Source organism: Xyrauchen texanus, chromosome 24 (assembly GCF_025860055.1).
Source record: "Xyrauchen texanus isolate HMW12.3.18 chromosome 24, RBS_HiC_50CHRs, whole genome shotgun sequence".
Classification (NCBI taxonomy): Eukaryota; Metazoa; Chordata; class Actinopteri; order Cypriniformes; family Catostomidae; genus Xyrauchen; species Xyrauchen texanus.
The window spans coordinates 34,220,579-34,292,667 of NC_068299.1; the positions used below are offsets into that span (position 1 = coordinate 34,220,579).

Here is a 72,089-nt window from a genome sequence, read left to right on the forward strand (position 1 = left end):
GCAGTAAGGAAAACAACACTATTAATCCTTGTGATTTCCAACCCAGCGTACAGGTACACCCTCATTAAATCATGGTCACAAAAATTACATTAAATGATTTAAAGAGAAAACAAGAAAACATGCGTCGGCACAGCCATTGATAACAAATGGCACTCCATGTCAAAAAGATTGTTTACCCCTACTGTAGGGCGTGGTGATCAATTCAATTCAAATTATTACAATTTTTATTTTTTTAAATAAAAAAGAAAAAACTTTCAAACTTAAAGGAATAGTTCACCCAAAAATGAAAATTCCCTCATTTCCTCTCCCTCATGCCATACCAGACGTATGACTTTCTTTCTTCTGCAGAACACAAATGAAGATTTTTAGAGGAATATTTCAGATCTGTAGGTCCATACAATACAAGTGAATGGTAACCAGAACTTTGGAGCTCAAAAAGCACATAATGGCAGCATAAAAGTAATCCAAACGACTGAAGTGGTTAAATCCATATCTTCTGAAGTTATGATAGGTGTGAGTGAAAAACAGACCAACATTTAAATACTTGTATGATAAATTATTGCAAGTGTGTTGCTTATAGGTATTTAGCACTGATGAAGGGGTGAAAACTTTGCACTTGGCAATTTTTGTACATCTTTTGCTCTGTTGGGACCTCTGTATAAATCAATTGATGTGAGAGATTTTTTCCTATTTAGAGTGCAAACTCATAATTTATTTACAGTCATGACATGAACCATGATTTGCTGCTCACTATATGTTCTCTAGAGTGCATTTCATCGTACAAAAATGTTGTATATATCACAATTTTCTCCTGCTTAAAGCTTAGTTTGTTAGTAGTACGCTAGCATATACATGACCTCGGAGATAACATGCATGAACTAAAACCCTCAAAACAGCATGAGGTCTTGAAAGATCGAAGGGACCCTCTTTTATTATATTACCCCTCTTTTTATTTTATTTCGACTTGTCTGGATAAAACATGAAGACCACCCCCGCCAACATTAAGATAAAAAAATACTAAATCTATATATCTATATATATATATAATTTATTTATTAGGGCTGTCGATTTAAAAAAATGTACGCAATTAATCGCACCATAATGAGGAAGATTCATGAGAAATGCAAGCTTGTAGTACCACCTGTTTACTCCAGAGGGCAGTGAGTGAAATTTCAGCTGTATGAGCAACGCAGTTTATACAGTGAAGAAAACACTTCAGTAGGAAGAACAACGCAAACATACATTACATTCTTGCGTTCAAACACTTGGAGCGCAAATGCAAACTAAGGGATCTCTAAGATTGAGTATTAAACTATATTTAACTTGACACAGTGAACTAAAAATTTTATGTTTATGACACAACACACCCGAGACATGACACAAGCATGTCTGACGCAGGTGTAGAATGACGGGCTCTTAAACAAGCCCTCATAATAAATCTCCAACTGATTGACAAATTCACTTGTGAAATGGATTGCTGGGAACTGTGTGCCAATGATTGACTTATGATCAATAATATGGTAGTAAACAATACATTGTATTCTAAAGCTGCTTTTTGTATTGTGTTATCAATGATTTACTCTTCTGCCACAAGAATGCATTTTAATTATCTGAATATTTGCTAATATATATATATATATATATATATATATATATATATATATATATATATATATCATATAAATACAAATTCATATATTTTATGAAAAGATGACAAATTTGAAACTGACTTCGAAATGTGTTTAGATCAAAGTATTCAGTGTACATTTAAACTAAGAAAAAATATATCCAGGTGCCTGGGGACAGTACAATGAAATCAATACTGCTTTAATTCAAATATTTTTATTACGGCCTAAAAAAACATTTCGATTTGAACTCCATGGGAACAATAAAATGAGTAACAACAAAAAAAGTCTTATATCAATGTATTAAAGATTTTAAGTCGAATAAAATAAAGTTATTGGCAACAGATTGTTCTTGGGTGCTGATGTACAGATTGTAAATGGTCCATGCTGTGGCACTTTTTAAAAGTCTAATTGGCAGCCAGTCATTGGCACTCAGATCCAGTGAACCAGTGCCACAGAGAAGGCCGATCCGACAGCTAGCCCAAGTGTGAGGAAGAAGGACATGATGACACCAGCAGGCTCAGCCAACTCCCGTGGCACGACTTTAGGCCCGTAGATCATAGGCAGCGTGCCCAGGTACCCGTTGGAAATCCCCAGCAGGCAGACGAACACCACGGGGAAGAGGTCATGTGCAAAGAACACGTTGTGCAGGTGGTACCGTGGTTGATAGTTGCAGAACATGAACAGCGGAACCAAGACGGTTCTGAAGAGGACCAGCAGTGGCAGTTTGCGACTGGTGGGTCCCGGTACCTGGAGCCAGGCGGTGACCTGACGGCCGCAGAAGTCTGCGACATTATACAGTAAAAAACTAGTGAGGGGCACAAAGTACGTAGAAGTCAAGGGGTTTCCAGAGTCATTATTCACTGATTGGATCCCTGAGGAGACGGCGGGGAATATCATGATGGAGATGAAGAAAACGTAGAAGACACAGAGGCCCAGCACATAGGTCTTCTTCAGGATTGGTATGAGGGGCGGCACAGATACATTTGTTTGGCCTGAGTTGCTGTTGTGGGTGTTAGACTCACTACGGGATATAGAATACACTTCCATGTAGTATCTGAGAGACAGAGAGTGAGAGAGAAACTCGGGTTAATTTCAGGTGTAAACAGGGTCATTGAGGTGACATTCAGTTCTCACAGCAAGGTCCTGGGAAAGAAAGAGCAGAGTAAATTAACAAAACAAAAGCAGCAGCACACAGCCTCGGGATATCCTCTACATAGAAATAACAGCGTCTTCAAATCACTATTGTATCGAGTTATCAGGCCGTAAAACAGCTAAACATTCTTAAGGGATGCAATGATATCAGCAAGAAAGGGGAAAATGCCGTGCATGCCTCTTAACCCTGTCAAATATTTTTAAAAAATAAAAATAAATAAAAAACCTTAACTAGTTTTATCCTTTTCCAAATGATGCCAGAAATGGTTATGGGTCTCTATGTGTTCTAATGAGAAAACGCAACAATTTATTTTTCTTTACATTTATGCATTTGGCAGACGCTTTTATCCAAAGCGACTTACAGTGCACTTATTACAGGGACAATCCCCCCGGAGCAACCTGGAGTTAAGTGCCTTGCTCAAGGACACAATGGTGGTGGCCATGGGGTTAGAACCTGTGACCTTCTGATTAACAGCCCTGTGCTTTAGCCACTACGCCACCACTAGTTACAAATAATACTAGTTACTAGTGTGAGTTATTCATGTTGAGACGTTACATAAATTACAGCTGATTTAAAAAAAAAAAATTGAATTTATTTGACTAGGTAAAGAAATTGAATTTAACGTTCTCTCTTGAGTCAAACAAATAAGTGATAGCCAGAGCTGAAGCATTTTACCAATCAGAAATGAATTCAAATTAATGACCAGCATTATCCAATCACTGCCAACCATGTTCAAATAAATTCTGAATCTAATTACTGATTATTATTGTCCCATGTCTGCCAAATATGTTGAGTGATCCAAACATCACCTGCAGCCTGAAACTGAACTTTAGTCAGGAGTGAATGCACTTGGCTGCATAGGAAAGCTATAGGATGCTGCCTTGCTCCCTATTTAGTGAATGACTTAACCTCCAGTGTGCTGTCTGTCTGCACTGCTCTCAGAACAGTTCAAAATACACCCTATTTTCATCCTAACTCCGTACAACCTCTGAAAGCAACATTTTCCAGCTTTTGGAAGCACCCATTGATTCTCAATGTGATCATGCATTGTGAATATATAGTGAATATAGGATTTCTTAGGCGATAAAAAAGGCCTATAGTCCTAGGCTGCAGTCATTGTGTTTAACAATGTACAGCTTTGTGATAAATTGACGAAATTTTCAAAATGGCATATCGGACAAAACTAAAGACTAGTCTTTTGACTCAAACAGTTTTCCTCTCTCTTTTTGTTTTTTAACCATTCATCATGTATATACTGACCTCTAGTGCCACCTAATGGTGACTAAGTGCTGCATGTGCTCCAATATTTTAACCCATTAAAAGAACACAGTTCACCCCCAAAAATTTACATTTTCTTGCTGTATTGAACCTGCCCCTCACACAAAGGTATCATATGCCTTCAGAACACTAGGAATATAGTGTATGAATATAACAGAGCATTTAGTGATATACTTTTATGGTGATTTTTTTGAAGCTCAACAGAATTTGCAACTGAGCCGATTGTGCTAAACCCCTTTTGTTCCAAATACTGAAAACATTTTAATTTGTATCTATGTTTTATTTATACAGTGCATTCAGAAAGTATTCAGACCCCTAAATTATTTTTGTTCATCAGTCTACAATCTATACCCCATAATGACAAAGAAAAAAACTGATTTCTTTGGAAATTTACTAAAAAGAAAAAACTGAAATATCACACTGACATAAGTATTCAGATCCTTAAGTCTGAAAAACCTTAGTTACAGCACATTTGGCAGCGATTACAGCCTCAAGTATTTTTGGGTATGACGTGACAAGCTTTGCAAACCTGGATTTGGAGATTTTCTGCCATTCTTCTATGAAGATCCTCTCAGGCTCTGTCAGATTGGATGGGGACTATCGGTGGACAGCAATTTTCAGGTCTCTCCAGAGATGTTCGATTGGGTTTAAGTCCGGGCTCTGGCTGGGCCACTCAAGGAGAATTGTCCCTAAGCCACTCTTGCGTTGTCTTGGCTGTGTGCTTAGGGTCATTGTCCTGTTGAAAGGACCCGCTCTGGACCCGGTTTTCATCAAGGATATCCTTGTATTTTCCTACGTTCAGCCTTCCCTCATCCCTGACTAGTCCTCCAGTTCCTGCCGCTGAAAAACACCCCCACAGCATGATGCTACCATCACCATGCTTCACCATTGGGATGGTATTGCGCTGGTGAGGAGCGGTGCCTGTTTCCTCCAGACATGATGCTTGGAATTGAGGCCAAACAGTTCAATCTTCATTTCATCAGAACAGAGAATTTAGTTTCTCACACTCAGAGAGTCCTTTAGGTACTTTTTTGCAAATTCCAAGTAGGCTTTCAAGTGTCTTACACTGAGGAGAGGCTTCCGTCTCGCCACTCTGTCATGGTTGTCCCTCTGCAAGTTTCTCCCATCTCCACACATGATCTCTGGAGCACAACCAGAGTGACCAGTGGGTTCTTGGTCACCTCTCTTATCCACGATTGCTCAGTTTGACGACTCCACACGCCGAAGGGTCCTTGGGCAAGACACTGAACCCCATGTTGCTCCCAATGGCAGGCTAGCGCCTTGCATGGCAGCTTTACCTCCATTGGTGTATGAGTGTGAATGTGTGTGTTATTGGGTGAATGGGACACAGTGTAAAGTGCTTTGGTAACCTCTAAGGTTAAAAAAGTGCTATATAAGTGCAGACCATTTACCATGTCCAGTCAATTGAATATGCCACAGGTGTACTCCAATCAAAGTATAGAAACATCTCAAAGATGATCCAGAGGAATGGGATGCACCTGAGCTAAATTTAAAGCATCATAGCAAAGGATCTGAATACTTATGTCAATGTGATATTTCAGTTTTTTATTTTTTTTAATATACTTGCAAAGTTATCAGACTTATTTTTTAAATGGGGTATGGAATGTAGATTGATGTGAAAAAAAAAATGCTATCCCAGATTTGTATGACTTTCATCTGCAGAACACAAATACAGATTTGAGAAAAATATTTCAGCTCTGCAATTAATTCATTGATTAATATAAATTCTAATAACTAAATAGGGACAGTTTCCATTTCAGATTGCTCAGTGGCGCCATCCAGTGGTCAGATATTGCTCTGTAACAACCGCACATCTGGGAGTTAAGACATATCAGACCACTAATCCGGGTTCTGCGAGCAGTCTCTCCTGCTTCTCGGATCACTGTATGATCTCTACAAGTAAGCTAATGAAATAATTTCAACTCAAATCAACGTTTCAGGTGCATTTATTTATTTATTAGGCAAGTAGATGCAAACCGGAGGTTGATTTCAGCGGTTTCTTTCTTCTCACATAATGACACAATTTCAGCACAAATCAATGTTTCATGTCCATTTATTTGTTTTTTGGCCAGCAGTCTTGTAATAGGCTGATTATTGAGGAGTCAGATGATCATTTTCACAAAATAAATACCAACAGAACTCCGACGCAAACCAGAGGTGGATTTCAGCTGTTCAGCAATTTCTTTATTCTCAAATTTCATAATTTAAATGCAAATCAATATTATATGTCCATGAATTTATTTATTTATTTGGTAAGTTGCAGATCACTCTGACTGGGTTTATTGTGCGATAACATCCGGATGACTGTACATTATCCCTTATTTATATTTTTAGAAAATTAAACATTTAAATGTTATTTAAATCCTACTATTGCAAAAACTATTTTACATTTTTTTGAGTGAAGAAAAGTCATATGGGTTTGGAGCGACATGGGGGTGATTAAATTATAACAAAATTGCTTACATTTCAGATGAACTATTCTTGTAACCTAAATCAAAGTGAGCACCAGTAATTTTCAGGCTTCATACAGTACATCAGCAACTGCTGATCTTTACATCATAATGGTGTCATGAAACTGTGGTTTGACCCCAGACCAGTGATGAAACTCATGGACTCACTAACAGCACCACAGTTCCTCTTTCTGCTCTCACTCCGTCAAAGAACACAGTGTGACTATCAGTGGCGATTTCTCAGGGCCAGCAAAGCCTTCTCTGCTGGCGTAACATGCCAAATAAATACATACATTTTCATCCTTTCTTTCTCATTCACCTTTTTGTATTTTCAATCACTTTCCACTACTAATTCATCTACAAACACTGAAGGCCTAGACTTAAAATGCACGAGCCACGGCTGGTGAAGATCATGTGCAGAGGTTTTATAAGAGATACTCATGCAGCAAATGGAAGACAACCAAGTTGTTCCTGTATTCCTGTGGTCACATGTGAAGTGTAGTGAAATGTTCATAATGGTGAGTCTAGGTATGATGGTATCTCTGTTCATAATTCATGAGGGATCTGTGCTAAATGTTAACGAGACTCACTCACCGCGAGTAAGCCAGTCTGGGTAGCAGCAGGTACATGAAGATACAGAGCAGAGTGAAGACGTCAGCGGTGAGGAAGTAAAACAGCGCACTGTTGGACACGTCACCTGCGACAGCCAGATCCACTATTGAGGCCACTGCGCTCAACATCCCGCCCATGGCCTGACCTGAACACAAGGGAAACAAGCTTACTTCATGCAGAACTAATAATAAAATAAAAAAAGAGATTAAAGTAATAGTTCACTAATTCTGTCATCATTTACTCACCCTAATGACCTTCCGAAGCTACCTGACTTTCATTACTTTCTTTCGGGAAACACAAAATAAATTTTTTTTGTTGAATATCCTGGCTGTTCTTTACCATAAAATGAAAGTGAAGAGAGCCTGGGGCTGTTAAGCTCCATAAAAGTGGTCCATACCACTCGTATGCCATATTGTAATCTTCTAAAGTTAGCTGATGTCAATGACATTAAGTGATGAGACACTTTAGAATCAATGACATACAATCCCAATTCTGAAAAATTTGGGACAGGAAGAAAAATGCTAATAAAAACAAAAAGGAGTGATTTGTAAATTATATTTCACACTTTGATATATAGAAAACACTACAACTAAACATATGATGTTTTACCTTGTGAATGATTAAAACAAATTTTTTTTTTTTAATGTACAGTAATTTAAAATCAGAAAATTTTTGGGGGAATTTGGGTTGTACAAAGCTATCACATGGCTTTAAAAGACTTGGAATATTGCTCATTTGGACCAATTCAATTGTGAATTAATGGTACTTTTTGGTCATTTTGGAGCTTGACAGCCCCAGTCCCCATTAACCTTCAATATATGGAAAAAACCAGCTAGGATATTCTTCAAAAATTAATCTTTTGTGTTTCAAGGAAGAACGAAAGTCACAAAACAAGAGATTGAGACAATAATGATGTAATTTTCATTTTTGGGTGAGAAAAATATGATTATAATATAATGAATTTTTGTAGCGTAGCCTATGATGAAATGCCCATTATGTGTCATGCATGTAGCTGCATATTCCAAAACTGCAATCGAAAGCATACTCAAATTCCTACACATTTCTACCAGTATACTGATTTAATCAGTATATTGCCCATCGCTTAATTCCTTTAATAGCATTGATTTCCATCCAGCCGACTCATGAGGATGAACATTCAGACACTGAACAGTACCTGATATGAGTGCTTGAGATATCCTCATGGGAAAGTGGCCACTGATGCCAAACACACTGCCCGAGAAGATGTTGGATGCTCCACTGACCAGTGCCACACTAGCCAGTGTTCCCTCAAAGAACTGGATCCTAGAGCCAGACACGTCCACTTTCACCATCACTGTGGTCACCACAAACACAAGCAAGATCACAAACAGAGAGAAGAGGATCCGCACCTGAGAGGACAACCTTGAAAAATACACATACACAGTCACAGGGAGAACCAATCAACTGAATATTGTTCAACTTCAATGACCTGTGTCACAACCTACATCACAGTTAAAGCAGCTTATTAGAGCACCTAAAACAATGCATCACACCCAAGTCATACTTATCATATAATCAAACCAGACTTATACGTTCTCTGGGTGGTTGCTTTCAAAAGAGCCAACCCCAAGTCTCGATTATATTCTGGTTCCCAGACAAGGCTCACTACATCTATGTACTGGTTAAGTCTATATATTTTTTAGCCTACATTATCTTCCACCAAGTAATGACATACCTAGGGGTTAGAGATCTATCTGTTCTAATATATATTTAATTCTCTTGGTTTAAGCTAGTGACAGACACCCATTTTACACCTGGTTTTAAGATGCATCTCGGGTGATCCGATCACATGTGGTCAGACGAGTCCACAAACATCAAAATACACTTTTTCAAAAGTATAGCCAGAAGATCTACACATTATATGTGTAAAAATGATTGTAGTGTGATCAAATCTGTGATTTAGTGAAGTTACAGCATTTATCAGATTACAGAGTTTACTGGTGTTCCGTCGTCAGGAAAACAAAGTTGTAATACTAAATATAACATTACACAGAAAAGGTTAGTAAGTGATTTTATCACACTATATTAACATGTATAATGTTTACGTTTTAACTAAACTTTTGAAACAGTGTGTATTTTAACATTTATGGACTGGCCCCATTTACTTTCATTGTAAGTGCCTTCCTGTAACAATAACGTGGTGTTATTTCATAAAAGAAATCAACTGCAGTCTCATTCCCGAGAAAGAGCGCTTTTGTTTGATATATGACTCAACTATGTCTGTAATGTTTGTGCAATATATAAAATGATCATATTCTAAGTTATGCATAATCAAAATGATGTAGTGGGCGGGGTATTCAAGCCTTTACATGTTACTTTCCATAAAATACAAGCAAAAGTGATGGACTTTGGTGAAAAGTAGAGGTCCTAAGTTTTTAGCTTTCTTTTAAATAAACGCATGTTTGTGTGGGTGTGTGTGTGTTAATCAACATTATTCCACAAATGCTGTCGATCGAGATTAACTTGAACTGTGTTCCACCCCTAGAACATTTCTCAAAATGTGAGTTATTGGCCATCCATGATCATCCTAATAGAACATTGTATAATATCCCAGTTAAAACCGACGTTAAATATTTAGGTATCTGGATATCTAAGATGGTGGATAATTAAGAAAATTTTTAATTTTGATAAAAATGTAGAGAAAATGTAAATCAATTATGAAACCTTGGCTGCAGAGAGACATAACGATATTCAGAAGAATTCTACTGACGAATGTAGAGAGTATTTCTAGATTCATTTATCCATGTTTCTCACTAGCAGCTTCTGCTAAAAAGATAAAATAAATAAAGAAATAAATAGAATATTGATTTTATATGGAAAAGGAAAAGTAATTATATACATAAGTGATATGATTAAAGATTATGAAGACGGAGGTCTTAAGACGATTGACTTTGACATTATGAATGGGGCTATCAAGCTTAAATGGTTACAATAGTTCTTTAATAATGTGTCGTCATTCTCGTTTGAGATTCCTTCAGCTGTATTTAAAAAATGTGCTGGCATAAGTTTTCTATTACAGCGTAACTTTGAAATTTCTAAACTTCCTGAAAAACGTTCTGCTTTTAACCAAGAAGTACTATTATATTATATTATTATAACTGGGAGGTGTTCATTTTTCATGGCCAAAAGTGTTTTCAAGCAGGGTTATGAAAGCATTTAAATGGCATTAATCTGCGTGCATTATTGACGCTTGCACGCGTGATAGATTAAAGGCGGGGAAAAAAAAAAGAACTCGCGCACGCGTTTTAAACCCTCATTTATAATACTACTAATTATACATTCTGCTATTTTCATTCTGATCTCCTGTCTGAGAGACAGAGTATTATAAAAAATTATAATAATAAATAAAAAACCCCAGCTCTCTTGATGGAAAGAAATCATTTAAAATAAAAGTCTTATTGGCAACAGATCTAGCGTTAACCAATGCAATTGTCACTGACGTAGAGTCAGAAGTATGATGTTGGGTATCGGGCCTTACTGCTGGTGTTCCGCATTCCACGTACTGTAGATTATTAAAATGAACTCCTCTGCCACGCATCCGCGATCTAGCCAGAACAGTCCGCGACATTGACACGCATAGAACCGGGCAGACAAACTGTAAGCAAGAATACCTCAGCACCATCTCAGCACAATTCTCCCGGAAGATCACATGGTTACTAATCAAGGTATCCAAACCCATTCTCACTCGAACAAGGATGCCGTTTCCTGCTACTGTCACATTTCTTTTTCTTGCGTGCATGCTCGACCAAGTGGCACACTTTAGCCGGTATCGATGATGTAGATTATGGATAATAAAATGACTTAAAAATGTATAGTTTCTCACCCACACCTGTCATACTGTCTGAATACATGGATTTAACCTCTCATGGATTACTTTTATGCTCCCTTTATGTGGATTTTGGAGCTTCTAAATTTTGGCACACATTCACTTGTATTGTGAGGACCTACAGATCTGAAATATTCTTCTAAAAATCTTCATTTGTGTTCTGCAGAAGACAGAAAGTCATTCACATCTGGGATGGTATGAAGACGAGTAAATGATGAGAGAAACTTCATCTCTTCAAACTTAATCAACAGCATTTGTGGCATAATATTGATTACCACAAAATGTATTTAGTCCCTCCTTTTCTTTAAAAAAAGCTAAAATCGAGGTTACAGGGAGGCACTTACAATGGAAGTGAATGGGGTCCAATTTTTATACTCACTGTTTCTAAAGTATAGCCACAAGATGTAAACAATAATGTGTTTAAACATGATTTTAGAGTGATAAAATCACGTACTAACCTTTGCTTTGTAAAGTTATAGCCAATCATAACCATGATGACGATGTAATGTCAACAAACCCAGCATCAGGACCAACACCAGTCGACTTCATGACAGCTTCTTCTCCCAACCAATCAGACTTTTGAACTATCAATCGTTCATGATACATATATCAGCACTGCACTTTATTAGCCTCAGACTGACTCACATTTTATACTTCTATTAATAACACACTGGCAACTGACTATCAACCGACAGCTGAATGTCAACACAATACAGTGTATTTATATTGTATACAGTCTTCTTATTTTGTGTATACTGTATATTATGTATCTATTGTATATTGTGCTGTGTAACAAGATGTGTAAACTGTGTGAAGTGTAAATCAGATGTTTGTTGTAATTGTCATACTGCTATGTTGCTTGGAACTGCACCCAAGGCTTTGAACCACTGTTTGCACTTGTGTATATGGTTGAGTGACAATAAAGGGATTTGATTTTTATTTGAAACCCTAAAACCCTAAAATGACAATTTAAACTTTACAGCTCAAATAATATAGGAGTTAATAACAGAATTAATGTAAGAATTCAAAATTATAAACTTCGCATTTTTGCTATTAAACCCAACAGAAATTGTCCCCATTCAATTCCTTTTTAAGTAACCTCGATTTTTTTTTTTTTTTGTTTTTTGTTTTTTTTAAGAAAAGGGACGTGTCAAAATACATTTTGTGGTAATCTTCTCGGTTAACCTCGGGTTCCCTGAGATGAATGGAACAAGACATTGTGTCATGATGATGCATATGGTTAAATCTTTTTCCGACGACTTAGTTGAAACGCTTCTACAAAGACTTCTAAGGCTATGGTGTTCCTCAGAATTTTCTGACTGAGGTACAAAGAGTGTTTCACTCGCACCTCAAAAAACTATAGAGTGTCTATAGAGTCTATAGTGTGGCCAGCTTACACAATGTATCGTTCCCTTCATTTCAGGGAAACAAGGTTAAATACATAACCGAGACTTTCCCTTATAATTCTGTTCACTCAACATGGCATCAAGCTGACACATATGGGAAACAGAGTCCCATCACGCCGCACTACATGACATAATCCTCCCAGAGAGGGATACCGAAACATAATACTCATAAGAACATGATGCGGCTGCCATGCGGGATGGTCGACATGAGTATGCCGCAAGTGAATAACCTTCATGGTGAGCCAGGAGGGGAGCACTTAGAATTGATAAATGAACTATAGTCATATAGTATCAATTAACCCCTTCACAAACCCAGATGGGAAGAGTTTTATTTACAATGAAAGTGCTTGTGACTTTATGGGAAATACAAAGGTCTGAATGCAGGAGGTTGTGTAAAATGGCGGGGGAGCCCGTACTTAAAAAGGGGCCCAAGTTAATGCTTGGCCAATGAAATAGCAAGCACCCTTGACAGAGAGGACTTGCGAAGAGAGAGACGTAACATCTAGGTTGTAAAATGTTTGTATTTGTTTTTGAGAAATCCATCCTGCTGCAAAACATATGTCTTGTAGGACACATCGTTTGTCCATGCCCATGAAGTGGCCATGCTTCTAGTTGAGTGTGCTTTAACACCAATTAGGCAATTTGCACCCTGTGGTTCGATCGCATCAACAATGCAGTGAGAAAGTCTTTGCTTGGAGATGGACATTCCTTTAGTGCATCCTCCATAGCACACAAAGATTTGGTCAGACAGTCTGAACTGGCGGGTGCACTCAACATATGTGTTTAGCACTCGTACAAGGCGTAATAAATGCAATGACTGTTCCTCATCCGAATTAAATGGAAGGTGAAACATCTGAGCTCTGAAAGGCATAGATAAAACCTTTGGCACATAGCCTCTTCTGGGTTTGATGTTGGATTTTGAAAGACCCGGACCAAACTCCAGACATGAGTGGTCAACTGATAGCGCTTGCAAATCTCCGACCCATTTTACTGAGGCCAGAGCCAGCAGTAATGTGGTCTTAAGAGAAAGCACACGCTATTCAACTGAGTCCAGATGCTCAAAGGGGGGCCCTGCGAGCACGTTTAGGACCAAAGTTAGGTCCTAAGTTGGGACTGTAGCCAGGTATGGGGGATTTAGCCATCTCACTGCCCTAATAAATTTTGATCAAATTGTTTTTATCTATAGAGGTGCTGGCTTCAGATGTGTGATATGTAGAGAGTGTTGACGGAGTGAGCCCTGCATCCAATTGCTCTTGAATAAATGCAAGAATTTCAGGAATGGGGCAGTTCACTGGTCTTTGCCACATGAATTACACCAATTAGTGAACACATTCCATTTCAGTGTGTAAAGGCGTCTCTTAGACAGCGGTTTAGCCTGTAAAATGGTGTTCATAAAGGAGTCAGTTCTGGCACGTGTAGCGGACTCCATTTAGGGACCACACATGCAGGTTCCACAGCTTGGGCTGAGGCCAGAGCTAGCAGTAATGTGGTCTTAAGAGAAAGCACACACACACAATTCAACAGAGTCCAGAGGATCAAAGGGGGGACCTGCAAGCATGTTTAGGACCCAATTCGGGACTGTAGCCGGGCGAGGGGATTTAGCCGCCTCGCTCCCCTGAGGAACTTTATGATCAAATCATGTTTAACTATAGATGTGCCGGCTTCAGGTGTGTGATATGTAGAGGTAGTCGCTACATAAACTTTGAGCGTTGAAATGTAAGAAGTTCAGGAATAGGGCAGTTCACTGGTTCGTAAATTTAGTGAGCACATTCCACAGACAGTGCTCTGGCCTGTAAAATGGTGTTCATAAACGACTAAGTCAATTCTGGCAAGTTTAGTGCACTCCATTCAGTGGCTGAGGATGCCAGATTGTGCCCTGTGCTTGAGAGGAGATACCTCCTCAGCTGTATTTCCCATGGAGGGCCATCCAGAATCTATATCATTTCTGGGAACCAGGACTAATTGGGTCACTTCGGCCCAACCAATAGACTTGTTTCCTTGTCATCTCGGACATTGCATATGACAGAGTTAAGGAGGCACATCGAGGGAAACACGTATTTGCATTTCGCAGGTCATTTGTGGGCCACTGCATCCACTCTTAGCGGAGCTTGGGACATGGAGTGCCAGAGGGAACAGTGGCCATTCTCTGCGGAGGCAAATAGATTGATCTCAGTTTTGCAGAATATTTCCCAAATCCTCAGGACAGTCTGAGGATGAAGTCTCCATTCGGCCGGCATAGCTCCTTGGTGTAACAACAGGCCTCCTTCATAACGCAGACGGCCTGGGACACAAATCGCCTGCAGGGAAAGAAGCGGCACTCGCTCCACAGGAAGAGGCACCACGCCAGACTCATTATTGACAGTGAATGAATTCCGACCTGGCGATATACATACGCCACCACCGTCATGTTGTCTGACTGAATCAGCACATGGTGATTCTGTTTCTCAGAATGAAAAGCCTTCAGGGCTAGAAAGACAGCTAACAGTTCCAGGTGGTTGATATGTCATGCCTTCTTCGCACCTATCCAGGACGCATCCATGGTCACTACTTTCCACTTGAAAGTCTGACCCAGCATAACACCCTGATGGTAATAGACTGGAGCTGTCCATGGTGCTAGAGCAGCCAGACAGCGGTAAATTTCTGCAATGCGAATGCGCCCCCCTGGCGCCATGCGTGCTGTGGCACGCGACGCTTGAGCCAGCACTGAAGTGGTATCATGTGCAAGAGAACTAACGGTATGATGGCGGAAGGTGCCACCATGAGAACCAACATTGTTTGAAAATATTAAAATGCAAGCGTTTTCCCCGGTTTGAAATGAGATGGACACTGAAGAACGGTCTGAAAGCGCTCGCTCATGAGGTGCACACGCATGTTCACCAGGTCGAGTGGGACCCCCAAAAAAGAGATTTGTTGGCTGGGGGGGAAAAGTTTGCTCTTGACCCAGTTGACATCGAGACCCAGACTGTTCAATTGCTCAAATACTAGATGTCTGCTCGCACAACAGAGCCTCTGTTTAGGCTAGTAAAAGCCAATTTTCTAGGTAATTCAGAATGCGCACGCCATTCAGTTTCAACGAGGCGAGTGCCGCATTGATACACTTTGTGAACGTGTGAGGAGCTAGGGACAGACAACATAGTACTACAGTTCTAAACAATCTCTATTATGTTTTCTGTAAGGAGATTGTGAATTTTCTGCGCACCGCACTATAACACCCCATTTATAATGGGACTGTGTATGACAGGACACCATTGGTGAAATATGACCCTTGTGGTGTTCCATATTGGAGTGTGTAGCATTGCAGTTCTAAACCATATCCATTGCGCTTTCTGCAAGCAGATTGTGAATTTTCTGCACACTGCACCATCTCAACACATTTTTCAATGGGACTGTGGATGATAGGACACCATTGGCAAAATATTACCCTTATGGTGTTCCACACTGGAGCATGTAGCTGAATGTGTGTGCATCTCATGTAGTAAGTGCTTTGCTCTTTTGTGAGAAAGTTCTAATTGAATGCAATACACAGACCACACGGGCGGTGATAGCATACAAAACACACCTCAAGTGAGATTTTTAATGATTAATTTCCCCACCTAGTGAATTTGGGAGGGACGAAAGTAGCTGGCTTATGACCTGAATCACGCAGCTGTGTCCGACCGTCTTTAAAACTCAGTCGGACACGGCCGTGAGGGCCCGCCACTCATTCGCTGAGCAGGAAAAATGGCGTGTCGGCTCGCTCGCTAGATGAGACTGAGTGCCGCTCACCCCCGGGAAACGTTTATCCACAGTATTCAATACATGCCTCAAAGTGTGATTTGTAATGTTGAATGAAATAATCAGGATGTCACAGACCACACAGGGTGGTGACAGCATTTAATATACACACCTGAAGTGTGATTTGTAATGATTAATCTCCCCACAGTACAATTCTCAGTACACATCATTTTAGGATGGTATCACTTGAGACAGAGCAACAACATTCTCCACGAGGCAGAGTACACCGGAACACTGCATGGGAGCGGAGAGTCTTCTTGTTGCCATGCAGATCTCGCCCACTGACTTGTGTATGCTCGTAGTCTTGAAGGAAATTCTTATGAATGGTGTTTGCGCGCCCACTTACATACCGGGCGGGGCTTAAACACCGTAACCAATCTTAGAATTGGCCTTATTGTAGAAGGGTTTCAACTAGGTCATCGGAAAAGGATTTTCCCATATGCGTCAGCATGACGCAATGTTGAGTGAACTGAATCGAAAGGGAACAACATTATGCCACAAATGCTGTTGATTGAGCTTAACTTGTATTGAACCCAGAACATTCCTTTTATATTTACATTTATACATTTGGTAGATGCTTAATCTAAAGTGACTTTCAGTGCATTCAAGTGTGGAGCGGAGGGGGGTGGGGCCGGGCTGGAATGTCGCACGCCCGGTCCCCAATCGGCCTGATGGGGCGCAAGGGATAAAGGCAAGAGATAAAGGCGGACGGTGACGACAGTTCGAGAGAGTAAGAATTACAGGCATGTTCGTCATGTGTGTTTTGTTTAAAATTTTCATTAAATTATTATTTATATTGACAAGCCAGTTCTCGCCTCCTCCTTGCCCATCTTAACCCCCTTCAAGCTATACATTTTATTAGTGCATTCCCTGACAATTGAACCTAATCTTCCCTTTGTTGCCTGCAGAGGATAAGCAGATTTTGCCCTTGTTTATATTAAAGATTAAGGACAACATTTGAAACATTTTATTTTAATCCAGATTGTGTGATCCAAATGCCATCATCCCAATTCAGTTATTCTTTAAACAGACGAGCAGTGTGTCTATTAGCCAAAATACACTGTTTTCTGGTTTCACTCTTTCAAATGAGCCAAATGTTTACGACAAAGACACAAAAAATACATTCCTGGAGATGAATCTGAGAAAAGGACACAGTGAATCCTTGTTCTTTAAAATAGTACAGGAATTGGCAACAGTTACAAGTCATTATCCACTGGCAATGACTGACCCGGATATTAGTTAAAATTTCTCCTTTTGTTTCACTAAGAGAGAAAGTCAGACATGAAGATGGGTAAATTATGACAGAATTTTCTTTCTTTCTTTTTTGTTGTTGGGTGAACTATCACTTTAACAGGAAAAGCGGTGAAGCAAAGTGTGTGTGTTTGTGTGTTACCTGTTGACCAGAAGGTAGTTGATGATGAGACACACCACTGAGGGAATAGTGGAAGCAATTGCAAGGTAACTCTCAAAGTAGTCCTGCCCCCAGACAAAGAGAAAGAGGAGAGAAGCCATATATAAATTAATCACTTCTATTCAATGTGTCACAAGCAGTCTGAAAAGTTAGAAATAATGTACAGTCAGCCAGTCGTAATCAGGGCTCCTGATGCTTACCAAAGAAATAAAATAAATGTGCATGAAAACTGTTGAAATTCAGTTGGAATTATTACATGAGACACAGCTACAGTATGTACTAAAGCCCCATATTGGCCAACCACTAATACGAAACAAGAGTTTCTTGCAGCTTTCCGATGATCAAACATTTAAAAATGTACAAACTTGAAGGGACAGTTCACCCAAAAATGTAATTCTCTTATCATTTACTCAACCTCATGCCATCCCAGATTTGTGTGACTGACTTTCTTCTGCAGAACACAAATGAAGATTTATAGAAGAATATCTCAGCTCTTCATTTAAAATGTTATTTTAAAAAATTGAAACCAAAAATCACACAAGTCAGCATAAAAGTAATCCATAATACTCTAGTGGTTAAATAAACATTTTCAGAAGTAAAAGATAGATGTGGGTGAGAAACAGATCAATATTTAAGTCCCCTTTTATTTTATTTTACAATATATTCTCCTCAGCTCAGTCAATCTCCATTTTAAGATTCTTCTTCTTCTTCTGTTTTTGTTGATTCACATTCTTCATGCACATCGCCACCTACTGGGAAGGGGAAATAATTTCTAGCAAAAAAGGATTTGAATATTTATCTGTTTCTCACCCACATATATCACATCACTTCTGAAGTCGTATGGATTACTTTTAGGATGGCTTTTTATATAGAAATTCATACACATCTGGGATGGCATGAGTTAATGATGAGAGAATTTTCATTTTTGGGTGAACTATCCCTTTAAGAAGTTTACAATTGAAGTCAGAAATGTAGATACACCTTTGCCAAATACATGTAAACTCAGTTTTTTACAATTCCTGACATTTAATCGTAGAAAACATTCCCTGTCTTAGGTCAGTTAGGATCACTAATTTATTTTAAGAATGTGAAATGTCAGAATAATAGTAGAGAGAATAATTTATTTCAGCTTTTCCTTCTTTCATCACATTCCCAGAATGTGGGAAGGTCAGATGTTTACATACACTTTGTTAGTATTTGATATTATTGCATTTAAATTGTTTATATTGGGTCAAACATTTTGGGTAGCCTTCCACAAGCTTCTCACAAAAAGTTGCTGGAAATTTGGCCCATTCCTCCAGACAGAACTCCAGCATCTTCACATAAGATAGATTTGCACTTTTCGCAGTAAACTACATTCATCTCTAGGAGACAGAATGAGTCTCCTTCCTGAGAGGTATGATGGCTGCATGGTCCCATGGTGGTTATACTTTCATACTATTGTTTGTACAGATGAACTGGTACCTTCAGGCATTTGGAAATTGCTCCTAAGGATGAACCAGACTTGTGGAGGTCCAAAATTGTTTTTCTGAGGTCTGTAATAATTATTTTTTTGTGGTAATGCCTCAAATGCTGTCGATTTAAATGCTAGAATCATGCATTTGCAAATCTGTATTGCTGAATCTCAAGCAACACATCATTGGGTGTAAAATGTTCTGAATTGAATGAAAAGTCTTAATGATTCTAAAAATAGGATACAATGTAATGTGACCTGGAAATGTTTTTGTGACATTCGCACTTAAGAGCAAGGAAATAAACATGCCAGTCATCCGTAGTGATAAATCTCACACTCCCTTGAGAAATAGGTCACATGCTTAAACTGGCAAAGGTGATAATAGCTCATATGCTCTTGATGAATGGCACATGCACAAACTCAATGAGTCACATAGTGGCAAACTCTTACCCTTTCCAATCCAGCTAGATCACAATCTAGTTTGAGCAGAAGTGAGAGTGCCTATGAATGCTCAACTTCAAGAGAAGTCTGGTCTCGTTACAAAATAAAAAAAATGACCAGAATTATGTTTATTGAAAGCAGCAGACTAGAAAACTTGAAAATAAAAATTAATCCAAACACTGGCTCTCATCTACGCATTTACTAAATCTTATGGTCTTTCTTAAAGTTTAAGAGCACGTGGTCTGCTTTTACCACTCTGTGGTAACCAAAAGAGAAACACAACATAGTAATCAACACACTCACTGGCCACTTTATAAGGTAAACCTTTACACCTACTGTTTTATGCGATTTTCTAATCAGCCAATCATGTGGCAGCAGTGCAAGGCATAAAAAAAAATAAAACATTCAGATATGGGTCAGGAGCTTTAGTTAATGTTCACATCAACCATGAGAATGGAGAAACATTTTTAATCTCAGTGATTTAGACCGTGGCATGATTGTTGGTGTCAGACAGGCTGGTTTGAGTTTTTCTGTCTCTAGACTACTCCTAATGGTGCCAAAAAAAAAAAAAACATCCAGTGAGGGGCAGTTCTGCAGAAGGAAATGCCTTGTTAATGAGAGAGGTCAACGGAGAATGGCCAGACTGGTTCGAGATGACAGAGAGGCTACGGTAACTCAGATAAACCTTCTGTACAATAGTAGTGAGCAGAATAACATCTCAGAATGCAGAATATGTTGAACCTAAGTGGATGGGCAACAACAGCAGAAGACCATGTCGGGCACTTTATTAGGCCCATAGCGTTTCTAATAAAGTGCTTTGTCCAATATGGAACACTATTTTGCCTCAAAGCAAGGTTTGTGATGTTGTGATTCACCTTATAAATCTTTTTAATGGAGGATTTTATGAAAAGTCTATGGAAGAAAAGAATGGGGGAAATACTTACAGAACCCAGATGTCTGAAAAAGTGGTCAGGCACTCTTGTGCTCTATTACATGATGCACTCATTTAGAAACAAACTGCCAGTGTGCATAATTGAATAAAAAAAAATAAAAAAATACAACCACTGCTACATAGTTATTTAATATTAAAAAAAATTCCTGCAAGAAAATCGTGATACGGTCTCTGTGATCACTAATGGACATTATCAAAAAACAAGACAGACTGTGCCCATTACTACAGTACACACATCTTCTAGTTTTCACCATGATTGACCTAATACACCATAAAAGGTGCCAAACTGCACTTGTGGTTCAGCAAGATTTATGAAAAAAGAATTTCAGTTCTCTGAAATATCACAAGACCATAAAAATCATGGGGTGGGCAGAAAGTATCTCTCTCCCTCTCTCAAAAACACTCCTGATTCCTGCATCTTTAAATAACACTGCAGTGTGCTAGCAAGGAGGTGACACTCGTGCCTAAAGACAAACACAAGTGTCAGCTGACATGACAGTCAGGAACACATGGTTGGCTGCCTCAGTTCTTTAATAAAAGAGAGAGAAGGAAATGTCTGGAACTGTACTGCATACTGTGAGGTACATATTGTATACTGCCTACGATTGTTTTTATTATTATTATTATTTTTAATAGCCTGTAAAACAGTATGTAAAATAAAGTAAATATTTCAAACATTAGTATGCTACACTGTTGTCACATGACCTCACTATGTTGCACGTTTAATTGAGGATGTTGTGTCCAGTTATCATGTTGAAAAAAAATATAAAAAGTTATATTGCATTTGAAATCAATGTTAAATCCTGTCATACTGCCTACTACTTTTTTTATAGTATGTGTAAGCACTATGTAATACTAAACATTTCAAATGGAAGCGTACAACTTTCTTGTCACATAACCTCACTAATCAGCATGTTTAATACAGGGAGTGGTGTCCAATTTTCATTTCAGAAATAAACAGTTATTTTTATTCATTCGTCACACTAGAAATGAGGTCTAGTTGAGCACACTACATGATGGGATTTATTGCAGTAATTATGGGATGTTTACAGCTTATATAGGCAGCTGCCTTCTAAGGCAAAAATGGAACCTCACAAGTGACCGATTTGAAACGTTGTTCATAGGCAGCAACTCTGTGCATCATACAAATAGCACTCCAAAGAGCATAGTTGACTTGATTCTTAAAAACTTGATTTCAGTCGAATTTGGCATTAGCATGTTGCTAAGCTAACAACACAATAATCTAATACAAATAAAAAGCACACACAAATATTCTCTTCTTCCGCCATCTTATAAGCCTTTCTTTACTGTGCTTGTTGCAATGCAATTTTCCAAAACAAGGTAACTTATATGGCAGTACCACATACAGCCTAACATTTGGAGCCGCCTTTTCTGCCTTAAACTGCTGCCTATATAGGCAGCTCACTAGCTTGTTGAATCACTTCACTTTTGGCCATAGCATATAGTGACATGTAGTAAACACCTAAACACAGATATAAATACAAAATGTCTTACGCTGAGGTCATTGTGTTGTTCCTCGTGGCCTGCAGGGCTGGAGTTGTTACTCAGCTTGTACAGCCAGTAGTGTTTGGCTGTGATGAAGAAATTCCAGGGCAGCAGAGAGCCGATGCCCATCAGGAAGAAGATGATATACACCAGATTATAGGAGTCCTCCGGGCAGTGTCGGGCCCCCAGGGGCCCTGTGGGCTGCTGCTGCTGGGTGATCAGCGGGGAGGTGTCGCCCCCCGTCTCCTCACCCTCAGGAAACTCTTCATCAGACATGGAGGAGATGATGGTGGGTATGTAGGAAGAGTTCACGCTGGCCTGTCCCGATGGTTTACCATCCATTCTCAAAGAGACGGCATGGAGGGGGGAAAAGGGAGTTTAAGGAGGGTAAATGTGAGGGGTGACAAAGAGGGATAAAAGAAGCCTGGAAGGGAAAGAAAAAAGCGAGAGTGGCACATTATAAAAACAACATAAATTCAACATTATTAAGTACATATTTTTTTTAACAAAATTCGCCACAAAACCTGTCAAGAAAATGTCCCTAGAGTCCTATTTCACCCCAAAACAAAAAAATAATAATGAAAAAAAATTTATGCTTAAAGAAATTTAAACCTATTTTAGGACCTTTAAAAGTTTTCATTTCCCCCCCCATTATCAAAATGCAAAAAAAATTACATAAATAAAAATAACAATAATAATATATTATTCTCAGGATATTAGGCAGGTGGTTTTAATGTTGTGGCTGATCAGTGTATATACTGTATATGCCAATACATATTTTAATAAATAAATTATAAAAAGTATAAATTAATAAATCAAGTCCATCAATCAATCAATCAATCAATCAAAAATGTATTAATATACAGAAATAAATACATCAAGGTGCACTGAAAAAAATCTTTTACATTCTATTTTTTTTTTTTTATTGACACATTTCATAATTTATTTATTAATTAATTTGTAATTTGTAATTTGGGGGGTCGGGGGGGTCAGGACCCCCCTATCTGAGGGTTGTCCCCCCCTAAAATATCATTAAAATATGTGTATTGTAAATAATATAATGATATATTCTTAAAATAATTGTTTAAGAAATAAAAGAATACAAATGCAAACGGGGCAACAACAAAAAACCCCTTCAAAAATTGCTCTTGAGAATTTTTATGTTTATTGTCCCCCCCAACATTTTGATGAAATTTTCGCCCCTGCAAACACCACTAATAAAGAGGAAGGAATCCGAAAGCTTTCAGAAAGATTTACAATAAAACATCACACAGAGAGCGAGTGTCCATCTTACTTACCAGAACTTTAGACCCTCGTCTGCTGTGAGAAGCTCCTAAAATCTCATCCTCATCCTGAATAAGAGATGCTGTCCGCACAAACCCAGTTAAGAAGTAAAGTACAAAGGGCTACAATGATAGAGTGAGCATGTGAGAAAACAACTCCATTGCATTACTCACGGTAAGCCAATTTTCACACCATTTAGACCAGAGCACACACGTCTGTTATGAAGCACAATCCCTCTCTCTCATTTGTATCGTCTCAGTCCCGACCGTAACACATGCATCACACAAGGAATGATTTAAACGCATCGCTCACATGCTTCTGTGCAATACTAAGTGATTTATAGGACACACTCACATGACACCAGAGACAGAGAACAAACACTACGATATACACCTAGGAAAATAACATCCTATTTAGTATCCTGTTATCAACATCCCCAGTATAAGTATCTTATACTACACAATAGTGTTGTGTAGATTTAATTTACTATTATTAAATTGTGTTTTAAATTCAAATATATTATATTGTATTTAGATATTGATATCAGCATCAGCCTTTAAAAACTAAACAATTTAAATTAGTTGACCAATATCATATAAGCCATATAAGTAGGCCTATACAGCCTGTATAGCATAACTCATCGATCATTTGGTCTTGGAAACTGTATCACATTCCTTTACATAGTCTACATGAATCAACTCAACTGTACCCAGCTGACAACATTTTCAGCGCTTTTTTTATTTGAATCGTCTTGTCGATACTCACTCAATAGCTTTACAAAAGCAGGAGTCATCTTTCTTATTTCAGCTCGGCACAGAAAGACAATAACATCACACGGTCTCTCCGTAAATCTAATAACAGCAATTTGCTCCCAGAACATAAACAAAAGTTTGTAGTGAACTAATAGACAATGGCAGTATTAAGTGAACGTCTCTCACTCGATTTCAAATTAAAAGCCCCACTGCGATTTAAAATGTCTGTTTTCAAAACAGAGGAAATTATGTGCAATTTCTCTGAGCTTGAAAGTAATTGTTGTTAACAGGGGATTTAAAAAGTTTAAGATAAAGTCTCAATAGGTGGGCCATATTTTTTTTAGCTAAATCAGCTCAATTTGGTGGTGGTGGCGTAATGGAATAAAGCACATATAACTGTTAATCAGAAGGTTGCTGGTTCAATCCTCACAGCCACCACCACTGTGTCCTTGATCAAGACACTTAACTCCAGGTAGCTCTGGGGGATTGTCCCTGTAATAATTGCACTGCAAGTAGCTTTGGATAAAAGATCAGATAAAAAAAATCTGCCAAATGCATAAATGTAATGTAAATGTAATTGAATCTGTCTCACAGGCACAGCCTGTAAAATAACAAAATGTCCACATTTATGATAATTAAATAAAATTCTGAATAAATTAAAAAAAAAAAAAGCACAGCAGAAGTTAAACTAAAGTTGACTCACTCTAAATACACTAAATCAACTGAACTAAGACATAGACATGAGCAGCTGGCTACTAACAAATCTAAACAATATAAACATCTAAATTACAGCAATATTTCATACATCTTTGTGTAAGTGTGATGCTCCGTACGGGACTCGAACTGGCGTCTCCGGCATGGGAGGTGTGTGTTCTAACAAGCAGGCCAAAGGCTACAGCCTCTAAAGTCAATCGCTAGCGCACCAGTTGTGGTTCTGGAGAATGAGGTTTATACCCCAAAAGTTCAATTGGATTCAAATCAGGTGATTTACTGGGCCATTCTAACACCTTCATTTTTTCCCCCCTCTGAAACCAACTGAGTTTACTTTGCTGTATGCTTTGGATCGTTGTCCTGCTGGAAGTTCCACATCTTATCTTCATCATCCTTGTGGATGGCAGCAGATTCTTCTCAAGAATCTCCCGGTAAAGTGCTCCATTCATCGTTCCTTCGCTTATTTGTAGTCTGCCAGTACCATGTGATGAAAAACAGCCCCACACCATGATGCTTCCACTTCCAAGCTTCACTGTTGGCATAGTGTTTTTAGGGTGATATGCAGTGCCATTTCTTCTCCAAACATGGTGTGTAGTATGATAGCCAAAAAGTTCAATTTTGCTCTCGTCTGACCAGACTACACTCTCCCAGTATTTCATAGGCTTGTCCAAATGAGTTGTAGCAAACTTTAAATGAGCTTCGACATGCCTTTTCTTTAGTAATGGAGTCTTGCAGAGTGGCCATGGTGGTGGAGTGCATTGCCTATTGTTTTCTCTGTGACGATGGTACCTGCTGACTCCAAGTGTTTCTGGAGCTCTTTCCAAGTGGTCCTTGTCCCTTGGGCTACTCTTCTGACTATTCATCTGACTCCCTGGTCAGAAATCTTGCGAGGAGCTCCTGTGCATGGCCAGTTGATGACAGAGTGATGTTGCTTCCTCTTGCGGATAATGGCCCCAATGGTGCTTACTGGAAGATTCAGAAGTTTTGAAATACGTCTGTATCCGATTCCATCAATATGTTTCGCAACAATAAGGTTGCGAAGGTCTTGGAGAGCTCTTTGCTTTTACCCATCATGAGATGTTTCGTGTGACACCTTGGTAACGAAAAGCCTTTTTATAGACCATCAATTTACTAACCCAGCTGATATTAATTTGCACAGATAGGAGGTATAATTGCTTTCTATATCTTAAATACTTTTTTCCATGCATTGTTGTTTTATTATATCCATGCATGTGGTTACAGAAACGGTGAAATCCCTCACGACATTATAACTTCTCTATCTTGCCTGCACTCATCAACAGTATATGTCACAGGAGACGGATGATGTAAGCTCTGCTGTCTTCACTCTCATTGGTAGTCGCTCCTGAATGTCACTCATTATTTGCATAAAGTTCAGCTGTCATGACGCTCACCAAGCCCACATCTTGTCGCCAACTGTCACTGTCGCCGAAGTCGCTCTGCTCACATATGTATGAGATTGTGTCGCTTTGTCACTCTGTGATACTGGCGGTGTGAACGGGGCTTTAACCAAAAGCACTTTTTTAATGAATGCAACTCTTAAGGAAACTGATATTGAAACGAAACTGATATTGAACGACCTTTTTTGATAATGAAATGACCATAGTAAACACATGCTTATGCTTATGCTGTACTGCTGGTAAAACAAAGATATCATTCTAATTTGACAAGGAATCAGTTATTTTGCAAGGGAGAGTGTTTTTGTATAAACTGTGTCGCTTTGTGTGGCTTTGTCATTCTGTGACACTGGCGGTGTAATATTTCCTGCAATATTATGAAGTAATATTCTATATTATATTTAAATTATATTATATTATAAGCCATGAAATATAAGCACTTGAAAAAAATACTCTCTTTAATAACTGAATATCTTTATAAAAATAAAAAAAATTTATCTTTGAAATTGAACAAGTGGTCCTTGCCCCAATCTCACATTGCAAAGTCTTTATATAACATTTCCAAGAGAAGTAAAAATGCATCCCATTATTTACAAAGGTTTCTTGGATGTTCAAATTTGATACTTACCTAAATGTTTCCTCATTGATTTACTTGAACAGTAGGTTTTGTCAGGGCTTTTATTTTGAAAACATGGATTTCGCTTGTTTCTTCCGTGTTCTTCTTGCGGTGGTGTAGTGTGGTGTTATATCTGAAAACGGGTGAGGGTTTTGTAAAATAATAGAAAATGACTTGTACGCTACTGGTAGTTCTGATAAATGTTTTTAATCAGATAAATGTTTTTAACCCCCCCCTTAAAGACAATGGCCGATAAAGATTCATCCGAGGATTATCCCACTGAAATTGAGGAAAATCTCAATGATTTCGAGTCCTCTGTGAGCTCTGTCCAGAATGTGGTCCAAACCCTTGTGTCTGTCTCTAGAAGTGATCGACTGCTTAAGGTAAGTGGAAACACATTTAGAAATGATCTATCACATATGAAGGGCTTATTGTAATGCTTTCTTTTTCTTTTTTAAGTTGGATCCTCTTGATCAAGCCAAACTGGATCTGATGTCTGTGTATGCCCTCAACTCAATGTTCTGGAGTAAGTTCTACCTTAATTACAATAAAAGCTGTCTTTATTTGCACAGCGAAATATTTTAAGTTATATATTGACTCGTTATATTAACAAGTTAGTTTGGTCTTACTTTCTTAGTGTATTTGGTGACGCAAGGAGTCAATCCGAAAGACCATGGAATCAAACAAGAATTGGTAAAAAAAGGATTGTCCCATTGCAAATATAATGCTCAGTCACAAAACCTAATGAGCTGTCTAATATAGCCTACCTTAGGTAGCTTATTAGGTTTAGTGACAGAAAATTACACACTTCAGCTTTCAAAAGCAGTTAACTTCCTCTTTCAATTTACAGGAGAGAATCAGGACATACATGAATAAAGTGAAGGAGATCACAGACAAAAGAAAAGCTGCACATTTGGACAAAGATGCAGCATCACGATTTGTTCGTAATGCACTGTGGGATGCAAAGGATAATAAAAGAAAGGACACAACTGAACATTCCCATAGAGGAAAACACAAGAGATTCACTTGAGTGCATTTTCAGAGTTTTTTGCGTGCCTTGTTGCAAATAATTTGCTGACTTTGGATTATTCAAAACCGATATTGCATCATTGCACTGACAAACAGCATTGGATGCTCAGTGCTGCCATATTGCTCATATTGTGCATATGTGAAACAGTGTCATTCTTTTCAAAAAGGTGGTTTTATTTCAAACTAAAGAAACAGAAATGCAAGTTGTCCCAGATTTTTGTAAAACGTCTTTTGTTTTTATTTGCATTTAAAGAGCTGTTATTTTTCGCAGTCTTATATGCTTTATGCCTGGACTTGTATATTCTGGAATGTTATATGTGGACCATTCATACTACCAGTCCCATTAAAACTTTTAAAGCCATTTTGCAGTTTTTCTTGATTTCATTTGATTCGATAATGTCTTTCAGTAGCTCAGTAACTTGGCTGTATCTAGAAGGAATGTGCCTCTAAACATATTCCTTTTTTGGAATTTGTCAGGCTTGTAAAAAAGGTCTGATGGGACCTATTTCCACTCTTCAAAGAATTATGTTGATTTGTAAAAAAAAAATTCTGGGTTTAACGGGGCTTCTGTTCCTCAGGTTGTTTATTACACCTAATTTAAAAAAAACTCTTGTTGCTTGGCCATCAGAGAACTCACTGAAATATTCTGTTGCTTAATGAATTACTTGTGCATGGAAAAGACTGATGATTCATATTTGTTTTCCTAAAGAGTCAAATTGAACGGTGGTCTCTGACCTTATACTGACACCTAGTGTCATAGAGGCATCATAAAACAAAAGCATAAAGTTTTAGTTTATTGATGCCTAGATGTAATCTGTTTCCCAGATCTTTGCAGTGGCAGAAATACATTACTTACACTTTAAAGTAGGTAATAAGACTTGTTCTCAGTGAATATATCTTAAATACATTTTATTGTTCTTGGCAAATTGTACCTTGTTTAAACCATAAACCTCATTAGATTTATGATAGGACCAGTTTTGTTATCTAATAACAGTCAGACATTTCAAGTTTTACTCCAGTGTTCAAATACATGCAGAGATGAATAGACTATACGATTATTGCCTAAGCGTAATTTAAAATGAAAATACTCTTGAGATTTCCCTCTGTTGAATAAATTCCTAGATCAATACATGTAGGCTCATCTGAAATGTTTGTGTGACCTGCGGCCTAGGTCCCACTACGGAATCATATTTTATATCTCACAATTTTGACTTTATTTCTCTTAATAATTTGCAATCCCAAAAAATAATGCAATAATCACAATTGCGACTCTATAGACCTTATTCACACAAGCGCCATCTGAATTTTAATGGGAATGACAACGAGGCTGTGAGGGATAGACTTGCAGTCTCTTCAGATTAACATTTGTATTGGTTGATTATCAAACATAACATAGAACAAAGTAACATATACATCCACAGTCAACCATTATCCCCTTTAACCCCCAGAACATGGGCTATGTCTCCATCTTCCAACTGACATCGTCAGCAGGTAGGTGTGTCTTTTAGACCAAGCCTAAACAATCTAGAGGATTAGAGACAATCTAGAGAATTCTTTCCCACTCCCCATCCTTCAATATCATGTTCAAATCTCATTCCTATAACCTCTAAAGAGCTGTTAAGGCCCATCACCAAGACTCAGAATCAATGAGGAATACACTGATGCTTCATGACTCTTTCCAAAGGCTGTGAGCACCATACAGAGAGTGTCTGCAGCTTTAGGGTTTTGTGCACCAACAACAGTATGAAGTAATACCTAAAAAATGTAAGCCTAGAAATCCCAATTGCTGTATTATATTTTCAAATGATCTCAAAGCTCAAAAGTCACCAAGTGTAGCAATGGTGAGATTGGGGCAAGGACCGCTTGTTCAATGTTGTACCAGGAAGGGGCTCTCTCAGGTGAGAGAGTCCAATGGGCCAAGTGTCTCAGATTAAAAGCATAGTAATAAAACAAATATTTTGCACAAGCCTTTACTTCCTTTGTCAATTGGTCTTTGTAGCTTAATGAAATGCAACCAATGTTGTTTACCATTCCACATAAAAGACTTAGATATTCTATCAAATTATTTAAAATAAGAAAGAGGAACTTCTAGAGGGAAAGACTGCAGTAAAAAGTTTAATTTGGAGATACAATTAATTTTTTTTATAACATTGACCTTTCCTGCCATAGACAGATGATGTAGTGAAGCCCGCCTATCAACATCACATGAGACCTTTTTCATTAATAGGTCAAAATTAACTAACTAAATCTCTCCAATTTGCTGGAAATAAAATGCCTAAATACCTAATGCCTTGCTTGGGCCATTGAAAGGCGCCAAGTTGGAAAGCTGTTGTAGGGCAATATAATGTCAGAGCAAGAGCTTCTGATTTATACCAATTCACCCCGTATCCTGAAAATTTGGAGAAAGACTATAATTCTGTGGAGGCTAGGAATAGATTTAGGATCAGAAACAAATAATAATATGTCATCTGCGTAGACTAAAAGTTTATGCACCGCACCTCCTGCTACAATGCGCTTCCATCACTCAAAAATCCAACGGTCCATGCACGCTCACGAGACCCTATTGTCTCAAATGTGATATGTCAATCCAATCAGCTCACATGGACGGTGTATACTGATAGGTCCATTGACATGTAATCGAGTACCCAATCATCTTTCATAATCTTTGTCTAACATTTAAATTAGCTGAGTTAGTTGCAGGTAAGCCGGTTTCACAATGCGCTATGAGACTGTGTTGTATGGTGTCATGGCACCATTTTTGGAATTTTAACGCAATTGAAAATTAGATTTCAGATCTTCGGTGGAGGCGAGGATTATCTGTGAATAACGACTTAAATTTCGGCCTGTTCCTGACACAAAGTATATGACCGACTACAGTAAGAATAAAGCTTACAAGTCATATGGACAAATATTATGATTTTTTTCCTGATGTTGTTGTTCTTTTTGTAGCTTTGGAGCTCTATGAGAAAAGGTCTACACAAAGATTCTTCCAAATGTATCTTCTTGTGTTCCACAGATAAAGTAATAGCCCTGTCTCTCTAAATTTAGGTATAGACTAGGGTTAGGGCGAAAAAGTGAAAAAAATCTACCAGTACTGAAGAAGTAATTCAAAGTATTTAGAATACTTTACTGACCTTATGTAATCTAATGGAATACTTTACAAATGAAATTTTACAGCATGTAATCTGTAATCTATAGTGGAATACATTTCAAAAGTAACCCTCCCAACTCTGCATATGGATTACTTTTATGCTGCCTTTATGTGATTTTTGGAGCTTCAAAGTTTTGGTCACCATTCACTTGCATTGTATGGACCTACAGAGCTGAAATATTCTTCTATAAATCTTCATTTGAGTTCAGCAGATGAAAGAAAGTCATACACATCTGGGGTGGCATAAGGGTGAGTAAATGATGAGAGAATTTTGAATTTAGGGTGAAATATCCCTTTACTTGAAAAAAATAAATAAATCTTCCAAGCAATATAGTTAATAAGCATGTTTATTAATTGTAGGCTGTTTACAGTCTCCAAGCCACATAGCAGCTTGCTACAATAATATATAATGGCCACAGGTGTGTTTATTTATTGGCATTTTACAATGGCTTATACAACTCGGCCAATCAAAATGTAGACAGTCAAATCAAATGCGTTGCATTGTGCAGAAATAGAATGAGTAGTATGTTGATTCGAACATTCTCTGTATGTGATGAATGCCTGACTGAATAAATGCTATATTAATAGAGGAAGTTGTGGGGAGAACTCAAATTCCTCTCACAGTCTAAAGATTCCTCATGACCTCACTGGTGCTGTTGTTGGATCTAAATAAATTGTTGAGTCCTGGACCCAAGAGGGGCCGCCCCTGCCATGAGTGATGGAGTGGAGCTTGACCCAGGGGCTGTTTACACTAGCACACCAAACATTCTTTACACTCATTTATGCCACCTTCCATTCACCTTGTGTGGTGTAGAAGGATAGATTAATCAGGATAAGAGACATTTATTTACCCTCACTGAGCGAGAGCGGGACAAATTACTTTTGAAAATCAGGCTCGGCTGTGAGCCGAAGGGCCCGCAAGCATCTCCCCCTCACTTTCCGTTTTCTCTCTCACAGGGTTTTTGCATTAAAAGGAAATTACGCCATGCTTAAGGCACTCATGCAGGTTCTGAGTCTTAAAGAAATAGGTCAACCCAAAATGAAATATTGTCATTATTTACCTTCATGTCGTTCCAAACCTGTCTGCTGTTTCTTGCCCACCGTGGAAGACTAAAGGAGAACTTTTGAAGACTCTTTAAAAAGTTCCATATAACAAAAGTTCATGTTGTTCAGCAGTTCAACATTGGCCATGTCTGTCAAGCTCCAAAAAGGACAAAACAACTGCATAAAAGCACATAAAGGAAGTCCATACGACTTGTGCACTATATTCCAAGTCTTCTGAAGCCAAATGATTGCTTTTTCAAGGAAAAGACTGAAATGTAATTTCAGTTTTTCAATGAAAATCTTTCACTCTGCACTGAAGCGGATCTGAAATCCCAAAACTGGTGCACCAATGCGCCACCCCAACTTGACATCACTCGCTAGGTTTCCATCCAAGTTGCAGATTTAATTTATGCACAAAAGAAAACAAAAACAATTTGCTAATAAATAAACATTTCCATCCCATGTGTTGTCATCCCAGCTGGGATAGGCTCCAGCCCCCCACGACCCTGTACACAGGATAAGCGGTTGACGATGGATGGATGGTGTTGTCATCCCATTCCAAAATGGTCATTTCTGGGAAAATTCCTGCATAATATGATTAAACAGTGGATGTTGAAGCTACTTTGGCTCTCTTCTTGAATGTAATAAATTACTTGTGGTTTATAAAAAATACAAATATTCGGACTAACTTCACATTTGATGATATTCTCTGAGCGAATTATGTATTCATGTGGCTTTCTGAGGCAAAGTCCTATATAAAGTTTTGATCTGCAGTCCTATATAAATTCTCTAGGAATGAATATATTTAGTAAATGTGTTTCAGTTTTATATGCATCCTGGTGTTTCCATCCAGGATCTTTTATGCAATATCCCAACATTTTTATAACAATAATTGAATGGATACCCAGCTATTGACACAAACTTAATTATGTGTTATATCTGAACCCAACACGCCAGTTTAAATATGCCAAATGGAGAGTAACATTTGAGAGCTGCAGCAGAGGGGAAGATTTTCAGTGAATAACGACTTTAATTTCTGTCTGTCCCCCACACAAAACTGTCATATGATTTCCAAACTTGGAATATAGTGTACATAATTTGTAAGGTGTTTTTTTAGTCCTTTTTTGAGCTTGGTTACTATGAACTGTCAGTGACAAGAAAACAATTTTAAAAACAACCGCAAAATAGCTTGGAACAACATAAAGGTGACCAAACACACATTGTTTTGGGGGGTGAACTAAAATAATATTTTATCAGAATATTATAAAATGTGTGTTTCTATAGCCAAGAACAGTGATGGACATAAGTCATAATAGATGCCATTTTTAATTGAACACAAACAAAAATAAGGCTGTGAGTTATAGAGATAGAGTTGTGTGCCCTAATGTTAAAATATATGCAATTTACATCTCACGCATTTTACACAGTACGCATTGAATGAATTTGAATTCTATGCATCACAACTGTCTTTAACTGCAAATTAAATATTGTGTTTAGGCAGGCTAGAGGGTGATCACCTATCATTTATAGTTCTTGCTCATAATTTACCCATTCAAAGTGTAAAGGGTCCTTTGTTATTTTTAAAGCACACTTGCATGAATTTTGACTGAATGCTTGTTAGTTCAGTAGTTTAGAAATTGTTGCAAAGATTTGAAAGAGCTTCTTCCTTAAGGTCTGTCTTCAATGATGGATCTTGCATGCTGAGGTGGTGTGTAAAGGATTTGATCCAACACACTGGTTTATTCAGTAGTCGAAGGGAGTGGACCGCAGCTGTCGTTACATATATTTCCTGAAGAATGTTTGTGCCTTGTAGCTGAGGGCTGTGAATTCAGGTTTCTCCCAAATGACAGATTATGGGTTTTAAAGAGTGTCTGTATACACACATTGTAGATGGAAGTGTGTGTTGTGTGTTTGCAAGGAAGATGAGCGGGATCAAATTGGCCCTGTTAAACGACAGCTGGCATTAGCAAAGCAGCTGACCAACATTTGTCCAGTGGTCATTATCCTTTTAACAAGTGGTTCTCAACAGTTTTTTACTTAAGTACCCAGATAATATATTGGACATAAAGTGGTAATCCAACAGAGTACAAGCATTTGTGGTCTGTAAAAAGTAACAAAAATGTCCTTAAAACTATGAAATGATGTACAGTATCTCTCTACTGCTGTCTAAAGTTTCAATTACTTTAATTATACCTAATTTATCGTAAGCTATAGTCGCTGGTAACAAACAAACAACATTTGTATCATGGTTATGAGGTCTGGGGCAATAATAACACTAGTTTGAATCTACACTGTAAACACTAATGTTGTTATTACTGGAAAAATCAAGTTGTCTTAATTAAACTTTACTTTAAATGTCACATTTTATTATTAAAATACATTTGCTCCTTGAACTTATTTACTTCAAAATCTATAGACTGAAGATTTTAAGGGTTATTAACTGAATCCACTGATTAGAAAATTGAGGCTGTGTTATTGTATGATCTATATTTGAGTTAACTAAAGTTTTTAAGTAGAAACATTATTTAAATAGCAAATAAATAGTAGTAAATAGTTTTTGAGGTAGTTGCAAGGAGCTCCTTCACTTAATTACATTTATGCTAAATAAACAACAAAATAATTAACTTAATTACAAGTTTTGGAGACGCTATTATTAATTCAACTGAGGGAACATGTTTACTCAATCAATTGAGTAAAGTCAACTTATTAGGGTTTAAAATGATTCATATTTCTTCAATAACAAGGTTGCAGACTATTCTTGGCATATAAACTCATCTAGGCCATACATTTTAGTTTTAAGGATGTAACCCATTTAAAATAATTCTAATGTAGGCCCGACTATTTACACTTTTGCTTTAAACACATAAAATAATTACTATAAAGACAAAAACTGATCAGTAATATTAATAAATAACCAAGCAATTATTATTACCATGATGAGAGCATTTATTTGAGATAAATAAATATCTAATAATAAATAAAAACCTCTTTTTATTTTATTTTTTTATAATGTACAATTCCTAAGCTATACTGTGATCTGAAGACAAAATAAGGTAAGTGGCAAAATATCGATTTAGTTATTGACCTATAGTTATTTTCTTTAAATCAGTATCAGTCACAAATTTTCATATACTTACAATGTCCTCGAATCATCCCAAATGTTACAAAACATTCTCCTCTATATGTATCAAATGGTGTCACCATATGATGTAATCATTGTACCATAATACTCCCACTTCACGTTTTGGTCAAGGAGAGCATTTGTTCAAGGACACTAAAGAAGCTTGACTTAGATATTTGTAATTTATCTAGAAAAAAAGTGATTATGCTGTGTGAAGGAGAGTGAAGGTTATGGAAAGCTATTCCAGCACTGCTCCTTTCCCCTCCAATGAAATAAACGCTTTATTGAATGTCAGGAGAGGCTCTCTTTCCCGTGTGATGTTTCTGTTTTATGGCTGTATGTGGGAGCTCAACACTGATGTGAGTCCAGTGTAACAGTGGTTAAGGGTGCAGTAAAGTCTGGGCCCTTCACTTTTATGATCTGAATGAAGGAGTTGGAAAACACTAGTGGGAAGAACAGCTCCCATTCCAGCTTCTCTCTCAAATATACTGTGTAAAAGACTGACTGAATAGTATGGAATGAACCTCTAATCTGTTTCAAAATGATTTGCATTAGTTGACACATTTTGACCTTTAACTATTTCCCCCTATATCTACACCATATAACTATAAACCACCTGGGGGCCTTTTACCCTAAGTGTGTGGGCTCCACCACCACCTTTATTTTTTTTAACTGAATTTTAATCAAAACACCATTCTGTTATTATTTCTTTTTACACAAACTATGTTGCTCCATCAAAATGCAAATTTCCCTAAAGGTGTGGCTTTAGGCCGTTTAAAATATAGATCCAAAATAATTCCTTATTATAATAGCTTTTTATTTGATCAGTTTGTTTGTTCTAGTCTCAATAATCAGTAAACCAATGACTCTCTGTGATTTATAAGATTCCCATTTATATCCAAGTCTGCCATGAATTGCATCTCCACCAACTTCTATAGTGCTCAAAAAGTATAGCATAAAAAGACCACAAGGTGGAACTCTAAGACAGCTTATATTTTTTGAACCGCTGACCACATTGGCATGTTACATGAGAGTGGGATGCCTCTAAACCTCTAAAAACTGTAAACAAATTAGCACAGAGTCTGGTGACAATTACACAGATGACACTAAATAACAGAATGAATGGCATTAATAGCTGAAGCAATGGGATTCATTTTACTCTTCGTTTAATGACTTAATCTGATGTTCACATTTTTACTTTATTTTAAACTTCTACTAACCAAATTGCTAAAATGATAAATAGCCATATAAGCCCTCATTATAATATAGGCTATGCTGATATAAACAGACAAAGTTTCACTCTTCTAACTTGCTCTCTTAAATTTGTTTAGCCTCAATATGGGTTCTAACAGGTGCTCTTTAACACTTCTATGCCTGAAGGCGTCAATGCATGAGTTTACTTTGAAGTCAGTTTTGACGGAATGTGTCTGTGGGCCACACGGTCCAATGAAGCCCTTATCTTCAAGCAAAATATGCAGTGAAAGCCGTGTTTCCCCTCTGACTGAACTTGAATGGAGATAAATGATTCTTGTGTGTAGGAGGGAATGATGTCTCATGTGGAGTTTTGGAAAAGCTCTCGGTGAGACAGCTGCTGTCTAGACTGTCACCCTGACATCACGGTTGTGCCGCAAGACTGAAGAGGAGCTCATGACAAGAAGCTTAACTGATTCTCGTAGCCTGTAAACTTATCTGCTCTCCTTTAAACATCCTCTGTCTGTGTCATACCTACTTTTGGAGCAAAGGAAAACACAAGCCAAGGTGCTCATATGACTCATGATCCCACTACACCTGAATGCAGAGCTTTTTCTATATAACTGTTCAACTGTGATGCAGGTGGACATCATTTCAAAGGTCCACAGTCATTCCTTAAAGGGATAGCTCAACCCCAAAATAAAAATGTACCCCCATGTGGTTCCTATGGAGACCAAAAGAGGACTACCTAGTTTAATAGTTTTGCATACTCTCGCAATTACATTGGGTTCCCTCGCGATAAATTAATTATGATTTTTAACACAGTAACCATAGTTGAACTATTGTATTTGTAGTTAAACCATAGTAATAAAACAATAACCATAGTTTTACTACAGTAACCATATTTTAATAGTTTTTTGGTTACTATTTCAGTAGTTCGCAAGTTAATATAATCCTGCTTAGAGCATAGTGTAAACATGTGGCTTGCTGTCCTGGGTGAAGTGCTCGAGGCTTGACCTGAGCTTGGTTACTATTTTTTACTACAAATACCATATAGACTAGTTCAACTATGGTGACTGTAGTAAAACAATAGTTAACCAGTATAGTAATTAACCATGGTTTTACTACCGAAACAATAGTTTGACCAGGGGATTTGTAGTAAAACTTTAGTAACCACAAGATTAACCATAGTTCCTACAGTTATGGTTACTTATTGTAAGGGAAATGCAAGCCATTGTGAGGGAATACAAACTTGTTGGAAGGGAACTCAAACTATTGGGAGGGAACTCAAAATATAGTGAGGGAATACAAAACTTGTTGCAAGGGAATGCAAAACTTATTGCCCTGAATCGGGCTAATCAGCCAGGAGGGGGATAAAAAAGCCAGTACGGAGGCGCCAGTTCAAGGGAGAGAGACACACATGCAGCGCAGCCATTTGTTTATGTTTTATGTTGTTTTAAGTTCAATTATATCATTAAAATTTACGTTGACTGTTCAGCCGGTCCCCGCCTCCTCCTTGCCTGCCCTTATACTTTTACAGTGGTGCCAAAACCCGACAGGGAGGAGGTATGCATTGTTGCGGGTCCTCTGCCATCCACCAGGGAAGCAGCCGCGGCCGTCTGTCTGGGGACGGAGGGGTTGCTGCCAACCGCCAAGAACCGGAGGAACTGCTGCTGTCCGCCGATGAAGGGGAGGAGCGGGGTCGGAGGGCTCACTACTGTCCGCTGGAGGAGAAGCGAGCTGTCCTCTGCCCTTTGGAGGACGACAGTCTCGCTCCCTCGAACTGGCACCTCTGACTAGTCTTTATCCCTCTCCTGGCTGATTAGCCTCGATTCAGGGCTGGTCGTGTGTCCTCACGGCCCGGCCCCGCCCTCATCCTCATCATAGAATGTAAAACTTGTTGCAGGGGAACACAAATTATTGCAAGAGAACTCAAAATGTATTGCAAGGGAACGCAAAACTTATTGCGAGGGAATGGAAACAATTTTGAGGTAACACAAAACTATTTCAGTAAATTAATTCCCTCCGTCTTTATGGGGCTCCCTATGTTCCAAACCTGCTTGACTTTCTTGCTTCCATAGGACACAAAATGAGATGTGGTTTGCTGGCTATGTAAGACCAGCAAACCACCTTAGGCTAGTTTTTCACCAAGGATGGTCTTAACACAAATCACAAATCAGAATTACTAATAATAATAATACCACATAATAGAATCAAAGACTCAATAGAACAGAATCAAAACGTCTTCACTAGTAATTCTGCTGATTCAGGCCCAGTGCAGTTGTAATATAATGCATTCTAAATGAGGACTGGCAATGCAACTGTCGCATTCTCGACCCTTTTCCGTTTTTCCTGCACAATGTGCAAAGCTATTAAAGCAGCCCTGCCAATAGTAGGGAATACCACTGGTGATGCAAGCTGTCTGAGTGGCTAATGGTGATTATGCTTGATTTAAGATGAATGTGCCATTAACTAATAGAGCAGTATTCTCCTAGTCTGAGTTTCACCAAGTTCTGCCCCTACAAAGGAGATACTTCAAGAGAGAGTAAACAGCCTTTGCTGAAACGATTGCTTGAACAACATATCTGTTGACGTCCTGACAACATGGATTGTCTGTAGGACTACAAGAACACACACAGTCTCAAGCCCTTCATCCTAGTAGATCAAAATAGTCCAAAAAAGTCAATTTCACACATCCAGACACTGGTTAAACATCTACTGTTTTATAAAGTTGTATTTGTGATTTACATGTTGCATGCAAAATAAATGACTCCTTGGAATACACTGTACTGTTAAATGGCCATCAAGTGCAATTACATGCACAATCTTACACTGATTATGCTCAATAAGCTGACAATGTATGCGGTTATGTAAATGCCCTTTTAAACTGTTCTTTTATGGGGGTAAGTTAAACAACAAACTATTGGCATATGTCCATTTTTTCCATTACCCCAATTTCCTGTTGTTTGTAAACACCTTTATCTGCATTTTTACAGGCTTATACAATAGTTTATAATGCATGTGTAAATTACTTAATAGTCATTAATGCTATTAATATGTAACTATGGGAACATTAATGTACAGTGTTACCAGATTTTCTATGAGATAAAAAAGTGTATGATTTGATTTATCCATTTAGAAATTTTGGATTGTAAAAACTGGGCGTTACTTACCAGAATGATCCTGGGTGCAGATGGGTAAACAGTGGCAAATAACAGCCTATGATGTGTCCCTGGTACGGAAGCCAAGGTGAAACCAACAAGGCAGCTCAGAGACACACATATACATACACACAGGGGGTGAAAGTGAGAACTGCATGCTATTCCAATGTGTCAGAATCTCTACAGTCACCTACCCACCCTAGCGCTGGTGTTTCAATGACACCAAGGCCAAATACCTCCTTGCTAATATTGACTCAGATAGTGGAACGGATAAAGATGGGCCTTCCATGTGTACACAGGAAGAACAGTGGCATTGTATCATTGCAAGAGACTTCCTTAGTGCAGAAAGGAGACCTCTTTATCAGTGGTTGTGTGAAGGGAGCTTATATAAAGTTGGGTTCCTGATAACAACTCATTCCTTTTGCTACCAATGACAGTAGATGCACTCTTATTCTGTTTGCTCAAATGACAAGCCAGCAAGTTGATAAAGCCTGTAGTAGACATAGACAATTTTTTTTGAGGACACAAAGTTTTACATATGACATCACTTCCTAAGGGGTACAAATACATAATTGCTTAAATAATTCAATTTCACACCAATTGTCATCTGCAAACCATCACCAACTGTGTAAACTTACTGCAGGTATGGATGAGATTCTTAAGTTCATTCAGTCTATGAATCCCCAAACCACTGCTGCTTCAATGGCCACCTCCAGTGCAACCCAACCAGCCAGCTCCCCTGCTGAGCCACCTCCAATTGTGGCTAATCCACGGTTAGAACTTCCTGACAAATTTGATGGATCCCCTGATCAGTGCAAGGGCTTCCTCCTACAGTGTTCCATTTACTTGGTGTAACAACCCTATGCTTACAACACAGAGGAAGCAAAGGAGGCTTTCATCACTCCCTTACTAACTGGGATAGCCCTTGACTGGGCCACAACAGCCTGGGAAAGATATACGGCTATACACCACTCCCTTGACCTTTTTAAAACTCACTTCATTGAGGTATTCAACTATCTGGCATGAGGTAAATGGGCTAATGATAAATTGCTTCATATAAACAAGGAAAAGCTTCTGCTTCAGATTATGCTCTCATGTTCCGCACTCTGGCAGCTCAAAGTGGCTGCCTGACGATCATCTTAAAACATCTACCTGAATGGTCTTGACAAAAATGTACAAGCAATTAACCTGCTGGTATGAGCAGCTCACACTGGAGCAATATATTCAGCTTTCTACCAAAATTACTAATCTTATTCGGGCACGTAAACCCACTTCTGAGCACTTTGTTACTTCTGATCCAGTCACTGAATTACCACCAATTGAACCCATGCAAGTCGGATAAGCTTGTTTAACTCCAGTGGAATGACAGCGCAGAAAACGCCTGGGGCTGTGCTTATACTGTGGGGAACTTGGGCATATCATTACCACCGGCCCAAACTTACCAGCCTTCTCTACCAAGACAACCATGGTGAGTCAACTATTTCCTCATCTCCTTGAGAATAGACATCTCACTGTGCCTTCTACTCTCACAAGCTTTCGGCAACAGAATATAGTTATGATGTGGGAAATTGGGAGTTACTGGCCATGAAAGCAGCATTTGAAGAATGGCATCACTGGCTGGAGGGAGTGCAGCAACCTTTTCTTGTTCTGACTGACCATCGTAATCCAGAATATATAAAGGGCGCAAAAAGATTAAATCCCTGGCAAGCTCGTTGGGCACTGTTTTTCTCTCATTTCAATTTCTGTGTCTTATAGACAGGAACCAAGAATGCCAAGGCTGACACACTCTCCAGGCTGTACTCACCTACTCTATGAAAGATGGCAGCTGACACCATAGTTCCCTCATCATTGGTCATTGGTCAGTGGTCCTACATTAGGCCATCATTGCTGTGCAGTATCTTTGTTGAAAGATAAACATTTGATTATGAAAACCCTCTGACGATGGAAGTGTTGTTTGAGGTATCTTTGCCGAAAGGTGAACAATGTAGCATAAAGCCATACGATTATGGTGACATTGCGTGCAATCCCTTCGTTGAAAGAAAAAAACATGTGATATGAAAACCCTCTGACGAGGGAAGAGTTGTTTGGTGGTTATCTTTGCCAAAAGGTGAACAATGTGAGTAAAGCCATACGATAATGGCGACGTTGCATGCAATACCCTTCATAGAAAGATATTCCATGAGGCTCAAGTCCTCAAACAAGGGCGGCCATTGTTTAATGGTTATCTTTGCCAAGGTGAACAGCATACATAAAGCCATACAATAATGGTGATGTTGTCGTGCAATAACCTGATGAAAGATATCCAATTATAGTGTGAGCTTTCCAGCAAGGGCAAGCTGGCTTGTGCAATACCTATGCAAAGGAACCATGCTTGAGATTATGGAAGCCCTGGCGAGAAGGTTAGACATAGTTATGGGCTATCCTTTTGAACGGTGGGTGTGCTTGAATTGAATCATTGTGTAGGGAAGTATGTGCTGGGAGAGAGCAAACAACCACCACCAGAGAGGCATGAAAACTTATGGCTGATAGGGAGTTGAGCTTGTTTGATGATTTGGGTTAGGTCGACTATATTTCAGGTAGGATTAAGAAGACCAGCGGCCGAGCATCTTGACATTGGATTCCAGTATACCTCGAAGGGCACCAGTAGAAGCTGCTCCGATTCAAAGGGAATACCCCAAGAAGACATGAAGGGAGAGACCATATTGTTTAAACCAGTGGTGCTACATGGGGGCTAGGGATGGAGTGATGAATGGGGAGGAAATTTGAGATGTCTATTGTGAAAGCAAAAGGGAATGAACATGCACACTGGGAGATCATAATGGAAAATAGGGAGTACTGCATGATTGGCAGGAGAAGGAATAGTGGGCCCAGGTGGAGTAGTAAGAAGTGTGGACCGGAGGTTCAAAATGGTTCTGATTTCATATTGGTTCTGATTTGTTGTTGCTGTAGTGTATAAAGCACTCGATGTAAAGGCACAGCCCTCTTCCGCAGCTCATCTGCATTTAAAGAGATACACAGAAACACACAAGTGTGTGTGTATACAATAGTATAATACATGATCTGTGGGGTATTTTGAGCGGAAACTTCATGGACACATTCTGGAAACACCTGAGATCTTGTAAAAAGGGGCATAAAAGGTCTACATAATGATCTTAATTCCCCAATGGGGAACACTCGGGCATGCAACACGTACGAGTGAACCTTGACCGAGTTACTTTCGTGTGATCACGCTGTGAATTCGTGATTGCCTGCCAATACTATGAGAGCTAGTGTGCTGTTGACATGAAATACTGGCTTTTGATATTGATGCACACACACGTCTGCAAATTTCCAGATTCTCAGTTCCGACCTATCCAGGCCAAAGGAGAACCAGTGCACAGAACAGCTCTGGAAGCCCGCCTTCCCTTTCCAATGATGTCATAACTTCATCTCAACTTCTGAATTTTACTGAATATAGGGTAAATGTAAGTTTACAAAACAATATTAAGCCAGTAATTAAGGCTAATAAATGTTTGGCTTTGCAATGTAAGTGCAGCGTAGTTCTAGTGGGAAGAATAGCAGCTGGACATCATCACACCATTAGCTGGGTAATTCCTAGCCAATCACATTCAGATCCTACTCTCCACCCTCTCTAAACTGGGCATCACCGGAACTGTGCTTAGCAGGTTCAACTCCTATCTCTCAGAGAGGTCCTTCGAGGTAGCCTGGAGAGGGGAGGTATCCAAGCCACATCAGTTACTTACTGGTGTACCTCAGGGATCAGTGCTTGGGCCACTTCTCTTCTCCATATACACAACGTCATTAGGACCCTTCATCTAGTCACATGGTTTCTCTTACCACTGCTACGCTGATGACACACAACTCTACTTGTCTTTCCAGCCCAACAACACCACAGTGACCGCTCGAATCACTGCCTGTCTGGCAGACATCTCAGCCTGGATGAAGGAACACCACCTGCAACTCAACCCAGCCAAGACCAAACTCCTTGTCTTTCCAGCCAACCCTGCTGTTGAACACAAAATCACCGTGCAGCTGGGTCCAACTACAGTGTCGCCTTCCAAAACGGTCAGAAATCTAGGGGTAACCATGGATGATGAGCTAAATTTCACAGACCACATCTCAAAGACTGCAAGATCATGTAGATTTACACTCTACAATATCAGGAAGATAAGACCTCTCCTCTCTGTACATGCCACACAACTGCTTGTTCAGTCACTTGTCATAACTAGACTGGACTACTGTAACGCTCTCATTGCAGGCCTTCCTGCATCTGCTATTAGACCTCTGCAAATGATCCAGAATGCAGCAGCACGTCTGGTTTTTAATGAACCAAAGAGAGCACATGTTACACCACTCTTTGTCTCTCTCCACTGGCTGCCAGTTCATGCACGTACTAAATTCAAGGCCCTAATGCATACAAAACAGTCACTGGGTCTGCTCCAGCATACCTAAAAACATTTATGCAGAGCTACGTTCCCACCAGAAGCCTGCGGTCGACTAAGGAACGTCGCCTTGTCGTACCAAAACAAAGAGGCACCAAAACACTTTCCCGGACTTTCAGTTTCATCATACTACGTTGGTGGAATGACCTTCCCAACTCAATCCGTGAAGCTGACTCACTCTCTGTCTTCAAAAAACATCTAAAAACACATATTTTCCAAGAGCACTTAACCAGTCACTAAAATTGCACTATTTTGCACTTAAATCCTGTTTTGTATACTATTCTGATGATAGTGAAACTTTGTAGTATCGTCACGATCTCTGTAAAGAAGCAGATTGATTTCAGTCCATACAACACAAAGCAGCAATGAACGATTCACTACTAATTTACATTTATGCTGACGTTAGGAAATATTTCGGCTTCGGCACATAATTCTGCTGTGTATCCTGGGTTTGTGTGATAGTTTATAAGCCATATTACTATATTCTGGTTTTATAACTTCTTAGTATTACGCTGCGGTCAAGGCTAGAGATTCGCCAGATGCAGCCGCTGCTTATACTGCGTCTCAAATAAGATGTATAAAGCCATAGTCTTTCTAGCAAGTCAGTCCACTGTTGGTTATCTTTGGAATGCTCAGGAGGCTATTTCCAGTCATGCCAGTACAGCTCCTATCTACTCGAATGGAGAAAGCCTAAATATCATATACGGTTGGTAAAAAACTATGATTAAGGAATAAACTTAAGCGCATTCTAGAGATTGACAGGTGATGTCCATATCTAAAGGTGATTGGCTATTTAACTGTAAAAAAATACAATAAAATAAAAAAGGCGGGACTTCCCTTCTACATCCGTTGACCATTGGGCGCTCATAGCTGCTCTGTTGAGCATTCTAATTATTCCCATTCATAGAATGACATATCCACTAAATAATCTCTATAAAGTGAACTTATTCGGCGTGCATGGCTCATGACAAGATATTACCACATCTTTAGGTGATTGGCTTACATGTAAAGAGGTACTACTTTCACATACGTGGACCACTGGGTGCTAGAGCTTCATTGTTGGGCTTTCCAATCCTCAATTTATTTATAAAGAAGTGGCCCATCTCAGCTAAATTGTCGCTGGCAAGACTACCTTCGGTTGGAGCAGCCATGTATATTCGATACTCCAGCCAAGCGGCTGGATTTTTTAAAACAATTGCAATTGACCTCGTATTACCTACGACTTTGTCATTGTTAATTACAACCGAGACTTCCTTTAGAGGAGCCAAGCTTTACCTTTTTACCCAAGTGATATTCAAGATGTCTCTCAGAGATTAGGCATGATATATTTCATATGATTCGCAGCACAAACTCCAGACAGCGTTTGTGGTCACGACAAGGCGTGGAGAGATTGGAGTTTTATGAACTCAGGTCATCACTTAATGAATTGTCTGCCTTCATCTAATCTCAACTGTTTACACAACCATGCTCGGCATTAATTAGCATGGAGCATGCTGCTGTTGGAGAGTGAAACTGTAGAAAGAGCAATCTCAAGCTATATAAGTGCATTCCATAACTTGAGTTCTGAGAAATGAACAATGGACCACATGACTATACAGTATACAGTACAAGCTACAACTGAAACAGTGCATAGCGGATTTCACTAATGACAGGCTATATATATATATATATATATATATAAGTATATTCAACCCAGCATTCTTGCCAGCCTAGCCAAGCAACTGACAACAATCCACCTCCTCCACAACTACCTTCCATATGCATTAGTCTCCATTGTTAATGGTTTATAGCTTTATTTTCCAGGTGAAAGCTGTCACGACCAGATTATCTAAGCAGCCCCTTCCAAGATACCCTCTTCAGATCAGGAGTCTCCTTTCCTTGGATAATTTGCCAAATGTTATGCTAACCTTGCTGATGGTTCCAGTATGGGGGGTTCTTGTAGAGCTTACCTACTTTAACTGCAGGAGAAAAACTTGAAGATTCCTTGAAAATGGCAGGGATTGGTGACATCACCTAAAAAGGAAAGTTCTTTCAGAAGTAAAAGTGAGTTATTATATTTTGGATTACGAAAATGTTTTTCTATATGTAATAATGTGCACTGATGAATTGTGCACATAAACTCCAGGAATATGTATTAAGCAAGTAAACAGGATCCATTTTAATGTAATTTTAACTTTAACAACATAACAACATTGATAAAACTGTATAACTCACTTTAAGAGCCTTCACACAGTCTGGGTGATAAGGATTATGCACCGTATCAAAACAACACCAACATAAAAAAAAATCTATTAAATATTGTTTGTTCAACTCTCTCTGTTAGCTTTTGTGAGTTTCTCTCACTGGCTGCCTACACAATTTAAAGAACATAATATTACCAGGGGACTATATTTAGTTGTCATGAGGCCAATGCAGCACTGCTCTCCACATACACACATGCTAAGAAAACAGCCGCTAATAACTAACCAAACAATAGAGATGAAACGACGTGCCAATGCACACAAACCTTGGCAGAATAATTGTGTTAGAGTTGTTTGAGTTGAAAACAGTGCAATTTGAACTCTTTGTCAAACACACTTGTGTAATTAACAACATCTGTTAAAGGGGAAGGGTTTGAAAACAAGTGAGCCAGTCTTCCTTCTTTACGGCTCCTCTGTCTTTGAGTGAGTGCATTATTTGACTTGCCCATCAACACGTATGAGAAACATAAACCTCGGTAGTCATGAGGGTAAATTTCACTCTATCAAAGAATGGTTTTAAGTGGGATTTATTCACTCACTTTTACTGCGCCTCAGGTCAATGACTGTGCAACTGGATCTCTCATAAAGGGAGGATGTTGTTAAAATTTTTGTCCAGAGCATGTAAAACCTTGGAGATGTTACAATACATTATTTCATATCAGGCTGTGAAATTTGCCACGCATACACCATTGCGCACTACATTCTGTGATGGATATGTGAGCACAATCCTGTCCTTTGCACAATACTGTACAACACAATATTACAAAACGACTTATTTGTGTTTCTTTTTTATCTATCTGTTGTGGTGCAACCACACTGTGTAGTATGTGAAATATTCCTACACATCTCTGTTTGACATTTAATGCATATTACTGTGTCTTTTCTATTTAAACTGACTGCTGATTGTGGCCCTCACATTTACTGCACATTACGTACACTGGCAGCCAAAAGTTTGGAATAATGTACAGATTTAGCTTTTTCAGAAGGAAATTGGTACTTTAATACACCAATGTGGCATTCAACTGATCACAAAGTATAGTCAGGACATTACTGATGTAAAAAACAGCACCATCACTATTTGAAAAAATTCTTGTTTTTGGTCAAATCTAGACAGGCCCCATTTCCAGCAGCCATCACTCCAACACCTTATCCTTGAGTAATCTTGCTAAATTGATAATTTGGTACTAGAAAATCACTTGCTATTATATCAAACACATATGAAAGCTATTTGGTTTGTTAAATGAAGTTGAACATTTGTCTTTGTTTTTGAGTTGCCACAGTATGAAATAGACTGGCATGTCTTGAGGTCAATATTAGGTCAAAATATGGCAAAAAAGAAACCACTTTCTCTAGAAACTCATCAGTCAATCGTTGTTTTGAGAAATGAAGACTATACAATGCTTGAAATTGCCAAAAAACTGAAGATTTCACACAAAGATGTACACTACAGTCTTCAAAGACAAAGGACAACTGGCTCTAACAGGGACAGAAAGAGATGTGGAAGGCCAGATGTACAACTAAACAAGAGGATAAGTACATCAGTCACTAGTTTGAGAAAAAGATGCCTCACATATCCTCAGCTGACAGCTTCATTGAATTCTACCTGCTCAACACCAGTTTCATGTACAACAGTAAAGAGAAGACTCAGGGGTACAGGGGGGACTTATGGGAAGAATTGCAAAGAAAAAGCCACTTTTGAAACAGAAAAACAAAAAGAAAAGGTTAGAGTGTGCATAGAAACACAGACATTGGACAACATATTATTTTTTGTTAATTGGAAACCCCCACATTTTTCTACCATTGGCACACTTCAAGCTTGATGTACAAGTTTGATGTTTTTGTGAATCTGTGTCAGTAGGGGGCAGTCAGTGCAACTAAATATTAGTTCTGGCTACATTGGCAAAAAGTTGAATCTCATGAAGTTCAGTTTTGTCTTTCTGTTAGTTTGTGTCTCTGTGATGAGCAGGTGTTGTCTCAGTGCCATTTCCTATCTCATTGTGTTTGTGCCATGTGGTGAGGTCTCGGCCAATGAAACCAGCTGTTACTCATACTGGAAGACTAGTGTGAAGGTCACTCTGACCACTATCAACCCACTCAGAAAATCTGTAATGCATAATATATATATATTACATTTAAATCAGCTTAAAGTGAAGGAATTACAACAAATATTATCATGATGCATAAATATCTCACAATTTAAATAATATATAATTATTCCTGCACATTATGGTAATAAGACTGATAATTTAGTGGTGGTGGGGATCTTAGTTGTTATGAAAATAATATCACAATGCAAAATATCTAAAAGGACCATAAATTGTCTTAATTTTCTTTAAGTAAAACATAATTTTTCAGTTCTTTATTCTGATTTTGGTGTGAAATATGACCTGGACATATTCTTGACAGGTTTTGTTTCATTTACCCCCCCTAAATTTGGACTCATAAAGCCTTTAATATCCACCTAACATGCAACTTATATTTACTGCTGTATGAATGTCCCAGGTGTGCCTCAGTAGTGACAGGTGTCAAATACAGTATGTCGGACATAAGAACTGCTCAATTCTTCATACACTGTATTATTAACCCACAGACTGAGTTGTAAAGGATACAAAGCTCTGTTACATGGTCTGTTTCATATTAGCTGATGCCTTTTACTTTTGCGTTTGAGTCTTACTGTATGTGATCAAGTGAAGCATAGCTGACCTATTAGATATCCGTCTGCATGGATCTGTGCCTGATTTAATGTACATCGATCTTCACACTTTGGAGTGGTAGGAGTGATGTACTTGCTTGTGTAGGACCACCCACACATTACAGATATAACAGCTGGAATCAAGGCCTCCCAAAGACCTCCCAATATTTCTTTCTGTCTCATATCTACACTGCCAAGATGTTTTTTAATCTGCATTTTGTTGTGATTTCCAGTAAAAATATCTACAGGGCCTTATCTTTAAAGACAATTTCACTTGAAAGACAAAACCGCATAAGATATTAAAACTTCTTTTCTAGGAATATCTTGTGAATTAAGTGTATTTGTCTAACCCCATTGGCGAGAATCATGCACTGAAAATAGGCCACACTGTTCCTTTGAAGTCGCATCCCAGATGCTACATTTGAGAGAAGTAGAATGCTGTTTTGGTCTCAGTACTGTTAGTGTTTAAAGGACTATTCCAGGTTCAATGCGTTATAAGTTATGCTCAATCGACAACATTTGTGGCATAATGTTGATTTCCACAAAAATTTATTTTTATTCATCACAACTTTTCTTTAAAAAAAGTCAAAATCTGGGGGCCTGGGTAGCTCAGCGAGTAAAGTCGCTGACTACCACCCCTGGAGTTGAGAGTTTGAATCCAGGGTGTGCTGAGTGATTCTAGCCAGGTCTCCAAAGCATCCAAATTTGCCTGGTTATCAGAGAGAGTAGAGCAACATGGGGTAACCTCCTTGTGGTTGCTATAATGTGGTTCTCGCTCTCTGTGGGGCACGTGCTGTGTTGTGTGTGGATGCCGTGAAGAATTGCGTGAAGCCTCCACATGCGTTATGACTCCACGGTAACGCTCTCAACAAGCCACTTGATAAAATGCGTGGATTGACTATTTCAGACGCGAAGGCAACTGAGATTCATCCTCTGCCACCCGGATTAAGGCGAGTCACTACACCACCATGAGGACTTAGAGCGCATTGGGAATTGGGCATTCCAAATTGGAAATTGGTGAGAACCGGGGAGCAAAAAAATTTATAAAAATCAGGGTTACAGTGAAGCGCTTTCAATGGAAGTGAATGGGGCCAATTTTTGAACATTAAAATACTCACATTTTATTCAGTCATAGCCAGAACACATAAACAATATGCTTGTAAACATTATGCTTAATTAACAATATGCTTAATAACCTTTTCTCTGTAAAGTTATAGCCAGTTTTACAACTTTGTTGCCATGACGATGTAATGTCAACAAACCATAAAATCCTGAAATTACTGTAAAAATTAGTGTGATGCATATTCATGATGCACAAACATACCTACTTAGTAATTATAACTAAGCAAACCACACAAAAACTGTTTTAGCAATATGTAACTCAATCGTCTGAGCGAAAGTGGGTTTCTTAGACGTTTCATTTGCTCTTTTCAAACCTCGATCAGACGGGATATTTACAGGGCTAAGCAGAGTCTATCTCTCTGATGGAATAATAGACGGGGGATTGCCAGCTTAAATGACACTTTTTGAAAACATGATCATGTCTCAAGGCACATATTTTTCCTTTTTTCCACCCCCAGTCCCAAAGGCCTGTATTGAGGAACACATAAAACAGGTAATTGAACCGATCTGGCTGGCATTACGCGACTAGGATTTCGTTTTTCATCCTTTAGGAACCTTGAGATATTCGTTTTAATATCTGTCACGGCTTTATTCAGCAAAGGTCAGCTGTCAGCTTCTGTCATGGCCTCCTTATGTGTGTTGATCCAGTACACTGTATTGGCTACTTCACTAATCCACACAGTTTTTGTGCCTTGGGTATCAAGGGATAAAATGTGTCACCTATGGAAGTAGGTTATAAGCTGAGGGATAAGTCTAATGGCTTCATTTCTCCCTCTCTGCTTTACTGATTGTATTGTTACAGACCTGGCTTCGCTCCAGCAGTTTTCATATTGAATTTCATACTGAAGAGATATTATACCATCAAAAGGTAATGTTACCACTCTCCCTAGAGTCTATGACAGTCTCTCTATCCTTTTTTCTATCTCATTCAGTTTGAGAAGGAAGTCAACAATAGTTGTTTGACCGAGACCTGTGGAGACACCTCCATCAGACAGTTGTTTACATCATCCACTCCCAGGTTACAACCTCTGGATGCCACCTGTGATACTCGGGTGAGCATCAGGTGCAGGTGCCAGAACAGAGTTAGTTGCAGAGGGTGAATGCAAGGGGTAATTCAATGCGTAGAGAGCATGAATAGTAAATATATTAATATTAGTAATTAACTCCTTTGTGCACTGATAAGTTTTGTTGATTCAAGAGGTGGACTGAAGGTCAATAGGTTTGGGGGGGGCACGTTGGAACAGGTGAGGGGTACATTGTAACATGACCATGTAACAGCTTAAAATCCCCTTGTAACAATTCTAACTGATCTAATTAAAATACCTAGAAGATAAACAAAAATATTATGTCAATAAATTCCATTATGAACTTTTTCATATATAATATAGCAATCATTTTCACACTTGACAATAAATACACAACAGCGTCGGCCAAAATAATGCATGGAAATATGACAAAACACGCACGCACGCACACACACACACACACACACACACACAAACACACACACATTGGTGCGGCTATCATTATGAGGACTCTCCATACACATAATGTACTTATAATGTACGAACTATAGATTCTGTCCCTACCCCTAAACCTAACCCTCACAGAAAACGTTCTGCATTTTTAACCAACCCCCCCCCAAAAACACACGTATAAAGGAGAATTATATAAATTACATATCTGTCTGCATGAAATTGCATATAGCTTGTTCTAATTGGGGCACACAAAACCATGTGTGTTACAACTAGCCCCGCATTAGTTTGTGCCCCGCTCTCCTTTACATAGTTTTCTATGTTGGCAACTCCTTAGAAAGGTTACTAATGTAAGTCATAACACGAGAGGTAAAACGGTGCACTATTTTGGAAGCATGACAGTCACGCATTTTATGCATGTTGTTTTCGCAGTATAATGATTTTTAATGGATTTGTAAACAATTATTGTTGTTACCCAAGATGTATTTACTTTTGTCATGTGATAAGATAATACATTCAATAATAAAGAGATAATAAATAATAAAAGTTAATAAAAGATAATAAAAAAATCTTTGCGTGAACACATGAACATAAGGAGAGCTATGGCAGAAGTCCAGATTTTCACTGTAAAATAACTTTCATTTTGGATCGTTTCTCACCAAAACCTATTCCATGCCTTCAGAAGACTAGGAATATGACGCATGAATCACATGGACTACTTTTATGATACTTCTGAGTCATTAAGGTGTTTGGATCTACATGAAGGTGATTAAACAATGACAAATTTTAGGTAAACCATTTCTTTAAAACTGTTCTTTAGGGATAAAGAAATTAGGTGAAAATGCCTTACAACTGGCACACACAACATTTACACTCTTTAGAGAACTGTCGGCACATAGGGACACATGTGGAACTGTCCCAGGTAAACCGAGATGTCTGGTCACCCTTGATAATTACTTTCTTCACTAACACCATGAAGCCGTTCTGTGACAATGCTCAGTAGATGTTATCCAGTACCGCCACTTCCTATTCGTATATTATGTGGTCTGCGTAGGGTACCAACTTCCTAGGGGGCACCATCTCACCCTTGGGGGGCACCGGACCTTTACTTGGACGTTATATGTTATTTAAGGACCCGGACTGCTCACAGTTTCGCACCACACAAATGTGGATTCCGTGTACAGGATGTGTATAAGTTCTTTTGTTCTGCTCTTTATTTCTTATTTCTTACACTTCTTATTTTGCTAGTTTTGTATGATAGGAGGTTATAGTTACTTAAGGCCCAGGTATACTTCATTTTTGCAGTACTGGATCGGCTCGTGCCAGACCGACCACGTTGCCTTTTTTAAATGCTTTTCTGACCAGGTACAAGTAGAAACACGTTTGACGCATGCACACTACAACTGTTTGTGACACTTTTAGTACAGTCAATGGTCAGCGCATGTGCAGATGATGCACACAGCTGAGGACCATGTGTGTGTGTGAGTCAAGAAAATCTCTGCAGTGTGCGGTCAAGCCGCATGGCTGTGATCATGAAGTAATTTGCATCACTAATACTGTGTGCAGAACTACATCTATCTGCAATGAGTATACCAAAAGCATACTTTGGCCTTAGCCTATTTATTTGTTGATTAGCCATCAGTTGCCAGTTAAAAAAATGTATACTGTCCCATTATATAGTGCCATAGCATTGCACAGCAACCATACCCTTAATGCGCCATGCCATTACCATGTTATTTTTGGACATGGTACCATGGTTATATCCATAGATTCGCAGACACTACAATGATGGTAACACAATCTTCTTTGAAATACATTAGAGTACCATGTAAATACCATACTCCAATGGTATATGGTAATCTTTCAGTACCATGTAAATATCAAAGTAACATGGTATTACCATCTAATATTACCACTATGGTGCTGCCACAGTACAGTTGGCCAACTCTTTTGAAAGTGTTTGTACAATGAGCACATGTTCACACTGTCTTCCATTTTCTCTTTCTCAGTGAATTACTTGCATGGAACCACAGTGAATGAAACTGTAGACAGTATAAGCAGGTGCCATAACAAATCTTTGCTCAGAGTTGGAGCAGACCAAATGTGTGTTTCTCTGCGCCATTACAAACAACATATAGGAGTCAAAATACTCAGGCCCTGCTGTTCAGATCATGTTTTGGCCAGCGCACAGGATCCTGTGGTGGAAATGTCAGAGGTTGAGTCAGCACAGAGAGTAGCCGCTGGTCTGCTAAGAGAGAGGAAATGTTAAGATTGAAGGAGACAAGTGTTTGTGTGTGTGTGTGTGTGTGTATTTGCCAGGACCCAACATAACCTCTGTGCATCCGTGCTTTTTGTCTACTCTAAATGCGGCCATAAATATTTAAGGAATATTCCGGGTTCAATACAAGTTAAGCTCATTGACAACATTTGTAGCATAATGTTGATTTCCACAATAATTTTATTTTTACTGATCCCTCCTTTTCTTAAAAAAAAAAGCAGAAATTGAAGTTACAGTGAGCCACTGTAACACTTGACAAGTGAATGTGGCCAATTGATCCATCGCTAAGCTAAGCTCTGCCTCCCTTGTTTATGGTTGCTCACTTTGACAAGCTCTGCAGAACTCCCCATTGGAATGAATGGGAGATTGCTGTGAAGTTTTTGGTAAAATATTTTCATAAACATTAATGTTTCAGTTAAAACTCATTGTGGTGATGTGGCCGTGGCCAAATGACATCTGTGGAGAGTGAGGCCAGGAGAGGAAGAACGGTAAGGATTGACACCTGTGGGAAAATATCTTTAAAAGCTGTTCTGTGTTGCAGTGGAGCTGGAGAGGGATAAGAGAAGGGGGGAGAAAGATTTATGAAGCTGTGTGTGTGCATGTTCAGTGTGTGCCTGAAAAGCATGGATGTAGACAGAAAAGTGTACATACTAAAGAATTATTTGGATGTAGGGAATTTTTTTAATTGGCCCATACGTATCAAGTCAGGTCTGCAGTCGCTTTATCAATCCGGATACTCACGAGCGGTGAAAGAAGTGACACACACACCAGAGCATATCAGATCATTCTCCAAAGTTTATTGTCCAGCTCATCATTATATGGTTCAGCAAAACAACATTCCACTAGACCCACCAATGAAATAGTTATTTACCCTATATGGGGGAGACATATATGTTTGAGCTACGTGTGATATGTGAGAGTACAGGCAAAGGAAATACATTCCTAAAGACACATATTCTTGCAGAACAGGGACAGCTGCAACTGTGTTTTGTGATGACAGAGCAAGCTACACCAACCAGAGAAGTTTAAAAGAGGTCTTTATTATTCCACAGTGGACTGTTCACCTGGTCCCTGCTTCCGCCCTCAGGAGATTATTAATTATCTGTCATAGTGGTGCCGAAGCCTGGGAATTAGGAGGAATGGCGTCATGAGTTTTCACCGCTGCTCAAGACCTTCGCCGGCATCCACCAAACATAACATCAGACTCCACTTGACCTGCTTGTGGAAAAGGAGCAGGGATTCCAGGTGCTCCTCCAGGTGCTCCTCCAGGCTTAAGCGGAGGCCCGGCAGGTGTTACAGAGCTCGTTACATCAGGTGGGGTCTTCAGCCGTGACCCTGGACTCACTTATGGCAATGCCTCGTGTCACACTCATGAAGATGGGACCTCAGGACGACCCGTAGGCTTTCCTAGAGCTCTTTGAGCAGACGGCTGGAGTGTGGAAGTGGCAGAGCGCCTACTGCCACTGTAGGGCTCTATGTTTAGGAGCGGGTTTGGTTATTAGCAATAATTAATAATTATCAAATATAATTATTCATTATTAAAATCAGTAAAACATTGATTAGAATAAATGTTAGCTTTTTATTCTTTTAAATCAGCAATCGCCAAAGACAACCAACAGTTATCGAATTCAATAGAATATTAATTATTATCAAAGATATTCAGAGAATCGGAGAAATCAGTGACGTCGACATGGTTGAAGAGGTAAGAGAATTGTTCTTTCTTCACTTCTGCAGAAAAACGGATGAAGATGCGGATTGCTCAGCGGTCTCCTTCGGATCTGTTAGAGCAGGGGTATCAAACTCCGTTCCTGGAGGGCCGCAGCCCTGCAGAGTTTAGTTCCAGCCCTGCTCCAAAATGCCTCCTTGTAATCTTCAAGCACTCCTGAAAACCTTGATTAGCTGCTTCAGGTGTGTTTAATTAGGGTTGAAGCTAAACTCTGCTGGACTGTGGCCCTCCAGGAACTGAGTTTGACACCCCTGCGTTAGAGTGTTCGGTGGAACACAGAGTAATCTCAACTCGAGATAGAGATTGTATGGCCACAGTTTCAAGTCGTACGTTACTTCCTTGTCCAAATCGGGGCCCAACAACTTCCTGCATTCAACCTCCTTGTATTTAAGAAAGAATTTAAGAAACTTTAAGAAGACATTCTATGGGAAAACTGGGAGGAGGGACATTCAAACAGCAACAACGAAATTCAATACATTCATGATCAACACTCAGATCACCCTTTGCTATCTACCTCTCCAGCCTTTTAAGTTTGAGGTGGTCCACAGGCCGAGAGCGCAGATGGCTGTGATAGATTTCCTATCTAGAATTGGAGGGGGGTAATGGGGGTATGTGGTGATGTTGGCATGACCGAATGATGTCTGTGGAGAGTGAGGCCAGGAGAGGAAGAATAGTAAGGATTGACACCTGTGGGAAATTATCTCTAACAGCTGTTCTGTGTTACAGTGAAAGATGAAGAGGGATACGATGGCAGTCCAGACTGGCTGTTACGACCTGTGTTTATGTAGTTAATTGTTTTGTTTTATTGTTCTGTTTCTTTTTCTCTTTTCTGATTTCTAATAGGTTGCCAAATGATCGGGGTGTACGAACACCATCGGTTGTTCAGTCAGGGCGTGGTCTTTATAAGGACGCTGCTGGCACTTGTCTGGGAGCTCATTCCTGGTTCGGTCGCACGTGGGTTGAGAGCTCCGGAATCCCTCCTCCGGCCGATGATCAAATTGTGATTCAGTTCAAGTGAACGTGCACCTTGTGATAACCTTTGAACCGTTCTCCTAAGGTCTAAACCATCTTAACAGTGTGGAGCGTAGGGGTGTCCTGCCTTGTTTCTTTTTGTAATTGTTTGATCTCTGTTTTTTTGGGCAGGGAGATAGGTAAGATAAATGTATTTTCTTTTGTTAGTTGAGTAGGTTATTAATTTCCCCTTTTACTTTCTATATTCGTTTTGTTTGTTATTTTGGCCTTTTGGACACCCTGAAGATTTGCTCTTTATTTCACTTGTTATTCTTTAATAAATTTCTTACTTTTTGCTTCAATTTTGTGCGTGAGTTTTGATTATCGACCGGAGTGATGCGTTTTGGGATTCCATTTCCACAACCCAATAATTATTTATTACGCCTCTTTAGTGATTGATATTCCCCTAGAGTCGGGGCGTAATAATTGGGGGCTCGTCCGTCCTTTTTTGATTTGGAAATTCGTTTGATTCAAGAAGTTTGCGACTTTGCTGGTGAGTACCATTTTAATTTTTTTTGATTGGTAGTTTTGTTCATATGTGTCGGGGAAGCTGTAGGTTGATAAATGGAATTTAGTATTGAGGCATTTAAACAGGCTCCCTCGTGTGAAGCTTTGGAGTCCTGTCGGAAGGTTGATCTATACTTAATAGCTGACTTCTATGATATTGCAATTTTAAAAACTGCTAGAAAGAAGCAACTACGAGACGTAATTCAAACTGCATTAATTAGTCAGGGTATTTTGCAGTCTAGTTCTAACGTTGAGCTAAGTGATGAAGATAGCGTTGATGTTGAGAGTTCAGATCCCGTGTTGCGCTCACTTAGTGGTGTAAACTCGGAGGATTTAAAACTAGCTATTCAGTTAAAGCAATTAGATCTCAAAATAAAACGTCAGGAGCACACTACTCAACTGTTACGTTTTAGGCAGTATGAACTGGAAACGAAGGCTGATGATCGCCGTCCCAGTTCAGTTAAGACTCAATTTGATGTACTCTCCAATAGTGTTGACCATCATTCACCTTCTGTGCCTTTGTCTGGGGCTTCTGGTCATTCTGCTGATTTTGATGTTAGTCGTCATCTAACCCTGGTCCCCGCATTTAGAGATAATGAGGTGGATTCGTATTTTGGCGCATTTGAGCGTATAGCCGCTGCGTTGCGCTGGCCGAGAGAGGTTTGGTCTCTTTTGATACAGTGTAAATTAACTGGGAAAGCCCAGGAGGTTTGTTCCACCTTGTCTGTGGGTGATAGTTTGGACTATGATAAACTAAAAAGTGCGGTGCTAAGGGCGTACGAATTAGTGCCAGAGGCATATAGGCAGAAGTTTCGCGCACATGTTAAAACTGCCTCTCAAACTTATGTGGAATATGCACGGGAGAAGACTGTGCTTTTTGATAGATGGTGTCACTCCAGCAAAGTCGCTAACTTTGAAAATCTCCGTGAGCTGATCTTAATTGAAGATTTTAAAAATTCATTGCCAGACAGAGTGGTGGTTTATTTGAACGAAAAGAGAGTTTTGACTCTTGCTGAGGCTGCTGTCTGTGCAGATGAGTTTACTCTGACTCATAAGAATGCGTTTGTTGTACGTCGTGAATTTTATTCTTTGTCCTCAGAGAAAAATGCTAAAAGTTCGAAAGTAGGTCTACCTAAGCAAGTAATACCAGTTGAAGCCCGTGAATGTTTTTACTGCCACGGACTTGGTCATTTGATTGCGAATTGTCCCTCATTGAAAAATAAAAATAAAGGGAAGTCAGCCAAAAGTGTTGGTTTTGTTAAGGAAATTGGCAGTCAATTTAGTTCGAATATTGATGCCGCGTATGATCCTTTTTTGTGTCAAGGGGTTATTTCTCTTAGTGGATCTGAGCGAGACTCAGTCCCTGTAACCATGCTGCGGGATACAGGGGCCAATCAGTCGTTTGTGTTGGCTAGTATGTTGCCATTTTCTGAGAAAAGTTATTGTGGTTCTGATGTTCTCATTCAAGGAATTGAGTTGGGGGTGTTGAAAGTACCGTTACATAATGTGTACATTCGATCCAGTTTAGTAACAGGCTGTGTAAAATTGGCAGTCGCGGCATAAGTTACCTGTGAATGGTGTGGCGTTAATTCTAGGTAACGATCTCGCTGGAGGAAAGTACTCCCATTTCCGAGGTCATTGAAAACCCTGTGTATGATTTTGTTACTTCCAATGAGCTAGCATCAGAGTTTCCGTCAGTGTTTTCAGCATGTGTAGTTACGCGGGCTCAAGCGCGTAAATTTGGTGATTCGATTGATATTTCGGATACCTTTTTGGCAGCTGAGGATCAAATTAAAGGTGAAGTTCGCATTGTACAACCTGAGCTGTCTGATTCTGAGTCGCTGTCTGCGACTAGTGGTGCTGAACTAGAATCAGTTGATTTGTCGCTGTCCATTAATAAAGATGTGATTAGTGATGAACAGAAAAAAGACACTACGTTGTTGCGTTGCAGGAATGTAGCGTTTAATTTAAAGGAGATTGAGTATAAATTGATAGGTTACTTTTGGGACAATGAGGTGTTAAAGAGAAAGTGGACTCCAGCAGGATCTGATGGTTTAGGTTGGGACACTGTTTTTCAGCTGGTTGTGCCTAAGTGTTTTCAAAACGAGTTTTGAGTGTGGCCCATGATAATGTAGCAGGACATCTGGGCATTACTAAAACTTACCATCGCATTTTGCGCTATTTTTCTGGCCTGGCATTAAATCTGATGTGGCTCAGTATTGTCGTTCGTGCCATGTGTGTCAGGTCATAGGAAAACCTAACCAGACTATACATCCTGCCCCACTTAAACCTATCCCTGTCGTGGGAGAGCCTTTTGCACGAGTAATCTTGGACTGCGTTGGACCGTTACCGCGAACAAGATCTGGACATGTCTACCTGCTTACGCTTATGTGTGCGACAACTCGCTATCCGGAGGCAGTACCGTTGCGTTCATTAAAAGCGAAGGCTGTGGTGAAAGCCTTAATTACGTTTTTCTCTACCTTTGGCTTTCCACAGGTGATCCAAACGGATCAGGGAACAAATTTTATGTCACGACTATTTAAACAGGTACTGGCCCAACTGAAAATTAAGCACATTACATCTAGTGCTTATCATCCAGAGTCCCAAGGTGCTCTTGAAAGGTTCCACCAAACCTTGAAGTCCATGCTGGGTAAATATTGTGCTGAGTCAGGGAAAGACTGGGATGAGGGGTTGCCTTTTCTTATGTTTGCTGTCCGTGAGAGTGTTCAGGAGTCACTAGGCTTTAGCCCAGCCGAATTGGTTTTTGGACACACAGTAAGGGGCCCACTCAAAATGTTGAGAGAGAACTGGCTGACTGAGAAAAAAATGGATTGTAATCTACTAGACTATGTCAGTTCCTTTAGAGAGCGATTGCATAATGCTTGTAAATTAGCTCAGACTGCGCTGGAAAGTACGCAAGTGAAAATGAAAAAACGTTTTGATAAGAATGCTGTTTCTCGTTTGTTCTCTGAAGGGGACAAGGTCTTGGTTTTATTGCCAATCCAGGGTGCTGCGTTGCAGGCTAGATTCTCTGGACCGTATGTCATTGATAAGAAGCTAAATGAGACGAATTATGTTGTTCGGACTCCTGATCGGCAAAGGAAAACTCGCGTGTGTCATGTAAACATGCTGAAGCTGTATGTGAGTCGTGGGGAAGATATGGAGTTAAAAAGCTCTGTTATCATTCCAGTAGCTTCGATCGTGGTTGCTTCTGACAGTGATGTTGATGAAGATGGGCTGAATCTGCAGAGTACTCTAGTGTTGGGTGGCAGATTAAATAATTCCACGATTTTGGAGGATTTGAACCTTCATCTGGCACATTTATCTGACTTTCAGCGTACTGATATAATAAAGTTGATCGATTCATTCTTGGGGTTGTTTTCAGATGTCCCTACCTGTACTCAAGTACTGAAGCATGATATTGACGTTGGTGATCATTCACCGATTAAGCAACGTGCTTATAAAGTGAACCCTGTTAAGCGTAAAGTCATGAAGGCCGAGGTAAAATATTTAGTCACGAATGGATTCGCAGTTCGAGTTTCAGCGCCTGGAGTTCACCCTGTTTATTAGTCCGAAATCGGACGGAACACAACGGTTCTGTACGGATTATAGAAGAGTAAATGCCGTGACAAAACCAGATTCGTTTCCCCTCCCGCTTATGGAGGATTGCATCGATAGAGTAGGCTCTTGCGCGCTTTGTCCACGAAACTTCGATATGCTAAAGGGGTACTGGCAAGTTCCCTGACGGAGCGCTGCGGCGAAATATCTGCTTTTGTTACCCGGATGATTTTCTTAATTATAGGGTGATGGCGTTCGGACTGCGCAACGCTCCGGCTACGTTTCAGCGCTTGATGAGTCGAGTGCTGGGCGATGTTTCCAACTGTAAAGCTTACCTCGATGATATTGTTATTTATTCAAATACATGGGATGAGCACTTGACAACCTTGAGCACTGTTTTTATTCGGTTACAGAGGGCATCTCTCACTCTTAACTTGGCCAAATGTGAGTTTGGTAAAGCGACAATTACCTACCTAGGGAAACAGGTGGGGCAAGGGCAGGTTCGACCTGTTGCCTTGAAAGTGCAAGCTATTGCGGATTTTTCAGTGCCCCGTACGAAACGTGAACTCAGGAGATTCCTTGGAATGTCTGGTTATTATCGGGGATTTTGTAAAAATTTCTCAGATGTTGTGTTGCCTCTAACAAATATGCTTCGTGTGTCACAAATCTTTGAGTGGACTACTGAATGCCAGACTGCATTCGATTCTGTTAAAATCCTTTTGAGTAGTGCTCCTGTTTTAATGGCTCCAAATTATTCACGTGCATTTCAGTTGGATGTCGATGCAAGTGCCACAGGTGGTGGTGCTGTCCTTCTGCAGGATGATGAAAATGGGATTGAACACCCTGTTGCGTACTTTTCAAAGAAATTCCTGAAACATCAGTTAAATTACAGTACCATTGAGAAGGAGGCGTTAGCCTTTTTGATGGCTTTACAATACTTTGAGGTGTATATTGGCTCTAGTTCTCTTCCGGTGGTTGTATATACAGACCACAACCCATTAGTTTTTTTGTCTAGGATGAAAAACTCAAATCAACGAATCATGCGCTGGTCTCTCTTTGTCCAAGATTTTAATCTGGAAATTTGCTTTAAGAAAGGCAAGGATAATGTGTTGGCCGATGCCCTATCACGGTCGTTTAACTCTGAGTAAATCTACATTTTATGTAGATTCTTTGTGTGTGAGGATGTTACGACCTGTGTTTATGTAGTTAATTGTTTTGTTTTATTGTTCTGTTTCTTTTTCTCTTTTCTGATTTCTAATAGGTTGCCAAATGATCGGGGTGTACGAACACCATTGGTTGTTCAGTCAGGGCGTGGTCTTTATAAGGACGCTGCTGGCACTTGTCTGGGAGCTCATTCCTGGTTCGGTCGCACGTGGGTTGAGAGCTCCGGAATCCCTCCTCCGGCCGATGATCAAATTGTGATTCAGTTCAAGTGAACGTGCACCTTGTGATAACCTTTGAACCGTTCTCCTAAGGTCTAAACCATCTTAACAGTGTGGAGCGTAGGGGTGTCCTGCCTTGTTTCTTTTTGTAATTGTTTGATCTCTGTTTTTTTGGGCAGGGAGATAGGTAAGATAAATGTATTTTCTTTTGTTAGTTGAGTAGGTTATTAATTTCCCCTTTTACTTTCTATATTCGTTTTGTTTGTTATTTTGGCCTTTTGGACACCCTGAAGATTTGCTCTTTATTTCACTTGTTATTCTTTAATAAATTTCTTACTTTTTGCTTCAATTTTGTGCGTGAGTTTTGATTATCGACCGGAGTGATGCGTTTTGGGATTCCATTTCCACAACCCAATAATTATTTATTACGCCTCTTTAGTGATTGATATTCCCCTAGAGTCGGGGCGTAATACTGGCGGAGGGGGGAGAGAGAGACGCACAAAGCTGTGTGTGTTTAGTGTGTGGCTGAAAAGCACTGTTGAAAAGTGTACATAATAAAGAATTACGTGGACTGTTCACCTGGCCCCCGATTCCTCCTTCAGAAGAGAGCTAGTTATCTGTCACACTCATGTATTATTTTAGATGAATTTGAGAGAAATGTTTAAAATGTAATTTTTAAAGTCATTTTAGAATGTTAGGTTTGACATTGCACCGTCATGGCAATGACGATGTCAAATTGGCTATAACTTTACATTAACTATAACTTTACATTAGTAAAGTTAGTAAGTGATTTTATCATACACACACACACACACACACACGTTTTCAGAGTTTGATGAACATTGTCACCATGCAGTAGTGTTGTATGGAAAAGAGCTGCATGAAGATTCTTCAAAATGTTTCATTTGCTGTTCCATGGAAAAACATAACAGCATACAAGTTTGGACCAAAATAAAGGTGTAAATGTTGGGTGAATTATTCCTTTGACTTCTGCACCATACACCATCCATATTTACATAGTACTACTAAATATATTTGTGTACTATGGGTTAGTGACCAAAAACATAGTATTAGCATTGTAACATCCAGAAATCATGTTAATACAGTTTTTGTAATGAAAACTTAAAAATGATCAAGCTGGTCTTATATAAGTATAAATCTGCTGGACGCTGAAGTGAATGTGTTCAGCTTTAGACAGGAGCTTCTCTGCCTAACTTGCATGACTGAGCTCCTTTAAAAGTACTGCACATGCTAATCGTGACTGTAATCAATCTCTGCTCTTTCTCCTCACTTCACAGGAGGCTGTCATCTTCCACTTTGATATTAACTAATGACCCTACCACCAGGACATCTCAAATACTAGCCTTGGGTAAGTGAGTGTGAGAGAGACAGGGAGGTCTGATAGATAGAGAAAGAGAAAGAGAGAGATAAACTAGTTTTTGTCTTTATTTCCTGTAACATCCTGAAAACAAGATCTAAAAATAATGGTAAATAAAGTTTACCTGAATAATAATTAGATCTTTTACTGGAAAACACACACACACACACACACACACACACACACACACACACACACACATGTTGTGTTTCCATGTTTTATGGGGACTTTCCATAGACATAATGGTTTTTATACTGTACAAACTTTATATTCTATCCCCTAAACCTAACCCTACCCCTAAACCTAACCCTCACAGGAAACTTTCTGCATTTTTACATTTTCAAAAAACATAATTTAGTATGATTTATAAGCTGTTTTCCTCATGGGGACCGACAAAATGTCCCCACAAGGTCAAAAATTTCGGGTTTTACTATCCTTATGGGGACATTAGGTCCCCACAAAGTGATAAATACAGGCTCACACACACACACACACACACACACACACACACACACACACACACACACACACACACACACACACACACACACACACAGTATATTAACTACAAAAAATATATAAATGAACACAAATTTATATTATTATTATCATTATTATAATTATGAATTTATAACTAAATAAAATAAAGATAAAATAAAAATAAATAAAACTGCAGCATCATGAGAAAGAGACCATCAAAGAATTGAATATTTCTCTTGGATTTGAGTTCTGCACACCGGTGAGTTTCTTGTCCATTACATCACTTTATCTATGGGTTCACTTTTCAGTTAAGAGAGTGTGTTATTTCCTTTATACTACACTGTTTAAAAAACACACTTTTTCCATTGGCTGAGAATCCCAATCCAAACATGGACAAGCTGCAGCCTGAACTCTGTTGAGTGGTTCTCACGGATTCTGTAACCTCAATCACTTGTCACTCATAATGTATACATTAAATAATTTTGTTTAAATCAGCCCAGGAGAAGGGTAGCCTTTGTTCTATCCTATGTAATGTTTACACAAAAAGCTATTGATTCATGAAACAAAGTATGCTAAGATAAGGTATTATAATCCTGTGGAAACGATGATGCATTGTTTGTGACGCACATATATGTGGCAAATAATGAAGAACACACGCACAACGACAGTGTATCCATCTTTCAGTAAGACTGGAAGGTTGTTTAATATTCATCTGAGCCTGGCATTGTTTTCGGAGGACTACATATGGTGTAATTATGTTGGTAATTTATACCTTCATAAAGCAGTGCCTTCTGGTCCAGTGTGAGTAACTTTAATGTGACAGACAGTGTGAGCGCTTCAGCAGTGCTGAGAGAGACCATGACTGCTCTAACTGCTCCCTTGAGCACCTTGGAATCCACCTCATAATGCCACTGTCCATTACACACACACACACACACACACACACACACACACACGAATAAAGATGACTGATTGTATACAGTGTCTGCATTCACCACACTTTACATGGATTATTGGTTGTGATAATAGGTTTAGCAATGCTGTCAAAGTTGATTATGTTGACGTTGTTAACTTAAAGTTAAAATATGTAATTTCTGAACCACTTGCAGCACCAAGAAGAATGGCAAAACTAATGGATAATGATTTATAGAACTTCAGCAGAACAAATTTCTGCATAATTTGTTACATTCTTACGTACGTTTATGCAATGAATTCAATTGAAATTAAAGAGGTTTCATAATATATATTGTGGGGAAACAAAAACTATTGTAATGGAATGCACAGATTATTGCAAGGGAAAGCAAAACTAGTGACAGAAAGCAAAACTAATTGTTAGAGAACGCAAAACTATTGTGATGAAACGCAAAACTTAATGCAAGGGAATGCAAAACTTATTGTGAGAAACACTAAATTATTGCAAGGGAATGCAAAACATTTTGCGAGGGAATGCACAAAAAAAGATGGGGTGGAGACCACAGAGAAGCCGTCAGAAGGGCAGCAGACCAGGGCGGAGGTGGCAGACAGGCTGGAGACCATGTGGGAGCCGGCTTAAGTGAAGGAAACCAGGGCAGGAACCGGTGGATGGCCGAGAGACCAGGGTGGAGCCGGCAGACGACCAGGAGACCAGGGTGGTGGAGACAAGGTGGAAAGGGGTGATGGCAAGGCAATAGGAGACTCTGACGAGACTACAGGAGACTCATGGCGATGGAAAGACTTGCAGGGGAGCGACTAGCACTGACCACCAAGACAACCAAAACGGAACAGAGGGGCCTCGGACGTGAGCGTCTCCAGGACCAATGGAGCAGGGGGCGGAAGGGCCTCCGACATGAGAGTCTCCAGGACTACTGGAGCAGGGAGCGGAATGTCAGCTATTGTGGAATGTGCAGAAAGCATATATGCCTTCACAAGAGCTCTGAGTGATGCCTCTGGCGAGAGAGTGCTCACATGAAGGGGGTGCATTCTCCAGAGTCACGATTATGTACCTCCATGTGAATTCACCCATATCTTCCATATCTGCATTTCCATAATAATTTAGGCCAATCCAAACAATGGATTTAAGATGGGAGTCTTCCCAGTTCGACCGGCTCACTATAGCATGAAAGCGGGCCTAATAATCCAAGAAAGGAAGTCCTGCCCAACCTAGTTCGCCAAGCTCAGCTGCTAGACCCATAGTTGGTTGGTTCTTCTGTCATGTCAGAGTCGTGGGCTGTGGAGATTGCAGGATCTAATTGCAGCTTTATTAGAAATACAAACAAAACACAAGAATCTAGAATCCTAATAAACAAAAGAGAGGAACACTCCAACACAACAGCCATACAAGGTCAAGAACCAACAAAGATACGGAGAACATGAGGGCAATATATATAAAAGAACAAACAATACAAATATAGTGAGAATGCAAATTATTGTGAGGGAACACAAAACACTCCTTTTCCCTTAGGGACTATAATTTAGGACAGGAAAACAAATTATGTGTTATGTGTTATATACGTAGTATGGTGCCCTGTTCCCTACCAACGTTGCTATATTACAATGTACTTTTATCATGTAACAGTGTCAAAATAAATGAAATTCTATGATGATCTGAAGTCAAGCACATTGTGTGTCTCTGCACAGATGGGGTGTGTGTGTGTACACTACAATAAATGCATTGACATTTCATCCACCATCATGCCTCCAGAGTCACAAACACAGTTTTACACTGTTGTCTTGTCTGGAGAGACTATAGAACTGCCTGTTTCTGTTGTACAGCCCAACCCACATGGGCCTCATCATTTACTGACTCCCAGCAGGTCTCACCAGGTCAGCAAAGAAATGCTCTTTCATGGCCAGTTCTCCTTCTTCTGACATAAAACCATAAGAAACCGTGGGCTTTGTTGTGGCCTGACATATAAAAACAGCCAGACCACTGTAAATGAGATTAGAGTTGAGACTGAAAGAGAGGGACATTATTATTATTATAAGACTGTAAATCACAATCTATGAATGAACGTGTTCATGTCCTCACATAACATTTCCTGTTCTATGTTCTGCAGGGGTTCGAGTAGCTACTGTGCTTTTAGGGAGATTTTTATTCTAACATAAACTTGGGAGTAAAAATTCTAAATAACACTTTTACATGATAAGTGGATGCCATTTGTTAAATTAGTTAGTAGGCAGTACAGAGTCTATAATGTGCAGTGCAAGTATAAATGATCAAATTTCAGCTATGCAACTGTAAGTAAAAGTTGAATATTAGTATTCTATTTCAAACAAGGCTTAGCTGAAAATAGTGCATTATACTGAATTGGGTGTTTTGTCACTTACAAACAATAAATAAATAAACAAATATAGAAATAAATACATAAAAATACCAGTGCCATGGTATATTTAAGCAAAGCGATATTACTTATATACAACAGTTCAATGAATAAGTAAATCATTTTTTTTTTTTAGGAAAAACAGAGTACAGTCATAAAAATGCATTTGTGCATGGAACTAATTCATTACGAGACGGACCGGAATCTGACGTTGCTGTTCAAAACAAATGATGCATCCAAGCCTTCATTAGTAATTCAAAAATGTCACTTCAGAAATAGTATCATGGCTTGTGCTGTTTCGAAAAAGTTATTGTATAAACAAGGATGGATGTGTGTGTGTGAGTGAGTGTGTGTGTGTGTGTGTGTGTGAGAGAGAGAGAGAGAGAGACGGACGAAGCGTGTGTGATCACACCTGTTGCCACACCCAAGCAGAGATGCTGTCAGCTTTCTGAAAATCAGTGTTCTCCTTGGTACAATAGCCGTCAAAGGGAGTATTCCTCTCTGTTTCGCAGTAGCATGTGGGCAAGAGTTATTCCCTATAGAAACCGCAATGTCCTCCACCATTTTAAACAGTATGTATCCAATGTGGAAACTCCGGTAAGAGGAAAGCACATTGAGTTGTGTAATTAATCAGTCTGTTGTGTCTCTTAGCTGTGATGAGCCTTAATGCTGAAGTTGTTCGTTTAAAGCCATTTAAAGCTATTTTCAAGTTTCAAGTTTTATTGTACCATACACAGTACGATATGTAGTGAAATTCTTGATACGACTTTGCTACCCACAGTTTATGATATATATATATATATATATATATACTGCATATAGATAAGGAGTAGAAAGAGAAATATTCTATATGTACAAAGTATGCATATGAATATGAAAGTGCATTGTGACAGATGTAGAGTAGCAGCAACAGTTTGAAAACAGTTTGACAGTTTGTTTGACTGTCAATATATATATATTGTGCAGGGTAAAGTGCAATTGTGCAGTAATGTTCTGTATGTAAGAATATTGGTCAGAATATTGCTGAAGAAAATTGCTTCAAGTGTGTGGTGTTGAATAGTGAACCTAGTCCTGGTGTTTTCCTTGTTTCAGGACACGGATGGCCTGGGGAAAGAAAGCTCCTCCTCATTCTCTCTGTTTTGGCCATCAGGGAGCGGAAGCGTTTCCCTGACCGCATCAAAGAGAAGAGACCATTATTAGGATGGCTGAGGTCTTTCATGATTTTCCTGGCTTTGGTCCAGCATCTTTTGCTGTAGATGGACTGCAGATCAGGGAGTTTGATGTGGGTGATGCGCTCAGCTCATTGCACCATTCTTTGTAGAGCCAGTCTATCCAGTTTTGTGCAGTTTCCAAACCATGCTGTGAAGTTTCCTGTCAGGATGCTCTCAATGGTGCAGGTGTAAAAGTTGTTTAGCACCATAGAGGGAAGTTTAAAGTCCTTTAAGCCCCTGAGGTGGTAAAGACGCTGATGGGCCGTCTTCTTAACTACGGTGTTAATGTGACAGGACTATGACAGATCATGTGAGATGTTTATACCAAGTAATGGAAACGGTCCACTCTCTCCACTGTTGATCATAATGGGGTGGTAGTTCCTCGCCTTCTTTGTGCTGAAGTCCACTATCAGCTCCTTTGTCTTGCTGGCATTCAAAACGAGGTTGTTCTCCTGGCACCAGTCCTCCAGGCTTTTGATCTCCTGTAGATAGGCCCTCTAGTCGTTATCAGAGATCAGGCCCACCACAACAGTATCGTCAGCAAAATTGACAATGGTGGTGCAGTTTGAAGTTGCCGCACAGTCATAAGTGTACAATGAGTACAGCAGGGGACTTAGAACACACCCCTGGGGGGCCCCAGTGCTGAGGGTGAGGGGTGGTGAGACATGTCTGCCCACCCTTACTGCTTGAGGTCTGTCAGTCAGGAAGTTGGAGATCGACTGACGCAGAGGTGTGCTAAATCCTTGGTCCTCCAACTTGGTGGTGAGTTTTGAGGGAATTATAGTATTAAAAGCTGAACTGTAATAAACAAAAAGCATTTTAACATAATTTCCCTTCCTCTTGTCCAGATGATCTAGGACTGTGTGGATGTGTGATGGCATCGTTTTAGTAATGTAGTGGTAATACGAGTGATTACGGAGTGCTGTTCTATGTAAACAAAGACTAACTGATTCAGTTCATGTCACCAACTGACTCATATTACACACAAAAATTATCTTTTGCCACCACCTGCTAGCTAACATATATAACATATATATACTGTATATATATATATATACATATATTAGTGTCTTTCTCTCCCCAGAAGGAGCCCTTGAAGTGCATCATGGGAGTCATCTGACAGATGGATGGAATTTGGAGGCTCAGGTCTGGCCCAGTCAGCTGGTGAGCACTCATACTGATGCATGAAAATACTCTGCTTGTACCATCTGCATTCTGAGGGATTGCATTCAGGTGTTGCAGACCTAGAGTTTTCTCTTCTCACAAGGTCCAGGAATGCTTTGGAAGAAAAATGAATGCCTGTCGTGCACACACACACACACACACACACACACACACACACACACACACACACACACACACACACACACACACACACACACACACACACACACAGGTTGGTGAAGCTATAATTATGAGGACTCTCCATACACATAATAATTTTTATAATGTACTATAAGAACTATAGATTTTATTCCATAACTCTACCTCTAAACCTAACCCTACATTTTTATATTTTCAATAAAACATCATTTAGTATGTTTTTTTTAAACAATTTAAATTACGGGGACACTAGAAATGTCTTCATAAACCACATTTACATAATACCCTTGTAATTACCAGTGCATAATGCCACTGTTCATTACACACACACACACACACACACACACACACACACACACACACACACACACACACACCCCTTTGCTTTTAGCTGGTGCACCAAATACATAATTTTTGTGATAAATTAATTTGTTCTTGCTAATTCAAGCACCATAATTATTTTGCTCAAACATTTCAAGGGATTTTTCTAAACCCTTAACCACAAGTATTGAATTTCATTGTGCACTGCTTGTACTATAGATATTAACCATACCACAAATTGTGCGACTTGTTGAGAAGTGGGCAATTAATTTTCTAAGTGATCAGATTGAGGATTTTTTTTCAACCAATGTAGGATTAAATGGGGCAGGTCTAAGTGGGTCTCACAAAACAAACACAGCAAATGTCAAAGTGCCACAAAAAGTTTTTGAGAAAATTCATCTGTGAATGGCTTACTTATATTTGTCTCTGCATAGACTCAATATGCCAGAGAAAATACTTATATGTCATGTGTAGATCAGTATGTGTTTGACAGCCAGTTGTGTCTAATGACATTTCAGTGTGAAAGTAATGAATCTAGATTTGTCCTGATTTGTTTCATTATCTCTTTGATATACAGTATGAAAAATAAAACTCATGTACTTTTTATTTAGTACAAATATATCGAGTATATACAGTATATTATTCCATTATTTTCTATCTGTCTTAAATCCATTTGTGATAGATATATGTGCCGGGTCTCTAAAGACCTGAATATGTGAGTGTTTGGTGAAATTCCCATGCATTTAAGGGTTAACATGTACAAAATTGACAAAATTGTTTGGTGTGGAGGAAATGACGATGCCAGAACTATATTGTAATTTTTTTTTTTAATTTTTGGAAATTATTTTAACACAATAAATATTATTGCAGAAGTAGATCGGCACTACTTTACCCACTCACAAGGTGCATGGATAGAAATGAGAGGAATGGCGCAGAGAAATCCAGCAACACTTGATAAACTTTATTTGACTTAAAATGAATAACATAAAACACGGCACATAGGCCTTCAACACAATAAATACTGAAATGGTTTATGTTTACATCACTCTTTGCATAAATTATCATTGTCTTAAACATGCAATAATTTGTATTTTTATAATTAATTTTGACTGTTTATCATTGAAAGTTTTGGTCTGGGAAAAGGCTAATACAATAAAATGTATGCATTAAAGACATTTGAAAAGCATATATTATAAAAAGAAAAAAAGCTGTTTGTTTTAATAAAAATTAACCCCCGGGACGGGAAATTGTATGAAGTTGTAAAAAACACCTATGCACTTTGTATTGCAATATAACAGTTGGGAAAATGTTGCAGATGTGAAATTTTGAGTTTTCATCCAAGCAAAGTTGTCAGTCCATTTAGTAATAGGTTGAGGGGAAAATTATATGCTACTTCACCGCAATGGTAACTCAATGAAATTTTTAAATGGTCATCACGTCTACCGCTCGCTTTTCGTGCTGGGTTATGAGCTTTTACCCTCAGAGCTGCTAAACCTCAGCTTACCTTAACAATCAGAGCAGGCAGGTCGTTGAATTGGTTGTTGGTGAGGTAATGAGAAGCCTGCAGTTTGGGCACATGGACTCCAGGGCAGCACAGCTATGACCCATGGGAGCTCATTATTTACCATACAGCCAGGCCTGGAGTTCAGCCTCATGACGAAAGACATATTCGCACTCGTTTACACGTCATCCCTGAATTGTAAGTAATCATGAAAATGAATTAATGTGGTGCCATCGGGAACATGGGACGAGCATGCGCCGTTAGCATGGATGTGCAGTGTTTTAAAGGTCTGTGGAAATAACTGCGAGTGTTGTTGGAAAATATGCTAGTATGCAACCGTTATCACTCATGGGTCCTGACAGTACAGGGCTTGATTGAGTTGTGCTTAGGGGAGGATTGAATAAGCTGTTCCCAACAGTGTCCAAAATGAACTTATTGCCACATCTGCTAATGACAGGTGAATTAAGAATATTTACAGGCCATGAAACTGTATTTTGCATCATTTTCATATTCGATCATAGTGGAAATTAACGATCAATTTATTGATTACTAGTTAACATTAACAGCGCAAAACGCAAGTGGAGGACTCAAAATAATATGTGCACGTAGCATACTGTTTAAAGATAATTTAAATTATTACACATAAACAATGCAAGAATTGGCATTTTCCTTGGAATTAGGCTATTGCCCAAAATAACTTTTATACATTTCTGTTCAT

General features: G+C 39.1%; 2 protein-coding genes across 4 annotated transcripts; one reads left to right on the top strand and one right to left on the bottom strand.

The window, feature by feature from the left end:
• Positions 1-1,831: 1,831 nt before the first annotated feature.
• On the bottom strand, positions 1,832-24,456 carry LOC127618090 (equilibrative nucleoside transporter 3-like). 2 transcript variants are annotated; one of them, XM_052090331.1, is made up of 7 exons: positions 24,000-24,456; positions 23,249-23,356; positions 21,960-22,374; positions 17,581-17,663; positions 8,317-8,543; positions 7,125-7,287; positions 1,832-2,682 (listed from the first exon to the last, which is right to left on the bottom strand). In XM_052090331.1, exons 3-7 carry the CDS (start codon positions 22,290-22,292, stop codon positions 2,058-2,060), a joined length of 1,431 nt encoding a protein of 476 aa, XP_051946291.1. In that variant the 5' UTR covers positions 22,293-22,374; positions 23,249-23,356; positions 24,000-24,456; the 3' UTR covers positions 1,832-2,057. The 2 variants fall into 2 exon arrangements, with proteins under 2 accessions (XP_051946291.1, XP_051946292.1); XM_052090332.1 differs by having other exon boundaries at positions 23,249-23,316; positions 23,408-24,456.
• A 2,353-nt stretch (positions 24,457-26,809) lies between these two features.
• Positions 26,810-28,112, top strand: LOC127618104 (nuclear nucleic acid-binding protein C1D). Of its 2 annotated transcripts, XM_052090359.1 has the most exons (5): positions 26,810-26,871; positions 26,971-27,111; positions 27,188-27,254; positions 27,366-27,421; positions 27,579-28,112. In XM_052090359.1, exons 2-5 carry the CDS (start codon positions 26,974-26,976, stop codon positions 27,756-27,758), a joined length of 441 nt encoding a protein of 146 aa, XP_051946319.1. In that variant the 5' UTR covers positions 26,810-26,871; positions 26,971-26,973; the 3' UTR covers positions 27,759-28,112. The 2 variants fall into 2 exon arrangements, with proteins under 2 accessions (XP_051946319.1, XP_051946318.1); XM_052090358.1 differs by lacking the exon at positions 26,810-26,871 and having other exon boundaries at positions 26,888-27,111.
• Positions 28,113-72,089: the final 43,977 nt, after the last annotated feature.

Coding starts and splice junctions, on each gene's coding strand:
- LOC127618090 (XM_052090331.1), bottom strand. CDS start 22,292: ATGGATGGTAAACCATCGGGACAGGCCAGCGTGAACTCTTCCTACATA. Junction 17,664..21,959: donor AACAACACAATGACCTCAGC/GTAAGACATTTT, acceptor GTCTGGGGGCAG/GACTACTTTGAGAGTTACCT. Junction 2,683..7,124: donor CCCAGACTGGCTTACTCGCG/GTGAGTGAGTCT, acceptor TCTGTCTCTCAG/ATACTACATGGAAGTGTATT.
- LOC127618104 (XM_052090358.1), top strand. CDS start 26,947: ATGTTTTTAACCCCCCCCTTAAAGACAATGGCCGATAAAGATTCATCC. Junction 27,112..27,187: donor GAAGTGATCGACTGCTTAAG/GTAAGTGGAAAC, acceptor TTCTTTTTTAAG/TTGGATCCTCTTGATCAAGC. Junction 27,422..27,578: donor ATGGAATCAAACAAGAATTG/GTAAAAAAAGGA, acceptor TTCAATTTACAG/GAGAGAATCAGGACATACAT.